Raw genomic sequence first — 72089 nt, 5'->3', positions numbered from 1 at the left:
CAATTTCCAGGAGTTTATATATACACTTACCACACTGATGTACATACTTGTAGGAGCCTAAGATATTTAGAAGGGCACCACTCTTAGAAACGGTAGTAGAGGAGTACCACTCTTAAAAACAGCAATCTTGGGGACAACACACTCAGAAACGGCATTTGGTACAGGAAATTTTACATTATATTACGTAAACATGTATGTAGTCTACCATATTTTATTTTGTGTAGTCCACTGTAAGAGATGACTTTACTAGTATTTATGAAGTTGTTAGCAACCATCCCATGAATCTTTTCTCCTACAAAGGGCTGTCTTGAAGCTTGAAATATGTGTAAATTTTATTTCAGGATGCAAGATGAATTTTAAGTTCAATAGTCTAGCGAGTTGCCACAATTATTTTAAAATGTTGCAAGTGTAACGAAAGGGAAAGGAACAAAAAAAGGAAAGAAAGGAACAAGAATGAGCTAACAAATAAAATAAATAAAATGTATATTTCAATCTGAATGTAATGTAATTCACATGTCAGCACAATGATATTGAATGTAACGTAAAAACTTATTATGTTTTTCATTTAATTCTGTATATGTACTATTTGACAACAATGTAAATATCTCATGTAATGATTAATTGTAAATATTTATGTATGTATTATATCAAGAAATGTGTTTAATGAACTGCAAAGGACTTGTGCATGTAGCACATGACTCATATAAATGGAACTGAAAATGCAAAGAAGTAACCAACGTGATGGAACACTGGTCAATAAATACTTACGTTGTGTCAGTATGCCTTGAAGTATATGGTGTAGTGGAAGCCGGCAGGTCTTTAGGTTGGTGTAAAGGACAAGCTCATCACCTGTCATAGTCAGTGAGGTGTTTTCTGCGCCCTCATTGACCATTTATACCCTGGTGGACGCCACCAAAATTCGACTGCTGGAGATCACAATTTCGTGTTGACACAATGAACAAACTTTGGATTTTCTTCAAGTCACTTGCAAGAGATCCAGGCAGTACACCACTCACTCAGAAGCCGATAATACAGTTAAAGACATTGGAGCAATATAATAGAAACATTTATTTTCGAATTAATTCCAATTTAAACACGAATCATGTAAACCGAATTCAAACCTTCGACCATAAATATACTAGACTGGCCCTGACGTCATTTTCGTGGCTCCAACATCTCTGGACTGAAGTCACGTGAATGTTGGCAAAACATGGTTGTTTCGTTTTGCGCTTATGGCTGTACTCAGCGTTTTGTTGGGGGAAATGGCATTACATTTCACGTGTAAGTGTTTCTATGATAGTGCATATGCGTTTATTGAAATCTGCTGAAGTGACTTTTATATCTTTTTTGCACTTGAAATAGAGTATCACGTAAATTAAAGTGTTAAAAGTGGTGTCTGTAAAGTCAGACTCATATTACATTTTGGAAAGTATCTGTGATAATTCGGTTACAGAAGTAAGTATAACTGTTTCTCGTTCCTGCTCATAGGTTCCCTAAGGATGAAAACCGAAGGCAGCTTTGGATACAGGCTCTGAAGCGGAAAAACTTTAAGCCATCTGCACATACGCGCTTTTGCTCGAAGCACTTCGAGGAGAAATGTTTTGATAGCTTAGTTATTATTTACAATGTATATTTATAATTTGTATTTACAATGTCTGTCATTTTTAAACCTGATGTTTCTATAGGGCTAAGACTGGAGGGAACTGGCCAAGAAGTGATGCTATCCCGACACTTTTCGATTTCCCGGAGCATATGAAATCGAAAAGGCCTAAGCTGCGTAAATCACACACTAGAAGGCGTTCGTTAGATGATGGCTCGTTTTCTGAAACCTGTGCTTCCAATGCCTGTAAGTCTGAATGTTGTTAGAATGTAACAACTGCGAGTTAGTAAAATATTGTATTATAATAGAACTGTAGCACGTTACGTTAAGTGCCATTTCAGACATGCTTCGCCCACAAACTATACCTCAAAACATGCATTTTTGTTTTGTTTAAAGTGACGTTATGCGATATGGAAACGAACACCCAGAAAAACAAAAGTTTCAGGTATATTGGGGACTTTTCGAATAGCGATTTGTGTACTCCTGGCATAGCAGAAAAAGTGATAGATGTGGCAAGTCGGCAGATTATCATCAAAGCCAGAAAGTTAAAGAATTTGCAGCGGTCATCTCGTGGGATGAAGAAGAAAGTCTTGTCTTTGAAATCTTTGATAAATAATCTTGAAAATAATAGTGTTACAAAAGAATCCCTGGCTAATTTACTGAAGGCAAGTATATTTACAATGCCTTGAAACGTCCCCTTTGAAAAATTATAACACGACTGTGCTTAAACTGACACACAATATTTTTAGCGCAACGCAATCTGACTTTCAATAATCCCTACAAAAGAATGGCCCTGACTAACATTAACCTATACCTTTCACAAATCACTTACCTCACAAAAAATCTTCGTTACTCGAACTACTGCAATACAGCGAGCACCACTACTGCCAGCTAAATAAAAGATTCAAACTACGGAAGGCAGTAACTACTGATAGGTATAGTTAGCAAATGAAAGATTTTAATAGAGAACAAACAATGTATTTACCTTTATAGTCATAATATATATATATCAGTTCATGACACCAATTCTTACAAATTTCAAAACTCCGCCATCTCTCTCCCCACGTCCACCACTGCTGGCGGCTCACCTCCAACTGCGCAACGTTACGCGCTGTTAGCATCCAGAGCGCTACATGGCGGCGGCGTTACCAATAAAAAACCTAAACAGCCTACTTACATAGCCCCCATGCTCCCCACAAAAAAAATTACAAATTGTTTTGGGCAGTGGCCAATACAGATTTGAAAAATTTTTTTCATAATAACAATGACAAAGAAATGAAATGCACACACTTGTCGATACAATGTTGGTCAAAAGCTAAAATTTTCTCACAGTCCATTAAGACAGTCCTGATCATTCATCAAAGTAAAATTGCAGTGTTTTTCTCAAAGTCTGAGTAGTAAAAGAAAATGCACACGGAAGTAGTGGATTTCCATGCACTCTTGAAGAAGTAGTGTTGTCCTTCCAACGGAAAGACAGTGCTCACTCTTGACATGCAGACAGGTAATGGGCCACAACAGAGCAAACCCACAGCAGAGTCAGTCGAAGTTTTGAAGAATATTGGTAGGTAGGTCGTCACAGAGTAGACCCCTTGTAGTCCTGGTAGAGATTACGGTATTGGTTGGCCACCAGAGATGTAGACCCACTGTAGACCTTGTAGAAATAATGGTATTGGTGGGTCATCAAAGGTGTAGACCCACTGTAGTCCTTGTAGAGATGGCCAGCAGCAATCTGTTGCGACTGCGCAGGTGCACAATCACCATCGAAGAGTCTTGCAGAGAATACAGCAAGTCCATAAACTACCACTTGTGCACTCACAATTTTTTTATATGTCCTTAGAACCAGCAATGCTTTTATCCAGTCCCTTGCTGAATTATTAACACACGTGGAAACACTATCAGTCCCTACTTCTCATATATTGTCCATATACTATGACCAACAGAAATGTGTGCAGTGAAATGTAATTTACAAGTTACTTAATTTGATGAACTGATGTCAATTACAATTTTATAACATAAGAATACAATAACAAAGGTACAAAATACATATTTAAAGAACATAACAATACAGATAACATTTGCAGTAGTACAGGCTTTTCAAAAGAATCGAAATAGCAAATACATCAGTGTTACAAAAATTATAAGTACATACATAAAAGATCAGAATAACTTTTGAAACATCAACTTCACACATGAGCATTAGAACGAAACAGAATAAATAATGTGTAAACATCTTTACGAAGTAAATAACATGTTATTAATGCAAATTATATTTGAGGATAACAGTATTCCTCATCATAGTGAATGTAGCTTAGTATTAGAAGAGAAAAAATTGTATGAAACAGTACACAGAGACAGGAAGAAAACAAATACACAAGGGTACACAAACATATAGTGGGATACACAAAAGTAAAGGACAGGGTTTGTTTTCAGGGTAACGTTTGGTACTGCAGTTCAACCCAAAACTTCATTCTGTAGACCTTTCGTCGTATCTCAACATATGTTTCCTCTAAAAAAATCCTATCCAAGCATGCTTTCTGTATTCTGATCACATCCTCTTTCAAAAATAGTTTTTCTCCACTGTACACTACTTTTTTGGCCAAACCATTTTCTTATAGCTTCTCAATGCTTTTCTTCCAATTCTTCATAGTTAGTTTCTTATATAGTCTACCTCCTCTTAAGCTAACTTAAACCTACTGAGCTCAGATGCTAAACTAAGGGATGAGGCAAAGCAGCAGCACAAAACAAATTAATACAAACAGCAATGTCCCAAAAAATGGAAATTGGTAAAGCAATTGCAAAATTACAACTAATATAAGGCGCTGCACAGCAAACAAGAAAAACAAATCCCTAGTAAAACTGGCTTAACAGAGTAATACAAAGTCAAATTCAGTAACATTACGCCTGGCACACAGCAGCAGCAAATGCAATAGCTTATAACTAAACATGACAAAGCTCAAGCAGAAAAAATATTACAGTAAAGACAACAATGCAGAAAAGGGAAATGTCTATTCACAAATTAATATCTATATCATTAAAGTGGTGCACCACAAGAAGTTATCCTACCATAAAAATTACCAAGTACTTGAAAAGAAAATTATGTATGCAGTTCCTGTGAAGGGAAGTCTTTTTGTGTTGCTTCGTTTATTTAAGTACATCGTAAAGTTATTATTTACTGCATCTGTAGGCATAAAATAACTATATTAGTACATCTATTAAATTGTATTTTAACCAATGCTGCAGTGCAGATAGAAACTAGATATTAAACAAAATGAGTAAATAAATATATAAAGCAATCCATATGGCATTTCTCTCAACTAGCAAGACAATAGCAGTGTAATGTTTCTTATTTTTTCATTAGGCATTTTAGTAAATATCATAAATTAAGAGCTCGACAGTATAATCATATGTTTTCAAGTTTGAGCGTGTCGTATTTGCGATGCTTTCTACAAAGGAATGAATGTCAATAGCGAGGATAATGACCTCTTTTTTTTTAGCTGTGTCTCTGAAAGGCACACACTAATGGCTTTCTTTTTGTCAGGTGGTTGTCGCGCAGCTGGGTGCCCACGACGCATTATGTGCAGGTGGTCACTTAACTGTCTTATCGAAATATTTACGACACCAGTTTCCGCTACAGTGGCAGTCTCATATAAAAAAAATTCACAGTTCAAGAATTTGCGTTACACATCAGTAGAAACAAAATCCTATTGACATAACAGTGTCCAAAAATTTTCATCGGCATTGTAATACATTCACGCATTTACATACATTTAATAACTCTTAAAGTACGATTCTTGGTTTCCAACAACCTTTTTCACAAACCAGAGTCCCTAACCTCTACTCATTATTTCTTACCTTATTCGTCGACACTTCTTCAATATTCCGTCATAACAGATAAGTAGCATAATCAAATAACTGATATAGCATCAGCTTATTGATCATAAACATACCGCAACAGCGTAATACACATAGTCATCGTAATAATAACATCATAACACCTCAGTCAAATCTCAAAATCGTCGTAGCTTCCTCCAATAATTTCAAAACCTAAAAAAATTATCTGCTCATGTCAAGTGTCATCTGCCTCAAACGTACTTTAAAAATCATGATCTCCTACCAAATATGTCATTCAAAGCTCCTATAGTATCACAATGGTTCTGAAAAAATATGAACAGTTCACAAAGTACAGACAAAATACAATTTCGTAAGTGTGAAGTTATCCAACTGTGTAATTACGTAAACATCTGTCACTGATGTAGTAAAATGAATGTTTGTCTCTCCCAGGTAAATGATCAGATAGCAGTGTAATTAATGTGTTAGAGAAATACGGTACCGATGTGTAAAGTTGTATAAGCAAATACCATATTAGCTAGGGCTCCTTGTGCTTGCCAAACACATGGTACACAAAGTAGGCGTGCACACCCCTGAGGATTAATGTAATTATATCCTCAGGTGTCACAGATTACAGCAATGGAATGAAATTATCACGGAAAACCTTTGTATCATTGTACTTCAAATATCTTTAAAAATAAATGTTTTAAGTACAAAATTAATCACTCAAATACGTGTACTGTAGCGATAAACTGTGCGTCTCTTGTTGTAAGATAATTATGTGGAAGTGTCGTAGTTATCGTCCTCTGTAAGCAAAGTTCTGCTGAAGTCAATGTACTTACCTTGTAATAAACGAAGTAAATTGCTTTGCGTATAAATATCTTTGTTATTACACTTATTGTCGTGATGAAGAAAGTACTGTGCTGTAACTTATTGCTGTGCTATGGAAAAGGCTGTCGAATTGTAGGTTTACCACAAAAGTTACCACTAAAACATGTTTTACTTTCCAGAATAATTCAGAAAAACTGTGCAGATATAAAACAGATACACCGCAAAAGCACAATGTAAATTGTGTCACACATTAGTAGCGTCGTGATATAATCGTGTAGCTATCAAACAAACCAAACGCTCAGTCATCTTTAATCTCACAGAAAGTACTTAAAATAAAGAACGTCCTTTCAACTGAACCAAAATGTTGCATTAAAACCTCATTAACAGTATATGTTCTAAGTATGTAAGCCTTATAGTCGTTACGTAATCGTGCAACTAACAAGCAAGAATGCACAAATAACAACACTGTGTCGTCTGTGCACTATAACAATGCATTCGTAATTTCTGTTTAAAAATGTTCCCTAGGTTCTAGACTGTATAGTTAACTTCAAAACATTGTTGCATGTTAACAGTTTCTCAGTGTGACAAAGCATACTAGAAATGTGAAGTGAAATGTTTTATGGCAAAGACAAAGTTAAAAAGCAGATTATATTTCAATAAACGGTTTTACATTGGAAATGTGGTGTAAACCTTTACTCTTCCTAGTACGCAGAGTTTCAACTTCAACGCAATTATCATGTGGTATACGTAGAATTCTGTAAGGTCCATTGTAAACTAGAAAGAATTTGTGACTCAAGTGTTTCTTCTTATGTGACAATGAATGAGCTTTAATGAGATCTTTCTGACCAATATACACTCCTGGAAATGGAAAAAAGAACACATTGACACCGGTGTGTCAGATCCACCATACTTGCTCAGGACACTGCGAGAGGGCTGTACAAGCAATGATCACACGCACGGCACAGCGGACACACCAGGAACCGCGGTGTTGGCCGTCGAATGGCGCTAGCTGCGCAGCGTTTGTGCACCGCCGCCGTCAGTGTCAGCCAGTTTGCCGTGGCATACGGAGCTCCATCGCAGTCTTTAACACTAGTAGCATGCCGCGACAGCGTGGACGTGAACCGTATGTGCAGTTGACGGACTTTGAGCGAGGGCGTATAGTGGGCATGCGGGAGGCCGGGTGGACGTACCGCCGAATTGCTCAACACGTGGGGCGTGAGGTCTCCACAGTACATCGATGTTGTCGCCAGTGGTCGGCGGAAGGTGCACGTGCCCGTCGACCTGGGACCGGACCGGACCGCAGCGACGCACGGATGCACGCCAAGACCGTAGGATCCTACGCAGTGCCGTAGGGGACCGCACCGCCACTTCCTAGCAAATTAGGGACACTGTTGCTCCTGGGGTATCGGCGAGGACCATTCGCAACCGTCTCCATGAAGCTGGGCTACGGTCCCACACATGGTTAGGCCGTCTTCCGCTCACGCCCCAACATCGTGTAGCCCGCCTCCAGTGGTGTCGCGACAGGCGTGAATGGAGGGACGATTGGAGACGTGTCGTCTTCAGCGATGAGAGTCGCTTCTGCCTTGGTGCCAATGATGGTCGTATGCGTTTTTGGCGCCGTGCAGGTGAGCGCCACAATCAGGACTGCATACGACCGAGGCACACAGGGCCAACACCCGGCATCATGGTGTGGGGAGCGATCTCCTACACTGGCCGTACACCTCTGGTGATCGTTGAGGGGACACTGAATAGTGCACGGTACATCCAAACCGTCATCGAACCCATCGTTCTACCATTCCTAGACCGGCAAGGGGACTTGCTGTTCCAACAGGACAATGCACGTCCGCATGTATCCCGTGCCACCCAACGTGCTCTAGAAGGTGTAAGTCAACTACCCAGGCCAGCAAGATCTCTTGATCTGTCCCCCATTGAGCATGTTTGGGACTGGATGAAGCGTCGTCTCACACAGTGTGCACGTCCAGCACGAACACTGGTCCAACTGAGGCGCCAGGTGTAAATGGCATGGCAAGCCGTTCCACAGGACTACATCCAGCATCTCTACGATCGTCTCCATGGGAGAATAGCAGCCTGCATTGCTGCGAAAGGTGGATATACACTGTACTAGTGCTGACATTGTGCATGCTCTGTTGCCTGTGTCTATGTGCCTGTGGTTCTGTCAGTGTGATCATGTGATGTATCTGACCCCAGGAATGTGTCAATAAAGTTTCCCCTTCCTGGGACAATGATTTCACGGTGTTCTTATTTCAGTTTCCAGGAGTGTATAATTTCTTTGCATTTGCTATACCATGTAATTTTCTCCTTTTGTCTGCAGCAGAATTTATATTTTTAATCGCCAAGTCAATAATGTCTTTGTGTCGAAGTTTACGCGTATTCGGAAAAGGTACAAGCTCTCTGATTCTGTTCGGTGGTTCTTTATTCTTCAGTACAAGAACAGGTGGTAACGCAGTGGAGTCATGAGGCATTTCATTCAGCACGTTTTGAAATAAGTGTAAATATCTGTCCCAATGCTGATGCTTTCTGTGGTAATAAAGTCTGCAAAGCTTATTGATTTCTTTCATAATCCTTTCAGACGGGTTACAATGTGGTGAGTACAATGAAATAAAAACAGATTTGATTTTATGGTTACGAAGCATGCGTGACCAAACAGCAGATCTGAATTGCGGTCCGTTATCTGAAATGACTTTACTAACGTGTCCAACTTCACATAAGAAATTTTTAATAAAGGCGATGGATACAGACCGTCCAGTGGCTTTACGTAACGGAGTGAAAGAAACAAATTTTGAAGTAAGTTCAACAGCGACTAGAATGTACGAAAATCCATTAGATGTTCTAACAAGCGGTCCCAAGAGATCAACAGCAGCAAATTCTTTTAATTTAGTAGGAATGATAGGAAACAATGGAGCACGATGCGAGACAGTAGATGGTTTCGCCTTTTGACAAAGTTTACAAATAGACAAGACTCTTCGAATTCTCTTTTCCATATTGTTAAAATAACAAGTCGTTCGAAGAATATGATAACATTTTCGTGGACCAAAATGTGCATAGCTGAAATGAATGTACCAAATGAGCTTATTAACAAAATCGTCTGGAATGCAAAGTACCCATAGCTTGTCATCAACAGAGCATCGTTTGAACAGTATGTTGTTTCTAACCAGATAATAATGCCGAATCTGTGTGTGTGTCTTTTCATGCCATTTACTTTTGATGTCTTTCCAAATCGGATCTTTATCTTGTTCATGAGCAATGTCCTTTAAAGATGTGGTGATGAAGTTTTCAAAGGCGACTTTCTGAATGTAAAGAATACTGAAATTTTTCTCGAGATTGCTTTCTGTGTTACTTTTGTCAAGCCCAGCCGGTAGGCGTGACAGTGCGTCCGCAACAATGTTCTCCTTGCCGGGAATGTAGACTATTGTGAAGTGGAATTGTTGCAGAAACAATGCCCAACGTTTTAACCTGTCATGATTTAATTTTGAAGACATAAGAAATTGTAATGCACGATGATCACTGTATACTTTTACGTGCTTACCATAAAGAAAGAAACGGAATTGGTTAAATTCCCAAACGATAGCTAAAGCTTCTAATTCAGTAACGGAATAATTTTTTTTTCAGATTTTGTTAGCACTCGGCTAGCAAAAGCAATGGTTTTCTGAACGGTAGTGTCATTTTCTATGGCTTCTTGAAATAAATAGGCACCAAGACCGACTTTAGAAGAATCCGTGCTAAGGCCGAAATCTTGTGACAGATCTGGATGAGCTAGTATTGGCGCATTAAGTAGCGATTCTTTCAAAGAATTGAATTCCAAGTGTGTTTGTTCGTCCCAGTTCCAAATAGTATTTTTTCCAGTGAGAGAACAAAGTTTTGGTGTAACTAGAATTTGCATATTCAGAAAACGACGGTAAAAATTTACGAGACCTAGAAAACTACGGACTTGTTTTTTTGTGGATGGAACTGGAATGGCTCTGATTGCTTCTAACTTTTCAGGATCCGGCTGAATGCCTTCAGAAGAAATAATATGTCCCAAAAACTTCACTTTTGTCCTACTGAATTCAGACTTTTCCAAGTTAACTGTAATTCCAGATTCTGCAAAAATATGTAACACGCTGTTGAGGATGCGATTATGTTGTTCCCATGAGGCTCCTGCTATCAGAATATCTTCCACATATAAGGTGATGTGACGTTTTAAGAGCTCAGGTAATATGGAATTTAGCCTGCGAATGAATATTGCCGAGGAAATGTTCAAACCAAAAGGAAGTTTCCGAAACTGATAACAAACGCCGAAACAAAGGAAAGCTGTGTATTTTCTACATTCTGGATGAAGTTCGATCTGATAAAAGCTGGATCTGAGATCAATGGAAGACAACACTTTTGCACCATTAAAATTTTGAAGAAGTTCTTCCAACGTTTGCAGCCTGTCTGTTTCAGGAATAATGATAGTATTGATTTGTCTCGAATCTAAGACAAGCCTGATCCATCCATTTTTCTTCTCAACAACATGTAACGGATTGTTGTATGAGCTTACTGCAGGCTCAATAATGCTCTCGTCAAGCATAGATTGTATTTCTGTTCTAACACAGACCCTATAAAGTGCTGGAATTACGTATGGTCTAACACAAAATTTAGTATGCTCACGAACACGAAATTGGTATTGAAATCCCTTGATTGTTCCTGTTTTGTGAGTAAAAACTGTGGAATGTGCTTGTAAAATCTCAAAAAGGTCCTGCCTATCAGTGTCATTACAATTCTCAATTGTTTGAATTTTATTCTGAATTAACTCATTAGTTTCAATTGTGCCGTCGATATCATCCCTGTCAGTACTTGCAGAGCGACTGTTAGTGTCTAGTTCTGTAGAAAATTCCGAACTGTTGTCCAACAGAAGGTAAAGCCGATTAATTTCCTCGTCATGGTTTGAGAGCCAATCTTCAAATTTCAACACTATTGACTTACCTTCTTTCTCTAAACTTATTTCAGCATTGTGAAAATTTAAGATTGCTTTGTGTTCATTCAAAAAGTCTACTCCCAGTATAACTTCCGTCGACAATAATGGAACAATAAGAAAGTTCATAGAGAAGCTGTGGCTTTGACAAAAGAATTCTAAGTTGGTTTGTTGGCGTACATCTACACTTTTTCCAATGACTGCACCTTGTAATTTAATCTTGCGTAACGGAAGTGTGGGACAATCGTTCGATTTGTTGCATTTGCTAAAAGCTGTTTCACTAATTACTGAAATGGGACTGCCTGAGTCAAGTACTGCCGTAAATTTTACGTCATTTACAGTAACGTGAATCACAGGATATGCAATGTTGTTATGTTTTACGTCGTGTTCCTGGAGTAATATGTCCCTAATGTCTTCCATTTTAACGTAATTACTAGCTACGGCAGCTGTGTCGTCAGTTTCATAAGTACGTTTTGTGGCTGCAAGCGGTATGAGTCATTGCCTATTGTGTCTTTGTTGGCGCGCGTCGTTATTGGGATTTGGAGACCTAACTTCTACAAATTCATCTTGTCGAGAGGGCCCTGCTCTGTTTGAATCCCGCCAGTTCTGCTGCAATTCAGGTCTGTCGTTACGATCATATCGTCTGTCGTCATGTCGGTAGATTCCATAGTTTCTTTCTTGTCGGTCACGTGGTGGAGAATTTCTCTCTGAATCGTAACTGCGCTAGACCGTTGCGTCTTAAGTTATTCTGTCTCCCTTGATAATAATTATTTTGGATCCCATATTGTCTGTTTCTCTGATTGTCTCTGTGATAGTCACTACTGCGGAGAGGTGATCTTTCCCTGTAATTATTACTACTCTGCCAACGGTTGTCATACGGGTGGTGTCTGTTTTGGTCACGATTTGTGTTGTGAGAATAGCCTTGTCGTGACCAGTTATTATTTCTTTCATCGCGGAATTGCGACGGATGTGACCTGTAATTGTTGTGTTCCTGTTTTCGCGTTCCGCGATTGTCAGTGTCAATTTCTAATTCTTGTAAGAGTCCCTGAAAAGCTTCAATGTCGTCTTTGCAACGGCCTGCCAAAATAATATGCCGTAAATGTTCAGGCAATTTGATTAAGTAAATGCGGTGGAGTTCTGACGGACTGTATGGGTTTGAAAGATACTGATTTTTATGTAACATGTCTTCAAAATATTTCACAAGACTTGAAAATTCAGATTGTTCGAAATTTTTTATCATTATGATGCCATGTTTTACTCGGTCTTGTGTGGCTTGAGACCAATATGCTGAGAGGAAGGCATGGTAAAATTCTCCTTCACCGTGACAATCGTGAATGACCGATCGCATTCTTACAGCTGGTTCATTCTCTAAATAGCCACACTTAAATTCTAATCTGTGCTCTAATGACCAGTTGGGGGGGAAGCAATGAGAGAATTGATGATGCCACGCTTGTGGATGAATGTCGTTGCCAGAATTCTTAAATGTTTTGAATTTACATGTAGTAATGAACAGCTTATAGTCAAAATCATCTTGTCGGCGGATCGCATGTCGGTCATTGTTACGTCGTTTCGGCGGTTCCATCTCAAAATTCGGTGTACTTTGCCAATTTCTTTCATAATCTCCAAAGTGCCCTGTGTTACTGTTTTGTGGCAGTTCCGTATTTTTATGTCCCTCTTCCCGTATTGGTGTGCGAGAGTCCTCTAAAATACGTAATTCTTGTATTACCTGTGTCAGCTAATCTTGTACTTCCCGGATCTCTCTTTGGTGTTGCGTATTAATTTGATTTTGATTTTGTTTGAATTTCCTAATTTGTTCGAACTCTTCTGTGTCATTAAAGACTACCGGTTTTGTGTCATTCAGATTATCATCTACCTTCGTAGATAAATTATTTAGCTGATCCAAAAGTTCAACTACTTTATCTGATAATGAACTAATGTCCTCCATGCGTCTTTCAGAACCAATTTCACAGTATCTACTGTGTCCTTTAAGTTTACTTGAGTTTTTGCAAGTTGCGTAACCGAATCGGTAGATGCAACTGAGTCAATTTTAGCTTGCAAGGTCTCATGATTTTCATGAACAATTGTTTGCAGTTCTTTTATGGCTGCTTCGTGATTTTGTAATGCATTTTCATGCCGCGAAAAAATAGGTTGGAAATGCTCACAAATTTGTGTTTTTACGTCATTACAGACTTTTTGACATTTCGATTCGATTTTATGTAATTCAGTAGTTAAATCTTCACGTGTTTGTTCAAGCGTATGTTCCACTGAGTCTAACTTTTGAAGCTTTTGCTGTGTTTGTTTCTGATTTTGTTCCATTGTGTCTAACTTTTGAAGCTTTTGCTGTGTTTGTCTCTGATTTTGTTCCATTGTGTCTAGCTTTTGAAGATTTTGTTCCATTGTGTCTAACTTTTGAAGCTTTTGTCCCATTTGTTTCTGATTTTGTTCCATTTGTTGCATTAATTGCAATAATAATGTATTATTGTCTGGAATCTGTTTTTCTATGCTTTTTGACAGTGCATTTTCACCGGCAACATTTACATTTTGACAGGCAGAAAATGTGTCTTGACTCATTTGAGAAAACGGTGAGGACCCATAACCTAAGTCTACAGTATTTGCAATATTGTGTTCTGTCATTTCGGATTCCTGAGGCGAGCTGTTGCCGACTGATCGATCGATAATTTTTCCCTGTTCACTACTTGTTTCATTGTCTACACCATTATTTGCCGCCCGCTCCATTTCCCTATGCACAATTACCAAATTACTACTTCGAATGTCTGTTAATTCACTACACAGTGGTGCTGACAAGCGACGCTCGTCATCACTATTATTTTTCAGTCTACGTTGGAGCCTAGTGTTACGTTTTTCACACGCCATTATTGTCACAATATTTCACACGATAACACACAAAAGCACAATTTGAAGAGCAAAAATAAGAGAACACATTAACATAGCACTGAAAATAATATCTAGTTAATTGCAAGCGAAGCTGCGAAATACTTGGTGCAAATCTACATGCATGCCACAACTGTTTTACTGTACAACAATGAAAGACTGCAACTACAAAGGAAATTCTCTTTATGATTACGCGCTAGCAATAAACAAAGGCTACACTAACTACACAAACTACAAGAAAAAATCAGAAGATTCCATTGAGGTATCCTTGGCTAAGGGTCGACATATGAAACGACCCCTTTGAATAATTATAACACGACTGTGCTTAAACTGACACACAATATTTTTAGCGCAACGCAATCTGACTTTCAATAATCCCTACAAGAGAATGGCCCTGACTAACATTAACCTATACCTTTCACAAATCACTTACCTCACCAAAAATCTTCGTTACTCGAACTACTGCAATACAGCGAGCACCACTACTGCCAGCTAAATAAAAGATTCAAACTACGGAAGGCAGTAACTACTGATAGGTATAGTTAGCAAATGAAAGATTTTAATAAGGAACAAACAATGTATTTACCTTTATAGTCATAATATATATATATCAGTTCATGACACCAATTCTTACAAATTTCAAAACTCCGCCATCTCTCTCCCCACGTCCACCACTGCTGGCGGCTCACCTCCAACTGCGCAACGCTACTCGCTGTTAGCATCCAGATGCCGCTGCCCAACACTACAATGGCAGACAACAATGCAAACCAGCCACAGACTGCACACGGCACAGCCAGTGATTTTTAAACAGAGCGCTACGTGGCGGCGGCGTTACCAATAAAAAAACCTAAACAGCCTACTTACAGCCTGTCATTTTTAAAATGTATGACTGATTGCAGGTTGGAATACTTATGCTTAAATGATGTGGCTTTTTGCTATCAGATGCTGCCACCTGGTACTTAGGAGTTGCTCTAAAGTGCCAGCAAAAGTAAAGAAGCAAATATGTATTCAGCAGCTCTTCGGACCTTTGCTCTAACACTAAATTTTTACAGTAGCAAGGCATAAGGGAAAATTTTAAAACATCACTGTTACATCCACAAACATTAAGAAAATGGTACAGTGTTGTTGATGGGGATCCTGGTTTCAGTAAAGATGCAGCAATAGCACTTAGAATAAAGTGTCAGGAACTCGTTAGCAAAGGTAAGAAATTGCGTTGTGCCATGTCATTTGATGAGATTGCCATAAGGAAGCATGTTGAATTTTGTGGAAATAAGTTTATTGGTTACATAGATTATGGTACAGATCTTGACAATGACAATCTGCCTGTTGCAAATGAGGCATTAACATTGATGTTGACTGGTGTTAATGGTTCATGGAAAATTCCAATTGGCTACTTTTTAGTCAATGGCCTGGGTGCTGTTGAAAAATCAAACCTACCTAAGGAGGAGTTGAAATTTACATATGATGCTGGAGTAGAAGTAATTTCTGTTACTTTTGATGGTGCTCACATAAACACTGCAATGGTAGACAAGCTAGGGGCCTGTCTTTAAACGTGCAGAATGAAATCTTTTTTTAAACACCCTCTATGTAGGAATGATGTTTTCATATTCCTTGATCCATGTCACATGTTCAAGTTAATACGCAATACATTAGCTGGTAAAGGCGTCATTTTCGATGAAAACAGAAATCCAAAAAATGGGATTATGTATTAAAATTACATGAGCTGCAGAAAGTGGAGAAACTTGTGGCTGCTACAAAAGTAAGAACAAAACACGTTGAGTGGTATCGTCATAAAATGAATGTAAGGATTGCTGTACAAACATTTAGTGTTAGTGTAGCTAATGCTCTAGAATTGCTTGACAAAGATTTGCAGCTAGCTGACTTTAAAGGATGTGAACATACAGTTAAATTTATAAGGACAATGAACAACCTTTTTGATTGTTTCAGTAGTAGGAATCTCCTGTCCAAAGGGTATAAATCACCTCTGTCAATGCAGACAGCTGTCCATATTTTACCATTTCTTGATGAAGTGGAAAAATATATTAAGGATCTGAGACTTGAGGCTAATGGGCCATCTATTTTGTATACTAACAGAAAGACTGGTTTCCTTGGCTTTATTGTATGTATGCAGAGCCTAAGAAAATTATATGTTTCCCTCATAGACAGCTCTCAACCAAAACTAAATTTCTTGCTTACATATAAATTGCTACAGGTCCACATAGAGACATTTTTCAGCTCAATCAGAAGATATGGTGGTGATAACAACAATCCCACAGCAGCTCAATTGAAAGCAGCATACAAACAATTGCTTATCCATCAGCAGGTAAGAGGGTCACAATTTGGATCTACTTTGGATACTGTAGATTGTTCCATTCTCAGTGTATCTTCTGGACTGGATGTGATACAATCTAACCCATTTACATCAGATTTTTTTTGTCGTCAGTCTACTGACTGGTTTGATGCGGCCTGCCACGAATTCCTTTCCTGTGCTAACCTCTTCATCTCACAGTAGCACTTGCAACCTACTTCCTCAATTATTTGCTTGGGTATTCCAATCTCTGTCTTCCTCTACAGTTTTTGCCCTCTACAGCTCCCTCTAGTACCATGGAAGTCATTCCCTCATCTCTTAGCAGATGTCCTATCATCCTGACCCTTCTCCTTATCAGTATTTTCCACATATTCCTTTCCTCTCCGATTCTGCGTAGAACCTCCTTATTCCTTACCTTATCAGTCCACCTAATTTTCAACATTCGTCTATAGCACCACACCTCAAATGCTTCGATTCTCGTCTGTTCCAGTTTTTCCACAGTCCATGTTTCACTACCATACAATGCTGTACTCAAGACGTACATCCTCAGAAATTTCTTCCTCAAATTAAGGCCGGTATTTGATATTAGTAGAATTCTCTTGGCCAGAAATGCCTTTTTTGCCATAGCAAGTCTGCTTTTGATGTCTTCCTTGCTCCGTCCGTCATTGGTTATTTTACTGCCTCGGTAGCAAAATTCCTTAACTTCATTGACTTCGTGACCATCAATCTTGATGTTAAGTTTCTCGCTGTTCTCATTTCTGCTACTTCTCATTACCTTCGTCTTTCTCCGATCTACTCTCAACCCATACTGTGTACTCATTAGACTGTTCATTCCGTTAAGCATATCATTTAATTCTTCTTCACTTTCACTCAGGATAGCAATGTCATCAGTGAATCGTATCATTGATATCCTTTCACCTTGTATTTTAATTCCACTCCTGAACCTTTCTTTTATTTCCATCATTGCTTCCTCGGTGTACAGATTGAAGAGTAGGGGCGAAAGGCTACAGCCTTGTCTTACACACTTCTTAATACGAGAACTTCGTTCTTGATCGTCCACTCTTATTATTCCCTCTTGGTTGTTGTACATAATGTATATGACCCGTCTCTCTCTATAGCTTACCCCCACTTTTTTCAGTATCTCGAACAGCTTGCACCATTTTATATTGTCGAACGCTTTTTCCAGGTTGACAAATCCTATGAACGTATCTTGATTTTTCTTTAGCCTTGCTTCCATTATTAGCCGTAACGTCAGAATTGCCTCTCTCGTGCCTTTACTTTTCCTAAAGCCAAACTGATCGTCACCTAGTGCACTTTCAATTTTCTTTTCCATTCTTCTGTATATTATTCTTGTAAGCAGCTTCGATGCATGAGCTGTTAAGCTGACTGTGCGATAATTCTCGCACTTGTCCGCTCTTGCCGTCTTCGGAATTGGGTGGATGATGCTTTTCCGAAAGTCAGATGGTGTGTCGCCCGACTCATATATTCTACACACCAACGTGAATAGTCGTTTTTTGCCACTTGCCCCAATGAGTTTAGAAATTCTGATGGAATGTTATCTATCCCTTCTGCCTTATTTGACCATAAGTCCTCCAAAGCTCTTTTAAATTCTGATTCTAATACTGGATCCCCTATCTCTTCTAAATCGTCTCCTGTTTCTTCTTCTATCACATCAGATAAATCTCCCCCCTCATAGAGGCTTTCAATGTATTCTTTCCACCTATCTGCTCTCTCCTCTGCATTTAATGGTGGAATTCCCGTTGCACTCCTAATGTTACCACCGTTGCTTTTAATGTCACCAAAGGTTGTTTTGACTTTCCTGTATGCTGAGTCTGTCCTTCCGACACTCATATCTTTTCAATGTCTTCACATTTTTCCTGCAGCCATTTCATCTTAGCTTCCCTGCACTTCCTATTTATTTCATTCCTCAGCGACTTGTATTTCTGTATTCCTGATTTTCCCGGAACATGTTTGTACTTCCTCCTTTCATCAATCAACTGAAGTATTTCTTCTGTTACCCATGGTTTCTTCGGAGCTACCTTCTTTGTACCTATGTTTTCCTTCCCAACTTCTGTGATGGCCCTTATTAGAGATGTCCATTCCTCTTCAACTGTGTTGCCTACTGCGCTATTCCTTATTGCTGTATCTATAGCGTTAGAGAACTTCAAACGTATCTCGTCATTCCTTAGAACTTCCGTATCCCACTTCTTAGCGCATTGATTCTTCCTGACTAATGTCTTGAACTTCAACCTACTCTTCATCACTACTATATTGTGATCTGAGTCTATATCTGCTCCTGGGCACACCTTACAATCCAGTATCTGATTTCGGAATCTCTGTTTGACCATGATGTAATCTAATTGAAATCTTCCCGTATCTCCCGGCCTTTTCCAAGTATACCTCCTCCTCTTGTGATTCTTGAACAGTGTATTCGCTATTACTAGCTGAAACTTGTTAAGAACTCAATTAGTCTTTCTCCTCTTTCATTCCTTGTCCCAAGCCCATATTCTCCTGTAACCTTTTCTTCTACTCCTTCCCCTACAACTGCATTCCAGTCGCCCATGACTATTAGATTTTCGTCCCCCTTTACATACTGCATTACCCTTTCAATATCCTCATACACTTTCTCTATCTGTTCATCTTCAGCTTGCGACGTCGGCATGTATACCTGAACTATCATTGTCGGTGTTGGTCTGCTATCGATTCTGATTAGAACAATCCGGTCACTGAACTGTTATCAGTAACACACACTCTGCCCTACCTTCCTATTCATAATGAATCCTACACCTGTTATACCACTTTCTGCTGCTGTTGATATTACCCTATACTTATCTGACCAGAAATCCTTGTCTTCCTTCCACTTCACTTCACTGACCCCTACTATATCTAGATTGAGCCTTTGCATTTCCCTTTTCAGATTTTCTAGTTTCCCTACCACGTTCAAACTTCTGACATTCCACGCCCCGACTCGTAGAACGTTATCCTTTCGTTGATTATTCAATCTTTTTCTCTTTTTTTTTTACATCAGATATCAATTGTAATTCAGAGAAGTTAGGCCTAGATGTTGCATCAGTCTCTCATGATCACTCATACAGCATTCCTACTGTCTCATTTGAACAGCTGTCAAATTATGTACGGGATGTTGTTGCATACATAGCAGGATTCATTGTGCGTAAATTGACTAAGTCAGTACATTGTGTAGAATGTGCAAATTCCCTGTGTGGGGCAGTGGACAGTGACATTGCACTAATCAGAAGAAAGAATGTGGGAGGTTTAGTTACGCCTTCTGCTGACGTTATTAAAATTTGCAAAGCAGCAGAGAAAACTTATCGGTTGCAACAGGCGAAGGGGATGTTGCAAAAGAAAAATGTTGTGCGTGTTCTTGTTTCATGTGCTATGGCGGATGTTGAGTGTAGTGTTTTTCAATCCATCAACGAACATATTATGGACTTTGAGCCCACAGAAAATCACAGAAATGCTCTAATTAAATCAATTTTATTTGCGTATTTTAAAATTAAAAATCACCATTTTGGAAAGTCTGTGACAGAAACATTCCAGAAAGGTTGTGGGGGAGTTTATACACAACAAATGTGCTCTTTAAGGGACATTAAATATTCTATGCCTGATCCCTATTATATTAGAGTTAATAATTGCCAAAGTTATGTTGTTTATTATTATTATTATTATGATTATTATTATTAATGTTTGAACCATGTCTACACAAATTAAAGAGGTATCTGGAGTTCTTAGCCTTTCTAAGTGCCTGTACTGCATCCACAAAGCCTTTTTCAATATATGTTTGGACTTTACTTCTGTTTTCAGACCAATTGGATTCATTAGTTTCATGTAAACCTAGATATTCTTTTGCTCTTAACAGAATATATATTTATGTACTGTCTTTTTTATTTTTTGTTCCTTCTAGGTCTGTATGTTGTGCTGTCAATTTGTTTGGGCCCTTATATTTTTACTAGATTTATTCTCTTGTCATGTCTTCTATATCTTTTTATCTGTTAAACATTGTTCTGCCCTCTTAGAACATGGGCTTAAGAAATAAATCTGTTGGAAAATATTGTGTTGTAAGAAAGGAAATGTAGAATGAAATTTTGTAAGAAATAAAATAATGTTGAGAAATAAAGTATTGAGTTAATTTTTTCTGAATATCCGTTTTTTTCCCAAAAGATGTTAGTTTTCTTTGAATACTTGCAGCAACTGAGAAAAAAGTGTAATAAATTTAAAATGAGAAAAGCACTTGAAAGAATCCACATGTATTTCTTTTCATGTTATCTATGGATACTCAAAACCCCAAAAGTTGTTTCAAGTAAAAGTATAAACCATTTTCTTTATTCTTAATCAACTTTAGTTGGTGCAATGAACTGTGTTCATTGCACCAACTACAGTTGTGTCTGCTATAGATATGTAATAGCCACCAGGTAATAAGAATTTGTCAGATGAGATTGTAATACAAAATTCAGTAGGCTCTGAATGAAGCATGTACAGGTACATATATTTCATTCATATGCAACAGCTTTCAAAATTTGCTAAGAAACTTGGTGAAAATGTCAGATTGTGCACGGTGTTGGCAGTGCATGTTTGTAAATATCATTGGAGTGTCAAGCACAAAAGTATTTCTATTACCTCAATTGTTTCTCCAATGGATAGTGTTCACCCCTGGCAATATGCATCCGCTACAGACACCAGGTACTAAGGATATGTCGCATAAGCTTGCAATAAGAAATAAGGAATGCTGTTTGAATGAAGCAAGTACAGGTATATATATTTCATTCATGTACAACAATTTCCAAAATTTGGTACAAATCATCATGAAAATGTGACATTGTGCATGGCATTGGCAATTTATGAACTCTGCAGAAAACAGGCCTCACTTTTCAGTGTAAGAACAACTTTTCCTATCTGTAAAGGTTACTCCTAAGGTAAGATTAAGAAATTTCTGTTAAAAAAGTGAATTTTTAAGCTCTAGGTTCACTAATTGTCTTCTGCTGCATTTGTAGTAAGTTATTCAAATTGTTCACAAACTGCAATGATAATCATTAATATGTAATTAAAGGGAGTTTTATTTGATTTATGCCCACATGATTATTATGCAGAGGCAAGGAAAAATTTCCTCGTGATCCCACACAGTCTCAGAACAATATCAGATCACTGTATAGGCATTATTTTTCAAAAATGAGAGCCCCTATTCTTATTGTACTGAGAGACTACCATATGTTTTTGTTTTGCAAGATGATCTCTAACCTCTTTGTGCCCTGGAAAATGGCTCTTAATCTGGATGAGGGTCAGTACAGTTTTTCAATATTAGGAGTGAAAAGTGTCCCTTAGATAGTTTTCTTAAAAAATTATTTACTGTCACAGTTCATTGTGGGAATTATTTTGCAGTTTGTTTCCTCACAGAATGACTATCTTAAGACAGAAGTTGACAACCAGAATGATTATCTTAAGACAGAAGTTGACAACAGAAATACCTTTTAAAAAATTAAAATAATTGCGTAGTCTCTTGGAACTTTTAATTTATGGCCTGCCCTAGTTAAACTGAGAGCTGTAACAACTGTTTCTGTTGACATTTTATATGTGTTTCTTGAGTCATAATTGACATCTTTTACTATGGTGCACAATATTCACTTTGGTATATGCATTATTCATTTTGAGGCACTTAATAGTCCACAGGTAGCACGGATTTGTATATTCAAGTGAGATTATAATAAGGTAAGAGCACCTATAGTCGACACATTAAGAGAATTTTTTCTACCTTCTAATACTATTAAATAAATGTAGGCTCCAAAATTATTTTCTGAAACTTGAAAGTCTCACCTTTCTTTTAAAATATCATTTTTTTTAAACTGATAGTTTAAACCTTTGTAAAAATATTGGGAAATGAACCTTTGAAGTACACCTAAATTGATACTGAAAATTTTGGCACCTAGAGTTGACTTGATTCCCAAATCCCATTTTCTTTTATAAGTGACTAGAACTCAAAACGCAGCGAATCCAATGTTTAAAGTTTTGACACGAGCTCACTCTTATTGTGTAAAAGAATTTTAACGAAATTTTACTTTAATTGATAGTTTATGGTAATTTCGTCGCGCTGAGCACCAGAGTGGCGTTCGATGTATTTGTTAGATTTTATAAATGGTACTGTGAACAAATCCAGGTCAAATGTAGTGCTGGTATAATTTTTCGCAAATAAAAAGTAATTTTTGTTGGAAGCGTTTGGCAATTAATTGAGAAATGTAGGGAAAATACGATACAAACATAGGATGGCAGAATGCTGATTTGAAATCCCGCCACGTTTTGCCAACAGCCACGTGGTTTATGTTGGAGCCACACCAGCCCTATAGTTTCTGCACAGCAAGGTCAGTCTACTAGTATCTATGGTCGAAGATTCAAACGCTGTGCTAAGCAACTATAATACACCGCAGTTCAAAGACATTAATGTTACGACTCCTAAAGAAGATACACACCAAAAAGACTGTATACAAAAAATGATATGCAAAGAGCATTGTGCTCAGAAATATTTTTTGTAACATGTAAATTTCTTATTTTCTCATATACATATTTATTTATTTAAATTTTCTATACTGCCACGCTCGCTTGCGGAGCGTGTCGGTAGAGGAGGCATTTGAATGGTACTTTGACTACCGCGCCTCCGTCAATATAAAGATATGATTTGAGATCGCACATGGAGAAGAGCGCTGCGCCAGCGACCGATTTTTATAAATAATTTGGATTTTTTTTTTACTTTTGTGTAGGTGTTTGTTCTTACTCTCTCTCTCTCTCTCTCTCTCTCTCTCTCTCTCTCTCTCTCTCTCTTGCCATCATACAAAAGATGTGTATTTTTCAGCGCTGTGTTAAACATGCTTTTAAGTGGAAATTAAAACTATATTACGATACCAAGTTGTTTCAACAGTGATTCGAAATGGTTATCGTCAAATTTATAAATTAATCCTGACAGTGACAACTTAAAGAAATTTTCAACAGACGGAGAACAATGAAAACAGGTCAACCTACAAGAAAATTAAGAAGACAGTCACGAAGACTATATTATAATTAATACTACGTTTCTAACAGACTTACGACGTAAATTTCAACTTATTTCTGATGCTATTTCCTTACAGTCGCTTTTTGTAGTGTTACCAACCCGGTCTGCCATGCACGGTCAAATTACAGCACTATCTCAATCAATAATACGAAGTCTGCCTTATCCGTAACTTATTCCATCAAAATTAAAAACCCAGTCAGATTTTATATTTTATATTTTCACGGCAGAACTCCAAAGAAAGGGAACACTACAGGATATGCAATGGAACTATGACACAGGGTCAGTTTTCGGTAAACCAAACGACAGTTTCGGTTAGTTGGTAGGACTCTTGAATCTGCTATTTATTTACGAAAATAGATTGCCTGCAAAACATTTGTAAAGCCTGTACTTGAGCAATGCTTTGGGGTATGGAACCACAGCATCAGAACATGCTGATCATCGCAAATACAGGGGGTGTGAGTGATCAAAGGTTGTTGTCTGGCAAGAGAATGTCTCAGAAATGTTAAAAAAACTGAACTGCCGAACACTCAAAGAAAGAATATCGCAAATTTTCAGAGTGAAAGGCATGAATGTTTTTCAGCCTCCTGCACATCGATACCACAAACATAGTGAATGCTTATGTCAGGTCAAAAGTCACTCTTCGCACACTCCATTTATGAGTAGAAAGGAACGAAATATGAAATTCTTGTATGGTATAGTGAAATGTATCCTCCACCAAACAAGTTGTAGTGATCTATGGAGTACAGAATAAGTTGGTGATGTATATATAGAGATTACACTGCTTTGAGCAGCCTGGCTTGAGAAGGCAGTAGATTGAGCGACTGGGACGTGAAAAGGCCGTAGTTGACTTTAGAGGTGCCTACCATTGAAGATGTACTCGATAACACAACCAGGAAATGTCAATGTTCACAACATATACTACATGCTTACAGAAAGGGGAAATACATTTCAGTAAATTTGGAAACTTCGAAAGTGTGGGAGTCTCAGTTGTACCTGTCAAACTGCCAGCAATAATATCAGAGAGGCAACTGAAAATCCTGCTTTCATATTTTTATATATATTCTGTTCATAATTGTTAGTTCAAGTGACAGTAATTAGATAAGTGAAAGGCATTTGTTATATCATACACACTGGTGGCTATATTACAATATCTTGTGTCTACAACCATCGTGCACACTGTACCATATAATTACAGGGATCAGTTCGTAGTAATAGATGGTAAGTCATCGAGTAAAACTGAAGTGATATCAGGTGTTCCCCAGGGAAGCGTCCTGGGACTTCTGCTGTTCTTGATCTATATAAATGACCTGGGTGACAATCTGAGCAGTTCTCTTAGGTTGTTTGTAGATGTTGCTGTAATTTACTGTCTAGTAATGTCATCTGAAGACCAGTATCAGTTGCAAAGCGATTTAGAAAAGATTGCTGTATAGTGTGGCAGGTGGCAGTTGACGCTAAATAACGAAAAGTGTGAGGTGATCCACATGAGTTCCAAAAGAAATCCGTTGGAATTTGATTACTCGCTAAATAGTACAATTCTCAAGGCTGTCAATTCAACTAAGTAGCTGGGTGTTAAAATTACGAACAACTTCAGTTGGAAATACCGCACAGATAATGTTGTGGGGAAGGCGAGCCAAAGGTTGCGTTTCATTGGCAGGACACTTAGAAGATTCAAGAAGTCCACTAAAGAGATAGCTTACACTACACTCGTTCGTCCTCTGTTATTATATTGCTGCGCGGTGTGGGATCCTTACCAGGTGGGATCAACAGAGGACATCGAAAGGGTGCAAAAAAAGGGCAGCTTGTTTTGTATTATCACGTAATAGGGGAGAGTGTATGTCAGATATGATACGCGAGTTGGGGTGGAAGTCATTAAAACAAAGACGTTTTTCGTCGCGGTGAGATCTATTTACGAAATTTCAGTCACCAACTTCCTCTTCCGAATGAAAAAATGTATAATGTTGAGCCCAACCTACATAGGTAGGAATGATCATCAAAATAAAATAAGAGAAATCAGAGCTCGAACAGAAAGGTTTAGGTGTTCGTTTTTCCTGCGTGGAATGGTAGAGAGATGGTATGATTGTGGTTCGATGAACCCTCTGCCAAGCACTTAAATGTGAATTGCAGAGTAATCATGTAGATGTAGATGTATACTTAATAATTGTTCAGATATAATAGAAGTCTTTTAGTATAGTCACTGTTTCATTGTCATAGAGAAACCACATGGACCCTAATTAATTCCACTCACTTCAACAATACATTAGATGCTTAGCCACAAAGACCAGTTTCTGTCGTTAAGTTCATATGGAGAAAATACTGGTTACTTCATTAGTTCATAACAGTCTGTTTAAGATTTCTTCCAATACACAAGGTTTTTAAAAAGTTTGCTTATAAGGAAATTAATTTTTGAAGTGCTACAAATAGCTGCTGTACACAAATCAACTCATGGTCTTCAGTTAATAATAACTTGCTATTTTTCACAATAATTTTTTCACAAATACTTTCCATGAATTCTCCACTATATCCACAGTTTGAAATCCTTCTTTCTATTATTTTTAAACTGCTTGAGATGTGGCAGTGGCATGTATTCTCACAGCAAATGCTCATTTCATAATTACCAAGTTTGTGGTTGCAATACTGATTAAGATAAGGAAGCAGATGGAAACCGTTCATGGATGTGAATTTTTATTGAGATGTTAAAGTCTGTATTGTGATCTGAGCTTGGGATCACGATATTTGAATTCTGATTGAGTGTAACAATCAGAACTTACGATAGCTGGCAGTACATCCATGAGAAGACACTGTCATACCGTAGGTGAAGGTAGGCTCAAAAAAAAAAGAGTCTTTATGGTGGGAGTTTCAGCTTGCAGAATTGAGAAGTTTGGAGGACTGGCATATGAATACCAGCAAGGGTAAAAATAAAAATGCAACTCATTTTGTAGGGGCAGAAGTCCCTCAGCTACAACCACATGGAAAAGTCCAAGGCAGTGCAGCATGGAAAGGAAAAACAGTCCATCATAAAATTACATATGGTGAGAACTAAGAGGTAGGGGAAATTATTTCTAATAGCATTCTGAGAGTGACTCCTTTGGAGCAATTGAGTGAGGCCATTATATTATGAGATGGATTAATATTCCTCAACTTGAATGCCTAATGTCACTGCAGCTCAGAAACGTTAGTGGTAGGGGTGACGAGCCACTGTTTGACGAGCCATTGTTCAGAGAGAATGCACCAGGTGCTGAAAGGTGTCGGCCCTGCCTCGAATGACAGCTCCACCTCTACAACATAACAAGTTTCGTTTTTCCTCATGTCAGGTTAACAATGTCTAATCGAGTGCAAAAATGTAGGCAATGATTTTTATTCGTAATGATAATGTACACTCTTCGAAATTGAAATAAGAACGCCGCGAATTCATTGTCCCAGGAAGGGGAAACTTTATTGACACATTCCTGGGGTCAGATACATCACATGATCACACTGACAGAACCACAGGCACATAGACACAGGCAACAGAGCATGCACAATGTCGGCACTAGTCCACCTTTCGCAGCAATACAGGCTGCTATTCTCCCATGGAGACGATCGTAGAGATGCTGGATGTAGTCCTGTGGAACGGCTTGCCATGCCATTTCCACCTGGCGCCTCAGTTGGACCAGCGTTCGTGCTGGACTTGCAGACCGCGTGAGACGACGCTTCATCCAGTCCCAAACATGCTCAATGGGGGACAGATCCGGAGATCTTGCTGGCCAGGGTAGTTGACTTACACCTTCTAGAGCACGTTGGGTGGCACGGGATACATGCGGACGTGCATTGTCCTGTTGGAACAGCAAGTTCCCTTGCCAGTCTAGGAATGGTAGAACGATGGGTTCGATGACGGTTTGTATGTACCGTGCACTATTCAGTGTCCCCTCGACGATCACCAGAGGTGTACGGCCAGTGTAGGAGATCGCTCCCCACACCATGATGCCGGGTGTTGGCCCTGTGTGCCTCGGTCGTATGCAGTCCTGATTGTGGTGCTCACCTGCACGTCGCCAAACACGCATACGACTATCATTGGCACCAAGGCAGAAGCGACTCTCATCGCTGAAGACGACACGTCTCCATTCGTCCCTCCATTCACGCCTGTCGCGACACCACTGGAGGCGGGCTGCACGATGTTGAGACGTGAGCGGAAGACGGCCTAACGGTGTGTGGGACCGTAGGCCAGCTTCATGGAGACGGTTGCGAATGGTCCTCGCCGATACCCCAGGAGCAACAGTGTCCCTTATTTGCTGGGAAGTGGCGGTGCGGTCCCCTACGGCACTGCATAGGATCCTACGGTCTTGGCGTGCATCCGTGCGTCGCTGCGGTCCGGTCCCAGGTCGACGGGCACGTGCACCTTCCGCCGACCACTGGCGACAACATCGATGTACTGTGGAGACCTCTCGCTCCACGTGTTGAGCAATTCGGCGGTACGTCCACCCGGCCTCCCGCATGCCCACTATACGCCCTCGCTCAAAGTCTGTCAACTGCACATACGGTTCATGTCCACGCTGTCGCGGCATGCTACCAGTGTTAAAGACTGCGATGGAGCTCCGTATGCCACGGCAAACTGGCTGACACTGACGGCGGCGGTGCACAAACGCTGCGCAGCTAGCGCCATTCGACGGCCAACACCGCGGTTCCTGGTGTGTCCGCTGTGCCGTGCGTGTGATCATTGCTTGTACAGCCCTCTCGCAGTGTCCTGAGCAAGTATGGTGGGTCTGACACACCGATGTCAATGTGTTCTTTTTTCCATTTCCAGGAGTGTATATTTTGATTATGAGAACTACACAGACCTAGATTATGAACAAAGCCTATGCTGTGCAGTATGCCATCACTCCAACACATGTTGGTAAGAGCAGTCATGTGGACTATCTATTTGCTTATTGCTTCAGTGCTGTGACTATAACGTTGCTGATGAACTTGTTGTAATGGTAAGTTTAGATCATTTTGTGTCTCAGGGATTATTTTGTTACATATTGCCAGCAGACCCAAAATTATCCTGTTGTTGCAGTCTTAAGTTCCACGTTGCACAGAACATAAATCATATGCTTGTTGTGGAAGCTTAAAATGGTAAATTCATATGTAAATAGCAATTTCATTCATAGTGGTAGTGCTGTGTTGATCAGAGGTAGTTACAGTCATGTGAGCTCCATGAATTCTGATAAGCACTCCTGTAACTTTGCATGATCGAGTTACTGAATGTACTCCTACCGAATTGGACAACTCTGGGCCTCAACAATATATTAAGATATTGTTTGCTCATCATTTGACAATGGCCTTGCTGCTGTGGTAACATCAGTTCCCATTAGATCATCGAAATTAAGCAGTCAGCTGGTTGAGGCAGCACTTGGATGGGTGAGTGTCAAGATCTACTTAGCGCTGTTTGTGAGAGGGGGAGCAGTCAGCCCTTGTGAGACTAACTGAGGACTTACCTGACTGAGAATTAGAGGGTCCAGTCAGAAAAACTAACATCAGCCAGGAGAGCAGTGTGCTGAGTACATGGCCCTCCATAACTGCATCCAGTGACATCTATCAGCTGGTGGTCATTCAGATGGAGTTAAGGGTTTTTTTTTTTTTTGCTCTTCCTTTGCTGGTGTTCCAGTCTCACCCAAAATTTTGTTGTGTTAGAGTAATTCATCACCGGAGTTCATATGTTGGAGTGCAGTACATGAACAACAGCACTACAGGTAAGAGCAGGTGAGGTTGACATGTCGATTTCGTTTGGACGGACTTCGAGGCTGCATTACCAACTGGTGGGTCTGGGTTGCAACTCAGTCATACACTCTTGTCATGTTAATGTTTTCTATTGCAGGCAGTTGGTTCCATGGTACATTGCTTGTTAGTGCTTGGAATTTATTTTCTCTCGGTGTATTTTGTCACGAGTAGCATCTAAATTGCCTAAATTCCGTTAATTACCAACGCTAAAGGATTTAACATCTATCAACCTCAATCACATACTTGACCACTCGCCACCCACTGTCTCTCTCTCTCTCTCTCTCTCTCTCTCTCTCTCTCTCTAATGATTCAAAGCGCACACAGTGCACTAGGGAATCCCGACTTTTCCTCCTTTCGCGTCTGCGAAGTTCGTCATGACTGTCTCAATTCAGGATCGTGCTCTGCCTGAAAATCTGTATTACAAGAATCACGGCTGTGCACACATCACTCTGCGGAACTTCCGGATACTGAAGGATTTGAAAAAAAGGTACTGGTCCGATGACTGCCGTGGGTCTGGAGAAAATGATTCGGAAATTCGAAAAGACTGGTTGTTTTGGTATGCAACCTGGTAGAGAGAGGAAACAAACTGATTCGACGTCAGTGGAAGCAGTGGCCAAAGCAATGCAGAAGGAAACTAGTGGTGGTGTGCAAACGAGTAGTGACGAAGAATTGCCCGAAAATTTCACATACCAATGAGCATGGTGCATAAAATACTACAAGTCATGCTTCTTTGCTATCCATTCAAAATTACCCATGTCACGAGTTGCTTCCTGTTGACCTGCCAGCAAGAAAGACCTTTGTTTTAGAATTTCTTGCTTGCGCGGAAGTGGACAATGATTGGCCATGGAAGATTTTGTGGACAGACGAAGACCTCTTCCATCTGACAGGATATGTCAATACACAGATTTGTCGAATACGGGCAATGGAAAATCCACATGCAAATCAACCAGTACCACTTCATCCTGAAAAGGTCACTGTGTGGTGTGGGTTTACAGCATCATTGATCATAGGTCCATATTTCTTCGAAGAGACAGGTGGTTCCGTTCCTGTTATCTGTACACTCACAGGTAAGCACTATGAGTGTCTTTTACGCAATCACATCATCTCATCTCCTCAACAGTGTGGATGTGTAGATGCGACCATTGCAAATACAGTCAAGCAGCTGCTGAAGCGCCATTTCGAAAATGTTAGAACTATCAGCTTCCATTTCCTACAGCCTGGCTGTCCTGATCACCTGATCTTAATCGATGTGACTTCTGGCTGTAGGACTATCTGAAAGATGTTGAGTTCAGTGCTCTGATTGCAAACTTAGCTCCATTGAAGGCGTGCATTGCGCAACACATTCTGAACGTGACCGCAATGCACTTCTATCAGTTGTGGAACATAATGTTTCTCGATTTCAACTTGTTGCAGAAAACGATGGACAGAATACTGAACATATTTTGCCACATGGAAATTAATAATTCGATTTGATTTTGATTGATGCTATTGATTTGGTTTTTGGCCTCAGGACAATTAAAAACCGCTTTTTCCCATAAAATGTTATATGACCTTGCCATGGTGGGTGGGCTTACATAACTAACACTACACCCAAGGACACTGAGTAGTACAGTTTGTATAACATCAAACGTATACCTTAGGCATTGTTGTATGATTCATTTGTAGTCGACCACTAATAAATTATGGTGCCTACAGCGCCATCTATTGTTAAATTTTGTAACTATTTATTTTTCTTCTGCCATACGTTTTCCCTCTTCTCCAAAAATATTCCATTGCAATTTGACACCATTCTGACCAGTGGTGTTATTTCTACAGCAGTTTGAAAGTTTAACTTGAATTATAATCATCCTGCATATCTCTGACTACAGAGCTTCAGTGCGTGTGCAGACTTGTTTCCTGCATCTTCTGTCTTGTTGTCACTGGGCAAAAAGTTTCCAATAGTCTGTACATCAGTAGTGTAAGTATTATTTACATATTTGTAGTTATACACCTTACATCATTGCCTGTAACAGCATCTGAAGATTAGCATAATATTGCAATATTTCATTAGATAATTCTTATATAACCGGAATAACACATTCCTTCATGTATGCTAATGATTTTACTACTTCTCTTAATTTTTCTTCTTTATATGGCAATAAATAGCTGTGATAAATCTTATAAAGTAACAATTGTGAAGGTAAATTTGCTGTGTATATCCTGCAGCACATTGACAATCTTTGGTAACACTGTTCCATAAATCCTTCAACTGTCACATTGTACATGCCTTTCTGTTTTCATAATAGACTAATGTAGTACCCATAATTGCAAGTTATTATCTTTCTACTGCAACTTATGAGATTGCTTTGTGCGAAAACAGAGTGAATGACTATAACACAAATGAAGATAAAACACAATCCATTTTCTAGTCAGTCTATCAAAATTCGAATCTCACTAAATTCTTTAAAGAATTAAGAAGAACTGTCATCGTTTTTTGCACTACTTTTAACAAAGTTCATTTTGTTTCTCTTCAGAAATGTGGAACATTAGTTGTAATAGACTGATGTGAACACAATGCCAGAAAAATATTTGTTTTTGTGTTGTATTATCATAATGGTGGCCACGTTATAGTTAGAGAGGACACGACCATTATCCGCCATGCTTACAGCAACCATAAAATCTGTTGGGAATTAATCATTTTTAAATGATTAAGGTTGGGTAGGACTGGTAGATGCCCGAATGATGACTGTATGAAATACCTGAAGCAGTGAAGTTTTTCATAATTTTTGGGACAGGTGGAAACAATGATGCTGAAAAAGCTGGTTATAAAAACAAAACGAAGCTCTGGGAGTGGAAGTGAGACGAAAATTGGTTAAAGAAAAGTGGTGCTGCTGCTGCTATGTGGAAAGTGGATGCAGCTTCGAAAATAATTCGTCCACTACAGGCTAAAAATTTGATTGTAAGCTCTGTTGCTTACATCTAGAAAGATTATACCAATCTGTTTGGAGAAATCAATCAGAACTGATCAGTAACAAATTCGTCGTGTTGTCTTCTATCACACTTCTGTTGCCATGTTGCCATGCAGGCCAGGGAAAAATTTATGTTCCTAGGTTAAACCCGGTTTCCAAAGGGATGAATTATTTGCATGTGCATCCCACTGCCACTGCCCTTACATCCAGGTTAGCATTCCCATATGCTAAAGTTCGAAACGCTATTTACATGATTTTCAACACGGCGGGGAGTGAAGTCTTTCGCAAGGAGAAGCTAGATTGCCAGTAAGATTTTGATGAAGTATCTTCTCTCTGTACAGGAGTTAGTATAGTTACGCAGCTTTTAGTCCAGGAGCTTATTCTGACGTTGAAGAAGAAAAAATCGACCTACACATGTTGGGTACGGAAATAGTTACTGGTATCTCGTAGAAAGATATCCAACATGCTAATAATGGCGCTCTCTGCCAAGAACGAACATCATTTTCACCATTGCAATGAGTTGCGAAGAGCACTATTTCTGAAATTTTATGTTAAATACTTGAGTACTATCTGCAATACACCATGAAGTAAGGTTTCTGTCTCAGCAATTCTGCTTTGTTTTTATTTCTAGAGTTAGTCAAGATTCTAAAACATTGATCACAGGTGCTGTAAATATGACACTTCCTTTTACTGCTATGAAACTTGACTTTGTAACCAAACTTTGTACTACTGTGCATAACCATAATTACTGAGTGATTGCGTCAGTATATACGCTGCTGTATTTACATGTGATTTTAGTGAGAGTCAAGAGTAATTTTAAATGCCTATAGGCACGAATAAACTTTGCATTTCTACTTCACTGTAATATTGCCACTCAGGTCTGCAGCAAAAAATTATTATCGTTTTATGCTAAGGAAAAATACTTTTACAATATTGACTGATCTGGGTAATATGAACCTCAGTAGGTCCACACTCTGTTACAATATTTTATTGAATCCATACGCCACTTCAAACGATGCTGTGATAATTCATTATTTAATTGAAGACTAAGCCCATTATTTCGTCATGGCAATAACTATTCACGTACATAAACAAGCAATTGAAGACGAATACAGTCCAAAGAATGAGAGCAGATGCACATAGAGGCAATTGCTTAAGGTCGTAGATGGTGATGGGGAAAGTGACATCGTGTAAGAAAGTTAGTTATTAAGTAAGCTTCTAAATTTCGCTTAAGTTGGCATCTGCAAGCTGGTGTGGAGACAATTCGGTTTCATAATGTCAAATGATAATATTCTCGAAAAAATAAGTAGTGAAATCGATACGCAAGTCATCGAAGTGGCATCAAAACTGACGGTTTGTACGAGGCTGGGAGGTACACTATTGTTATCGGTTACAGTTCGTCCCTTTATCACAAACCAACGCAGCGAGAAGATTCAAACCACGCACGTAGTGTAGTGACCTTCACACAGTGCCATACTACACCTGACGACTGTTAAGCGATTTTACGACACCAGCTTTCGTTACGTGGTCGATTCTGTCCGGCATCAGCCGGAAGTCCCCAAGTCTCGCGTCACCCAACGTGTTAAGTCACTTAACAACTCGAAAGGCAAGTGGGTCAGTACTCAGTAGCGTCCAGTGGGCAGCCCCGTAAGTATTTAGAAATGGAGGTTTGCGTAGACAACGTGGAATCGGCAGTGAATGCAGCTAATGGAGGCGCATCACGCCTAGAACTGTGCAGTGCACTAAGTGAAGGAGGGCTGACACCAACAAAAGGCTTATTGACGATCATAAAAAGATTGGTTTCAATTCCAGTGTTTGTTATGCTGAGGCCAAGAAAAGGTTCAGATTTTGTTTTCTCCGCCGACGAACTGGAGGCAATATATACGGATGCATTAGTGTTAAGAGAAGCTGGCGCAGATGGTTTCGTGTTCGGTGCTCTTACCCATGGAGGCGACGTTGATATCGCAGCGTGTAGGCGTGTAATTGAAATTGCGTCTGATAAACCCGTGACCTTCCACAGAGCATTTGATGTAACATGCGAGCCATATGGGGCGCTGGAAACGATCATAGACCTTGGCTTCTCGAGATTGCTAACAAGCGGCCAAGCATCATCAGCAGAAAAAGGATTGGAACTTATTAAGGAACTTATACTAAGAGCAAGAAACAGAATTATTGTCATGCCAGGAGCAGGAATAACAATAAAAAATTTGCCAGTAATACTAAATGAAACCAAAGCGAGAGAATTTCATGGCTCTGCACGCATTCCGAAACAATTAGTTTTGAGAAAAATTAATTGTTCAATGGCGTCTGATGATGATTCTGCGATGCTTGTTACAAGTACTGATGTGGTCAGAGAAATGGTTACCATATACTCATCATATGCATCAACATAAATAACACTTTCCTGCTGTCTGGTAAAATTAAAATCTTATAGCTTACGTTCTTCATCTTCCCTGGTGGTTAGTCTAATGCTTTCGGCAAAAGGAAATAATTTAAAGCACTATTCTCGCAACCTGAAAGGTCAGATGTTATGTCTCTGATAAAAATTTTCTTTGTGCCATAACGAGATTAATTTTAAAAGACATTAAGATCGAAATTATGTAAGAGATCCGACTCACAACTTACCAAATTACACAGTACCTAAGATTTTAAATGAATACTTCCAGTATTTTGTGTATATCAACAGACCAAGCTGTATTTTAGTTCTGTATAGCACAATAGGCATGCCTGACCATGTAAGTCATTACATGAACTGGTTCTCCTGTCAAAAATGTGGGTATATTACCCCTATAAGGTTCGCTTTGGAGTAAAACATGTTTTCAGGCTGATTTACTTTATAATGGAATTACTCTACATTTCTTTTGTGGAGTCTGCAATATGCTGATTATGTCAGACAAGTTAAAAACTGTGTGCTTTAATGAAACTCACAGTCGTGCTACTCGACGACACTGCTTGAAGTGGTTGAGAAGCCTGTGTTATGTAAAGGCTTTGGCCTGGGTGGCATGCTACTTTAGTGCACTGCCTGTGAAAGGCAGATATCTTGTCCTTGTATAACATAGTTCTCTACTTGTCATATACTGTCCATGTTCATTATTCACAACAGTATATCAAAGGTAACTGCACTATTTGCCTGTGCTGTCTCAAAATATCACAGGGTAAAGTTTAATTCTGAATTTTTTTACAAGTAAACTAATTATGTACATGTATATTGTTTTTCTGGTGGTGGGCATGTTTTTAATATTTGTGCCATTATAAAGAAATGTATTTTATTTAAATGTGTGTCATTGTTAGACCATAGATGACAGAATGACAAGATAATTGTTAAACTAGCTTGCAAGAAAAGAACTAATTGCAGTTAAACTAAAATTTTGAATGATAAGCTCTGTGGCTAGGTGATGAATTAATTACCCTTATTTACCACTCTCCCCACTTATTTCAGATTCATTACCAAGTAAAGCTTCCGTAGTCTGAAGTTTATGTTTCACAGTGCTCATTTGTGTCTCTGTGCACAGTCATTTCAACTTACAGTGGATATCATGTTTTTAAATACTCATTTACATATATTATGTTGATCACATGTTGTTTATGGTCACAAATTGATAAAATAGATTGCAAAGTGCAGCACATGTAAAATGTAACAGAGGTTTTTTATTAATAAAATTAGAGTTTCTTAAAATGGAATGTTTGGTTAGTGAAATAATGTTATGTAGCTTCACTGAAACAAGATGACACATGCTTCAAACAAACACCAAAACACACATAATGTTGTTCAATAATGTAACCCCATTGCAGCTTTATATATAGTTACTTCGTCTGAAAAGTTACAGAAGAAAGATGGGGAGTACACGAATGCTCAGTGATTAAGTACAAAAAGGGATCAATGTCACCATGTCAGAAAGCAGACATCAGGCCACTGCAAAAGGGAAATTAAAAATGAAAAGCCAAGTCTCCATTAAAAGATCTGGAAGTAGCACATAGGGCAACCAAAATGTTGGAGGAACACGAAATGAAGATTGGAAACAAAGAAGCAGTGTGTCAGCAGACATGAAGGAAAGAAGCAAGAAATACAAAGAAGAAGAGCCAAAAGTAAGAAAAGTAAAGTCAAATAGCTCAAATCTGTGACACTAAACAAGGAAATATTTTCAAATAACTTATGGGAATGCGTCTGGGTGACAGCTTTGACAACCACAAATATGTTGACAGGTGCACTTCCTGTCATTTTCAAGGCTTGAAATGCAGTGACGGAGCACTGTGCATATGTGCCCTGAAAATGATGGGGTGTGTATCTACATGAATTTCAGTGATTGTTAAAAGCATCATCTGGTTACATTCCCGTAAGTTATTTGAACATTTTATACACTGAGAGGAACTCAAATTTCAGAAGGAAATATTTAATTGTGAAGAAAAGCAACATCCACCACCATAGCTGAGGCCACCAAACGTGCCATGGCACTCAATTCGACAGTAACCAGCTTGAATTCTGGCAGTTAGAGAAATTTTCCCACAAAGAGATTTTGTAGCATTGAGGTTTTGGTCACCTGACTTTGCAGCAGTATTTTGGAATACATTTCAGAGCACTCTGCAGTGTTTCATGGAGTGACACTTAAATGGTGCTCCCTCCAATGGATGGGAATCTGATCTCAATTCCACAGGTTCTAAGCTATGTGCTGGATGCTCTCTCTTCTCTTTCATTTACGTTAACAACAACACTGCACTACACATTCACACTAAAAAATTCTCATTTAAAACACACCATTCACACTCAAATAAAGGAAGTTGCCCAACTGATGCAGATAATGGCAGCCATTCCAATACCCTAGCCCAACAATGTCATTTAACATTAACATTTATGAGGTGAGAACAGGAGATGATGACACGGAATGGAGGTGGTGAAGACAATATAGATTAGGGGATGAATTTGCAAATGAGTCCAGATGAAAGCTGGAACAAGCACATGCTGTAAAACAAATTCTTGATACTATCATAGAAATCTGACCTATAGAAACCAGCAACTTGTATAGGGTGCAAGTGCAGCACACCTGGTACTCCTATTGACACATTACATCTTACCGATGTTAGCCTGGTATACATTGTGATAAGAAGGTGCAAAGAGTAATTTATGCAGTGTGGACAATATGAGAAACATTTGGGAACAAAGAGCTTGAGAAGGAACATTGGAGTTTTCAGGATCTTCAATAATGATTCAGCAAGCATATTCCATAATTCCGTTATGGAGGAGAACCCTCAAGATGTGGAGAGGGTCAATATTATACATTAAGAGATCACTATCTTTTGAGACTAATGCAACCTGTATTATGAGTAAACTATTCTTATATAGGATCCAAATGTAATAATATGAACAGGAATGCCAATATTTTGAGAAAAAAGCATTGCTGTGTCTTGGGTTATGTTAAGTAGCTACTGTGTGCTTAATATTTATACGAGTACACTGATCTTTGTCAAGTGACAGTTGACTAAGAACAACTGCTCATTTCAAATTTGACTTTGATGTGTGTCATGCTGCTTATAGATAATTTGTAGAAGAATAAGCTACATCTTTCATTTAATTTCCAGCGATCCTCAATTCCTTGTGTTGCATGTGCTGGCAGCTTGTTAAAGATAAGTGTCCAACAAAGCAGAACACCCCTCTGCAGAATGAGCATAGATATGAAATATAAATTTTATAATTTTATGATGTTTATCTAGTGCTGTGGTTTTGTAGAAACAGTTCACCTGAAATCCGCTTTTGCTATTAGCAACAAATATTAAGAAGTGAATGTACTGCGAAGTCAGAGTAAAAATTTAAAAATTCTTTATGAGATTTCTGCAAGATGGGCAGTTATCTACTTCATGTTCCTTTTTCGACATAGTTATTATTATTATTATCATGCTCATAATCATCATTATTTCATCTCCTTCAGCTCAGAAGTTAATATATCCTAACCCAGCACATGTAACAATATCACCGCCTGTTAAACGAATAGCAGTTTCGTCACTGTGTGTCACACACATCAGGAAATTACTGTGTTACATGCAGCCTGATATAGCGTATTGCGCTACCACAAAGGACAATATGAAGCTCAAAAACCAAAATGTGACAACAGTTCATGTGACTGTCCTTAAAACAGTGAAAAATATTGATGACACTAAGCTTGTTAGTTATTATGTTGCATGAATCATTTGTGCAATACAGTGTAAAGATGAGGAACAAGTCATTTTACATTCAAATAACAAAATGGACAGGCTAAGAAGGAGAGACTGATTATTTGGGACTGCACCAGACAAGATTTGAAAACCCGAGAGGTTAAAACTGGGAGGTTTGCTAATAAGCAAGAAGAGACTACTGACAAAACACTTTGCAAGAGTTAATGAGAGTAGAAAGCTAAATGCATTATACAAGGTAGAGTTTGTAGGAAGGGGGAGAATGTATGTGGTAGAAGTGGGGGGGGGGGGGGGGATATAAGTGGTAGACTTGGGGGAATAGACAATGTTCATTCTCACCACCCACCTGGTCTTTATTAACATTAATTTGTTAGTCTCAGCATGTTTTTATTTGTAACTATTCCTTTCTTCACTCCCTTTTAGTTTTTTGTACTTTATTTTCTGGCCTGTCTATTGTGTCCCACCTCTAGCACTTATGCACTTCGCTTTCCACTCTTATTAACTTTTGCGTGCTGTTTTGTCAGTTATCTCTGTCTTGCTTACTACCCTATCTTCCACTTAAGCTTTCAGGTTTTCAAATCTCATCCAAAGCAGTTCCGAACCATGTCTTTCCTTCTCATGGTATCCAATAAGTCTCCCTTGGTCAGGGATTCTGGCCGAATTTTCCTTAACTCTCCCCATTTCCTAAACCTTGCCAGCCTTTTACCTTCATCTCTCTTCCTTCTCCTTCAGCCCTTCTGCCTGAAGAAGGAGCCACTGGATCTGAAGGCTCACACACTTCCGTAACCTTCATGTGTGGTTTCGCCTGCGGCTGCTGCTGCTGCTGCTCAGTGTATACATTTTTTATCTATACACTTATATTATGCTTATGTATGTATTATATGGTTATATGTAGAAATATTTCTTGCATTATGTTGATGAGCGAGGCATGTGAGGGAAACTTCAGTAATCATGTCTTCATCTGCTCACCTCATGCCACAACACTAGATTTGTTGTCACATATTCCATAATATCACAGTTGACTTTACCTGTATCATATTGCACCTGTTGTATGTAAGTACATTACATATTCAGAAATTTGACCTCTAGTTTAAAATTATTAGTTTGTGTAATTTATTTTATTTTCATTTTTAAACACAAGGAACTCGAAATGCATAGGTCTGAGACTTAATTATCTTTTTGTAGTGCATGCCTCACACACCATGTTTTGACTCTTTTTGGGTCTCTTCATTAAAGGAATAAAATAAAGAAGCTAGCATGTCTTGCAGCATATATACTGCTCAGCAGAAAGCAGAGTAATTAATGACTTCAGAACAAATGTTTTAAGAATAATTTACAAGAGATCCCTTGGGATAAAATTTATAATGAACCAAATCTGACGTAAAATTGAATCTATTCCATAATTAATTATCATTATTTGAAAACGGCTATCCTCTTGGCCTAACCCAAAAGGACATTAAACAGCCATGTAAAAACCCCTTGGATCCCTAGAAGGGTTGAATTATCACATCAAAGGAAAGGGGAAACATATCTGTTGGCAATACCAAATAAAGATCCTGTAGTAGCTGTAAATTACAAAAAGCTACTCAAAAGTGCTAAGAAGAGGTACACAAAGGAACAAGGAACATGAATACTGTCAGAAATCAGTAATTTCAGTAATCATATATGGACTGTAGCAAAAGAAGACTCCTAGAGCAGGATAAAATTACTACTGAATTCAATGGAAGAGCTATAAATGGTTAGTCTCAGGTAGCAGATGTACGAGGCATGTTTTTTAAGTAAGTACTGTTTTGAAATTAAAAAAAGACGCATTAAGATAGCTCAATAATTTTAATTTTACATGTAAACCTGTACCTTAATCTACTTTTCTACATAATTTCCGTCAATATTGAAGAACTTGTCATAATGTTGTACTTATTTTTGAATACCCTCCTCATAGAAGTCTGCCGCCTGACTTGTTAACCACTCCATCACCACTGTTTTGACTTTGTCATCGTCTTGAAAACACTGACTGCTCAGGTGTTTTTTCAAGTGCAGGAACAGATGGTAGTCACTGGGCACAAGATCGGGTTGTGGTACTGCTCAAGGGAAGTCAATGCACTGTCTGAACATTTGGTTTTGTGCACATCCATCAAAATTTTTTGTACCCAATGTGCGCACAATTTTCGGTAATTCAAGTGCTCGGTCACAATGCCATACAAAACACTACGAGAAACATAAGGAAAGTCATCCCACAAGGAGGAAATTGTAAAGCATCTGTTTTCTCTCACCTTATTGTCCACTTCCTGCACCAAACTTTCATTAACGACCACGGGACACACACTCCATTGTTCATCATGCACATTTGTGTGGCCATCTTTAAATGCTCTCACCCACTTTCTTACCATTCCATCATTCGTAATGTTTTCTCCATAAACTGCACAGATCACACAATGAATATCAATCGCTTTTAGGCCTTTAGCACTAAGAAATCTTATAACAGCCCGTACTTTACAGTCGACGGGACTCAATTATCGGAGGCATCGTAAACACTCAGTACACAACCAAAAATCAAACTGTAATGGCTTCAGTGCGTAGGCAACAGATATAGGTACCCAGTATGCATGTGCAGAACACCGACCGCAGTGCTGCGGCCGCAGTGTGGCAATATGGTACTTACTTAAAAAAATACGCCTCGTATGTTTAATAATCATTTCCTAAATGTAGTAGAAAACATATGGACAAAGAAATCACAAGAAAAATCGCAGCAGTATGTTGAAAAAAGCAACTCTCAAAAAATTCAACCATATGAATTTACCAGAAATTTCTCCTCCAGAAATTGAGAGAATTATATATTCTCTCAAAAATAAAAGGACACCTGAATTTGATGGTGCTTACAACGGAGTGTAAAGATTTGTTTCCACAAAATAAGCACTGTATTATCTGAAATATGTATCACTAACACAAAGCATTTTTCTAGGCAGATTGAAATATGCCATTATTGACAATTAATATCATCAGTAAATCATAGACTGGGTTTCAAAACAGTTGCTCAAATGAGAACACCATTTACATGTTCACTCATGAAATTTTAGAAGCATAAATAATGAAATGGCAAGTGCCTTTGACTCTGTGAATCACAATATTCTTCTAGAGAAATTGAGGTTTTGTGAAACTCATGGTATAGCTAACCTACAGATAACGTCATACACAACCAAAAGAATGCAGAAAGCTGTGCTTAGTAATTCAACCAATGTAAAAGAGGGAGATTCTCCTGACAGAAGTAAATCACATGATTCCCCCAAGACTTATTTTTAGGTCCATGGTGGTTTCTCATACATATAAACTGCAACAAGCAGAATTAGTTCATTTTGCAGATGACACTAATAATGTAATAGTCCAAGCATACATTTAACAATAGAAGAAATGGTGGACAATTTTCTTGGAAGTATCATACTGGTTATCTGCAACTGGCCTGGTTGTCAATTTCAAACAGACCCAACATGTTTAGTTCTGTGCATCAAGGGGTACTACCCCAATGGTAAGTGTAACTAACACATGGTGAGTAAATAATAAATAGGTTGGGAACTTCAAAAATTTTAGGTGTCCATATGGATAAGAATTTAAAATGGAAGCAGCACATTTTGGAACTCATAAAACAACTTAGTTTGACAACATTTGCACTTAGAATTACTGCAAATCGTGGGGAGGTGTAATGCATCTTTAAAAAAAGTATTCACTGCTCAAAAAATTGCTATAACAATATATGTGGTTCCCACACATGATCATCGTGTAGATATGTTTAAAGAGTCAGATATTTTGAGCACTGCCTCACAGTGTATTCATCCCCACCTTAAGTTTGTTGTACGTCTCCCCTAACCTGGTGTCCTGGCTGACTTTTTCATAACTTTCCCCACTGGTTATTTTTGTTAATACATAAGCATAACATTTCAGTTTAGACTGCGACCACAGGCATTTTTCCTATTTTAATTTACAATGCTCAAGTTTTGTTTTAGCTGAAGTTAGCCAATATTATCTAAATGTTGCAAGATGTTCTGTTTCCACTACAAAAAGCATTTTGGGGCAAGTAATTTTTAGAGCTATTTTATTTATTTATTTTTTAAACTCTGTACCCTCAAACAATTTATTATACAGCTTCCCTTTTATGGACGGAGTTTGCGTATAAATCCTGCTTTCGTCTTATAAATGGTGTTGCTAATAAATAATATTTTGAAAATACACAAATAAGGCAATGGAATGTTTTCTACACAGATGTTTGAAAGGAGTTTTGGATGTTGCAGTTTTTACTCTTTTGGAGTACAAAATAGTTTGTGACAGATGAATATCCCGAGAAGATAACACAGAACTGCACACACAACTCACATGGGTGAAGTGCATTTTAACCAGCATTTTTGATTTGCATATGGAAAAAATTGTGTTGCAATATCAAGTAAAGCAAATATCAACTTACATGTTGTGCATGCTAGGTATTTCCTTGTCAATATTCCAAGAAATTTTGTAACATTAACATTTTAATGGTTTTCTTGAATAGCACTCAAGCTGCTATTAATGGCTGACAGTTCTGTATTGCATTCAGGAGTAGTAGTGGGCCTATTTTTATATTAAAAATGATCTTGCAGTTATGTTTGGATGTCTTTGGCTGACCTTCATGGATCAGTGCTTTCATGATGCGTAAATTTAGCATACTTGTTACAGGAGTTGGCTGGTTCTGAATCATTTATAGAAAGGGAAAACTATATGGGTCTTAAAATAGCCTTGTTATACAGCACATATTAAATATTGTTGTCAAAACATAGGTGCTGATACTACACTCTGGTTAAAACTACTTGATGTGACATTTGTCACATGGCAGTAAAGCAGAGCCACATTGACAGCAGCACCTTTTAAGACAGACAATGAGGGAGTTAGCTGCCTGCTGCAAATAGTGAAAGATGGGCTGTTGGCAGAGTCCAGCAAGGGATTATAAGTACACACTTTACTACTCAAATGCTGCAAGTGAACTGATGTATCTTGGCAATGCCACATGTGCTGAGGTGAGACCTCCAATTGGAGGAATTGTGTTGGGGCATAAAATACCAATTAACTAATAATTTTAATCAGTCTAGAGTCTCAAATATATATATTGTCCGGTTCACTAAATGATTTTTGTCCCTGTAACCAAAAGACTTGCATGTCAGAAAATACTGTAGATATTTACCGTTCCATCTCGTGATTGATCTTTATGTCAGAAAGCAAAACAGACCATTTCAGTGGATATGCTTTTACAGAACCTTAGTGACTGCTTAATATATATATATATATATATATATATATATATATATATATATATATATATATATTCTGTGTAATACACACTTATTTTGTAAGATTTAAAAAAAAAAGCAGTCTGTAGTTTGGTATGGGTGTTCCAGTTCATCTTTCGATACATCAACTGAGCTGTTTTGAATTTTTCTAATGAGATATCATCTGCCAATAAGCCATTTCACATGCCCAGAAGGAGTCAAAAATTAAGGATGAACATTTTTAAGAAAAATCCAGAAGGTTGTCAAGACTAAAGGAAAATTTTGGTTTAAATTCCCCAGTTTTATTCAAATTTTCTCTTTGTACAGAAAGACTTATTTGAGCTACAAAGCAGTTTGTTTGTAAAAAATAGTGCATGAATCTTGTTTTCTTGGGTTTCCAGCCACCAGTACAAAGTAGGAATTTAGCCTGGTTACCATTTTCTTCACAGTTAGACGTTATACCTATGCTCTCCAGTACCTTAATATTCCAATCTTTTGGCTCCCTTACAACACTTCACATATCTTTCATGTTATCTGGAACTTTTCAAGTGTTATCATTGGACATCCTTTATGTTCCTGTTACAAATGTTTCAAATTTTGTTATAACCTTATAGAAAGTAACCTATTCTTTCTAGATGTTCTGAGAAGTACTATCTAATATTTATATCCTTGTGGTTTAAATTTTCATTTTTACATTTCCTTTAAGTTTGTGCCAAGTTGCTGGGTTAAAAGCTGACAAGATGTTCAACAACATATTGTAGCCTAGAATTGGTTACAAAATAAATTCTGATAACACATGTTGCCTCCCTGCATTAATTTGCCAAGTGTTGAGTCCCTATTTTTCAAAGAAAAATGTTTATACATACTAAGTGCTGCTTTTATTCTCTTTAATTCTCTTCCAACTGATTTAGATTTTTCTTCCAGACTATTTCTTCTGGTGAGTGAACGCACTCAAAACTTTCATTAATACAGCTACAGTCATGTACACTACCTGATAAGAAGTAATCCGGACACCTATTAGTGGTCATTAATATGGGATGTATACACCTGTTGCCTTTGTGTCAGTTTGAACTTAGCTGGGGACACTTTCAGTGAGGTGTCCAAAAGTCTGGAGAAATAACAGTTCACTCTCCCTCAAGAGCCAGAATTAGAGAAGATAGTTATATCTGATGCTTGGGTTTGGAGTGAAGTTGACATTCTGACTCATCCTGAATGTGTTACATTGGGTTCAGGTCGGGACTGTGGGCAGGCTAGTCCATTTCATGAATGTTATTGTCCACAGACATTGCCTCAAAGATGCTTATGACATGATACAATGTCATGCAAATACAGACAAGTAATGGAAACTCCAGGTAGGATTATCAACAATGTAAGAAAAGACGGATTCCTCTTACTGTAAAGCAGACACATCTAGTTGCAGACAGGCACAGTTGAAAGACCCTTACATAAAGCTTTCAGCCACAACCTTCATCAGGAGACACACACACACACACACACACACACACACACACACACACACAGGACAATCAACTCCAGCATCTCGGGCCAGAAGGCAGCTATCATTTGGTACACAAGCAGCAATTTGGAGGAGGGGGGGGGGGGGGGGTGCAGGGAAGGGAAAGGGATAGTTGTGTACGGGCGAGGGGAGAGGCGAATGCTGCCTGGTGGAATGCACAGGCAATAGACTGCCAACAAGTGCAGCATCAGAAGGTTGTGGGACAGGGAGGTGGGGAAAAAGGATAGGAGCAGGGGAAGATCGGTGGATCCATTGGCAGAGGCCTGCAAATATAACAGGGTGGGAGGTGAGAATGGAGAGGAGATGATAGGACAGACGGGGTAGAATCTGTTGGGTGGAGGATGTGGGAACTGTATGTTTCTGTAGGTTTGGCCAGGGTAATTACAGGAGCGGTGAATGTGTTTTAAGGATAACTCCCACCTGCACAGTTCAGAAAAGCTGGTGGTGGAGGGGAGTATCCATATGGTCCACCAGGATGAATGGCCACTGCCAAGCTGCGGCCAAGAGCAAACTGGACACCCTGTGACACAACATGCAGCTGAACATATCTACTTGAGTTCAGTGGCTCCTTCGCTACTCAAGCCATCTGGCTCCTTCCCTCCACCACCAGCTTTTCTGAACTGAGTTGATGGAAGTTATCCTTACAACACATTCTCTGTTTCCGTAAGTATCCCACTCTCTCAACATACGGTAACATACTGTCTCCATATCTTTCACCCACCAGTTACAACCCCCCCGTCCAATCATCTCACATTCTGCCAACACATCTGCCTACCTTTTCTCGTTCCTCTCCTTTTCCCCCACCCCACCTCCATGCCCCACATCATCCTGACACTACACCTGTTTGATTTCTAGTCCCTGCACACTCCAGACAGTGTTCGTCTCTCTCCCCACCTGTATACTACTATCCCTCCCCCACCCCCTGCAGATTGCTGCTTGCTTGCCACGTGATAGTTGCATTCTGGCCCAAGATGATGGAGTTGGCAGTTGTGTGGTGTGCTTCTCTCTTACTGATGACGGCTGTGGCCGAAAGCTTCATTTAGGGGGCCTTAAATGTGCCTCTGTAACTTACGCCTTCTTTATGATAAGTAGCAATCTATCTCTTCTTACATTGTTGATATTCCTACTCTTGAGTTCCCATTGTGATTAAACATATAAGTGAAATCTTTTGGATCATGCATTGTTGGTTAATTTCATTGGTGTGTAGTTTATACTATTTTGATGCATGTGAGGAATGATTGTCACTAATAATAATGTTTTCCTTCATGGTCTTTTTGTAGTCAAAATTGTCATGTTCCTTTGTGTGGTGAACAAAATATACTGATTGTGACATTCTCCTATATTGCTGTTCACTGAAAACCACATAAAAAATTAGCTTCAATTTTACTGTGATATAAGAATTAATTTTGGCTTCATTAACATTTTTTCTCATGGTTACTTATGTGCTTAATCACAAGAGCATGACACAGAATACTTACCATACCTGTAAGAAATAAACTATATAAGCAGTAAATCTATAACAAACCTATCTTGTCAGGGAATTTTGTACCGAGTTACTTAAATTTCCAATAATTTTTTGTCTATCAGAAATGATCATCATTCACTGTCACACAGTTTTTAATACTTCATAACTTCAATATAACTTCTACCTGGTGTAGATAATCCGAAATGTACAGTCCTTTTCTGTGTTTTTTTCTGGTACTATAATTCATCCACAGACAACCACAAAAGACAAAATGTGTGTGTGTGTGTGTGTGTGTGTGTGTGTGTGTGTGTGTGTGTGTGTGTGTGTGTGTGTGTGTGTGGTAACAGCTTATAAACTTGTGTATGAAAAAGAACATTTTCTGAACAATAAAATCTTCAAGGCAAAGGAAATCAAGGTACATGAATAATTTTTGTTGAAATGAGAAATTTCATTTCCTAAATAGATGATCATTTATTATTTTTGTGTATATGACAAGGTGTATGTTGTGTTTTTACTTTCATGTGGTGAGAACATACATACCAACACGAGTCTATGTACTTATCAGCACAATATCTGGAGCAGCCTTTGATGTTTTGAAGTAGATGTGAAAATATTTTACATGTAGTTTGTGTATTTCCCTATTTCTTTTTACATCTGTTCTTTTGATCAGCACTGACAGATAACAACATTTTTATTTAGTCCTTGTGTTTCTTTTAAATTTTCAAATAGAGTTAATTCTTGTCAGTCTACTTCATCCATCGTGTGCCAATAGTAATTCATTTGTTTGTGGTAAAACTCTAAACAGGGTTCGCCAATTGTACCTTGCTAGTTTTGCATTTGTACTTTGTTTCTTGAAGCACATTGTTTCTAACAAACCACACATCTACACATTAGTATAGTTTGGGTGCTCACTTGTTATTAAATTTAGGCAATGGGTCCCCCTGGACCACAGATCATGTGTCTTCTTCCTTTTATCACTTTACTGTGTTCCATATTGATCCAACAGAGATCCAGAGCTGTGAAGCCCAGATAACAAGTATACACTTGAATACCATCTAGAACAAAAATATTATTTCTGTATTCTAAGTAGAGCTTCATAAGTATTGCTACAGTCCAGAATGAAATTTTCACTCTGCAACGGAGTGTGCGCTGATATGAATCTTCCTGGCAGATTAAAACTGTGTGCCGGACCGAGCCTAGAATTCGGGACCTTTGCCTTTCGCGGGCAAGTGCTCTACTAAAGTTTGGAAAGGAGACGAGATACTGGCAGAAGTAAAGCTGTGAGGATGGGGTGCGAGTCGTGCTTGGGTAGCTCAGTATTGCTACAGTATCATCAGTTTTTCTCGAATTGTGGAACCCAGTTCCCATTGTCTCCGTACAAACTATCAAACCTAAAGCATAGACAGCCTCACAATTTCACAACACAAATGTTTTTACACCAAACCTACTTCATTACAACGGAACGGTAAGCCTAATAGTTTGCACATAGCGAGTATGAGAACATGAAAATTTCTCAGGTGGTTTTTGAAGGTCAGATGTAACATTTTGGGTCGCATAAAATGACGTTGGTAGAGACAGTTTAATTACTGTGTATACTTTAAGTGCTGTGGTGGGTCTTAGCTTTTTTTCTCTTTTTTATGATAATGAGTTCAGTATGCTGTTTGTACCAGGTCATTTTCTGAAATTTCATTTGAGCTCTCAATAACACGCAAGTGCTTTGTACAGGAAGTGATTACAGAAATAAACAATTATATGATGATCAATGTGCTCCAGCCTTTACTTCATTACACAATTACTTATGTAGAACTGCATTTTTTATTCACATAGCAATAAAAATTTTAATGTAATTCTAGTGTTGTTCTTGAACATGGTATGTAGTAGTTGATGAAAAATAAGTGCAAGGAAAAGCCACTATGTGAATATACAGAAAATCATGTCTTTCATTGTGCTGATTTGAGACCCGCATGGAAGCTAGAATGACTAGAAATGAAGTAATTAATATTGTACGGTTTTATTTCAGACAGCATAAGCACAGTAACAAAGGTCTTTGATGTACTGTAAATTCGATTTAAAATCAACAAGGCCAATTTAACAGGCACAATGATGATGTGGGAAACTTTTGACATTCTAAAATGTATCTGGGAGTATACAAAAACAGAAGAAATATCTACCATTATTTATAGTCCAGTTGAAAAAATAGGTTTTTATTGTACAATTCCCAACACAAAATTGTGGCAATATATATCTCAAGAGGTAAACACTTACATACTATGCAACATCTAGATTAGTTTTGCCCTTTACCAGAGCAAAATCATTTGCGTAAAATATCACAGTTACATTTTTTTTACTTTTTTGGAAGCTCAATACATTACACACTGCCCTGTATTTTCTGTGTGTTTGTGTGTGTGTGTGTGTGTGTGTGTCTCCTTTTCAGCAACAATTAATGCATTTTTGCATGACTAGAAGGCAACTTTAAGTGAAGATCTAATTTTCATTTTTTAGTGATGATAAAATTTCTATTGAAAGCTATTGATTTTCATATACAAATCCCATTATCAAGGTTATAACTTTCGGTAATAGTTTCACTTTGCCATTCTAACAATGTTAAACCAACAATGCTTATCAAAAAGCCACAGCGTAAATGTGTGTGTGGTGTTCCATAAGCCAAACCCTTTGCTTTGTTCAGTAGTTCTGAATACCAGACCTTGGTAACCAGCATTTGCATCTTTGTTGACAAATTACAACAGTAGACTACCACAAAATTTACTTTACCAGATCAACATCTACTTTCACCTCTTTTTCTGCATACTTCTTTGAAAGATCTGCTTCCAATTGCTTTAGGGCATCCCAAAAAACAAAGCATAATACTGTGTGAGGGCCAAGACGAGCATAACTGGGTACAAAGCCTTTGTAAAACCCATATATCCCTTCAGTCTTCCAAATCTTGATGAAACAGTCTGGAACTGAATTATATAGTAGACCTTTTCCTTCAGCATTAACACCTGAAAAACAATTTGGGACATTTGGAATATTTGTATTTAATGTATATTTCCACGAACTTTTTATTTTGCATCTCATCCGTACTTAATACTGTGAATCTGTTGTTACTCTAAAAAATGAAAGAAAATTGTTGTTCACTTACCTTGATTATATAATCTTGTCATAACAACATCAAATGGTGTCATGCAGACTGCCACAACAATGCCACCAATGAGACTAGATGCAAATGTGTTAAAAAGGGGCTTTTTATTAAATACCTGGTAAAAAATGGGGAAATTTGAAAAATATTGTCTTAGTATGTACGTCAAAAATTACGCCTTTAAGCTGGCAGGTAAAATAATACGCTTAATATATATTTAATGCTATACTTAAATTAGAAACATCTGAAGATTATCTCTTTGAAGCCTTAACAATCACAAGCTACCTCCTTCCAGACATGACACTGGTGCATAAATCCTGAAAGTCATGTCTTCTATTCTACCTAGAATTGTATGCATTTCTGCCTCTTATTGTCTGCCACTCCTATTTTTGATACAGTTTTGCTTCATGCGGTTTCTGGACAAGTGCCCATCCCTCACAACAATCTTTTCATTGTGCACAAATTGGAAATTTTATGATGGCAACAAATACAAATGAGAAAAGGCAACATCATCTGTAGCTGATTTGTGTGTCATGCAGAGATGAATACAACAGAACAGATTGAAATATCTGTCAAGCTACACACACACACACACACACACACACACACACACACACACACACACACCATGTGTAGGTGCAATGGCAGTGTGAATCAGATACAGGAGAGTGATCGTGTTTCCCATTTGGTATTTATGTTTCTTTACCAGTATTACACAATGCAGCCTGGTTACAAATTAGTTGCACTGTTTTAATTTCATAGCCAGTATCTGAAACTTATGGTGTTGCTTTGGTGTAACATCACTTTCTCCTCCTTTGTTAAGCTGATTTGGTCTTCCTTCCAAAAAAGTTCACCAATACACAGCAGCAACTTCATTTTGAATGTTACAGATTCACTTATATAGAAACTTTCTGATCTGGCCAGCTTACTACAGGCTCTTTCACAGAGTCACTGACCATAATAATGCATCACATGAACTTCCAAGAAGTACTACTTTTCGAACAGAAATGTTTACAGATTAGACTAAAACCACTGGTCACCAGAAACTATTTCTACCAGGTGACATGTATGGCTTGTGACTGGTTTGTATTATGGGCACCATTTGAAAAATGAGATTGTGTTTCTCATATTAAAATGATATATTTACACAGCCAAGATGGACTTAACAACTGTAATGCCATCTAAATTGTAAGTTTTAAAACTTACAGAATGACTGCAATGCAATTCAGTCCACAGCTGGGAGAAAGTACAAAAATTCCCTCTGCAGTTAGCCAGAATAAATTGCAATTAGAAATGCTCATAATGAGAAAATGTGATTACCTGTACAGTACAATGCAGCAGTTAATGAAACTACATTTGAAAGTTTAATTCTGCAGGTATTTTCTCGAAAGTTTTGCTTGTCCTGAAATCACAGCATCCAGGACGCCAAAGAATCAAGAATTCAGAGCTAGAATAGGTATATCCAATCACATTCCAGTAATCTGGCTTCATAAATCAAGTGACTTGAAGAACCACAACTTCCTGTGGTGCATGTGATCTTCATTCCATTATCAACTGGTAATGTTGAAGATTCAGTATCTGTTAAAATACGAAGGGTGGAGGAAAGGAATGTGTTTTATTCCACCGTAACTATGACCGAAATATTGGTTTCTCCATTATAGTTTTTTGCACTATGGCAATAGGATACTCAGAAAACATTGCACCATCTGACTGACCATGAAAGCCTAAAAATTATATAGAGTGTAAGGGCCTACGGGTTTGCACGTAACTGTACACTGCGTTAACACTCTCTCGCCAACCGACTTATCTTGGAATGCTGACAATTTGCTTGGTGAGTAGACGTATGTCTGGCCGCAGTGCGCCACAGAGGAGTAAGCCACTGGCCGCCGTCTGCAGCGCGCCATATAACTAGCTGGTCTTGCATGCAAGTATGCCTCTTTTTCTTAACTCATCATGGAACCCTTCAATACGACCGTAGTTAGCCACTGTTAGGATGTCAGACACAGTGATGATGTGTGCGCGTAGCTGCGCGTTTCATAATCAGCCTTTTGTTAATAAACTGTTTAAACTTACTTCTCGGTGTTCTTGTACCACTGCTTACAAATCCTGACAAATATTTCGTGTTATTATCATCCAGGGGCAACAACACAAACGACCTTATATGAGCAATGTATTGCAACACATACACAAAATGACATCATCACTCACAAAGCTGGTCTTTTGCAACCGTGAGTAGTTCCTATTTTTATTGAGGAGTTCCTTCTAAGTGGGTGGTTGATTTAGTTTTTAGTAAATAGGTCCATGATTTTACTCCATATTTTCAGCGCACAGATTCATGCTTATTCTTGGTTATTTTAGTGCATACAAATCTGCTTACTACTTACAAGGGAACCTCCCCATCGCACCTCCCTCAGATTTAGTTATAAGTTGGCACAGTGGATAGGCCCTGAAAAACTGAACACAGACGAATCGAGAAAACAGGAAGAAGTTGTGTGGAACTATGAAAAAAAAAAAAAAAAAAATAAGCAAAATATACAAACTGAGTAGTCCATGCGCAAGATAGGCAACATCAAGGATAGTGTGAGCACAGGAGTGCCATGGTCCCATAGTCAGTGTGAGCAGCTGTGGAACAAGAGGTCCTTGGTTCAAGTCTTCCCTCGAGTGAAAAGTTTACTTTCTTTATTTTCACAAAGTTATGATCTGTCCATTCGTTCATTGACATTGTGATAAGTTTAGTGTCTGTGTTTTGTGATCGCACCGCAAAACCGTGCGATTAGTAGACGAAAGGACATGCCTCTCCAATGGGAACCGAATACATTTGATCGCAAGGTCATAGGTCAACAGATTCCTCCACAGGAAAACACGTCTGATATATTCTATACGATACTGGTGATGGCATGTGCATCACATGACAGGAAATTATACACAACATGGACATCTGTCAGCAACACAGATTTTCATTAACAAGACAATTAATACGTTAGAGGTGAATACTTCAAATTCTCAAATCAGCAACATATTTCAAATTACATTTTCAATGAATGTTAAATTCACCACAAAACAATCGTATGTAATTCATATATCACTTACTTTATCCCTGTTCTGGGCATTTTACAACTGCAAACTGCCATTACATACTTACTGGATGCTAATCTAATCACCACAGTAGTCAAATTGCTAAACAATATCACCAAACTGACCAAACAAAACTCCAAAGCACAAATTCTGGTACTGCAGAAAGCTTACTAGTATCCCCCCCCCCCCCCCCCCCCAATCTCCCAGGTCCAAGGTTAAGACTCTCACAAATGTCTACCAGTTAGCTGCAATCGGCGCTGACTTCGGTCGCGCAGCTTGAGGCTGTTGCCAATGGGCACCACTGTGGGGAGCCGGACTCGGGTATCACGGGGATGTCAACCTCGTCCCGTCTGTCCCCAGATCGGTCTGCCGCTGTGGTTGCCCCGGTTGCTGCCCGCAGTGGGGCTGAGCCCTCGCCTGTGGTTGATTGGGAGGTCGTTCCAAGGCGTGGCAGGCAGCGAAAGGCGTCCCCGGAGGCTGATCAGAAAGCCTCCCCGGTGCGTCTGACAAACCGGTTTCAGGCACTGTCTCTGGCTGAGCCAGATGCAGCTGCCTGCCCTGTTTCAGAGGATCATTCTCAGCCTTCAAGGTCCGGGCAATCGCAGAGGGTGGGCTTACTGGTAGTTGGGAGCTCCATTGTTAGGCGCGTAATGGGGCCCCTTAGGGATACGGCGGCTAAGGAGGGGAAGAAATCCAGTGTGCACTCTGTGTGCATTCCGGGAGGAGTCATTTCTGATGTGGAAAGGGTCCTTCCGGATGCCATGAAGAGCACAGGGTGCAGCCAGCTGCAGGTGGTGGCACATGTTGGCACTAATGACGTGTGTCGCTTTGGATCTGAGGAAATTCTCTCTGGATTCCAGCGGCTATCTGATTTGGTGAAGGCTGCCGGTCTTGCTTACGAGATGAAGGCAGAGCTCACCATCTGCAGCATCGTTGACAGAACCGACTGCGGACCTTTGGTGCAGAGCCGGGTGGAGGGTCTGAATCACAGGCTCAGACGGTTTTGCGACCGTATTGGCTGCAGATTCCTTGACTTGCGCCATAGGGTGGTGGGGTTTCGGGTTCCGCTGAATAGGTCAGTCAGGAGTTCATTACACTCAGCTGGCGGCTACACGGGTAGCAGAGCCTGTGTGGCGTGGACTGGGCGGTTTTTTAGGTTAGAAGGCCTCGGGAAAGTGCGGGATGGGCTGAAATGTCAAAGGGTGCTTGACAATTACAGGACGTGCTTGGATCAAGGAACAGTCGGAATTATAGTTGTAAATTGTTGTAGTTGCGCTGGAAAAGTCCCTGAGCTTCAAGCGCTAATAGAAAGCACAGAAGCTGATATCGTTATATGTACAGAAAGCTGGCTAAAGCCTGAAATAAGTTCTGCAGAAATTTTTACGAAGTCTCAGACGGTGTTCAGGAAAGATAGATTAGGCAGAATTGGTGGTGGAGTGTTTGTGTCTGTCAGTAGTGGTTTATCTTGTAGTGAAGTCGAAGTAGATACTCCGTGCGAATTGGTGTGGGTGGAGGTTATACTTAACAGCCGAATTAAGTTAATAATTGGCTCCTTCTACCGACCCCCAGACTCCGATGATACAGTTGTGGAACAGTTAAGAGAAAATTTGAGTCTCGTAACAAATAAATATCCCACTCATACGGTTATAGTTGGTGGGGACTTCAACCTACCCTCGGTATGTTGGCAAAAATACTTGTTCAAAACCTGTGGTAGGCACAAAACGTCTTCCGAGATTGTCCTAAATGCTTTCTCCGAAAATTATTTCGAGCAGTTAGTCCACGAACCCACGCGAATTGTAAATGGTTGCGAAAACACACTTGACCTCTTAGCCACAAACAATCCAGAGCTGATAGAGAGCATCATGACTGATACAGGGATTAGTGATCACACGGTCATTGTAGCTAGGCTCAATACCATTTCTTCCAAATCCATTAGAAACATACGCAAAATAATTTTATTTAAAAAAGCGAATAAAGTGCCACTAGAAGCCTTCCTAAAAGACAATTTCCATTCCTTCCGAACTGACTATGCGAATGTAGACGAGATGTGGCTCAAATTCAAAGATATAGTAGCAACAGCAATTGAGATATTCATACCTCATAAATTGGTAAGAGATGGAACGGATCCCCCGTGGTACACAAAAAATGTCTGAACGCTGTTGCAGAGGCAATGGAAAAAGCATGCGAAGTACAGAAGAATGCGAAATCCCGAAGATGGGGTAAAATTTACAGACGCGCGAAATTTGGCACGTACTTCGATGCGAGATGCCTTTAATAGGTTCCACAACGAAACATTGCCTCGAAATTTGGTAGAAAATCCGAAGAAATTCTGGTCGTATGTAAAGTACACAAGCGGCAAGACTCAGTCAATACCTTCGCTGCGCAGTGCCGATGGTACTGTTATCGACGACTGTGCCACTAAAGCGGAGTTATTGAACGCAGTTTTCCGAAATTCCTTCACCAGGGAAGACGAATGGAATATTCCAGAATTTGAAACACGAACATCTGCTAGCATGAGTTTCTTAGAAGTAGATACCTTAGGGGTTGCGAAGCAACTCAAATCGCTTGATACGGGCAAGTCTTCAGGTCCAGATTGTATACCGATTAGGTTCCTTTCAGATTACGCTGATACTATAGCTCTCTACTTAGCACTCATATACAACCGCTCGCTCACCGATAGATCTGTACCTACAGATTGGAAAACTGCGCAGGTCGCACCAGTGTTCAAGAAGGGTAGTAGGAGTAATCCATTTAACTACAGACCTATATCATTGACGTCGGTTTTGCAGTAGGGTTTTGGAGCATATACTGTATTCAAACATTATGAATCACCTCGAAGGGAACGATCTATTGACACGTAATCAGCATGGCTTCAGAAAACATCGCTCTTGTGCAACGCAGCTAGCTCTTTATTCGCACGAAGTAATGGCCGCTATCGACAGGGGATCTCAAGTTGATTCCGTATTTCTAGATTTCCGGAAAGCTTTTGACACCGTTCCTCATAAGCGACTTCTAATCAAGCTGCGGAGCTATGGGGTATCGTCTCAGTTGTGCGACTGGATTCGTGATTTCCTGTCAGGAAGGTCGCAGTTCGTAGTAATAGACGGCAAATCATCGAGTAAAACTGAAGTGATATCACGTGTTCCCCAGGGAAGCGTCCTGGGACCTCTACTGTTCCTGATCTATATAAATGACCTGGGTGACAATCTGAGCAGTTCTCTTAGACTGTTCGCAGATGATGCCGTAATTTACCGTCTAGTAAGGTCATCCGAAGACCAGTATCAGTTGCAAAGCGATTTAGAAAAGATTGCTGTATGGTGTGTCAGGTGGCAGTTGACGCTAAATAACGAGAAGTGTGAGATGATCCAAATGAGTTCCAAAAGAAATCCGTTGGAATTCGATTACTCGATAAATAGTACAATTCTCAAGACTGTGAATTCAACTAAGTACCTGGGTGTTAAAATTACGAACAACTTCAGTTGGAAGGACCGCATAGATAATATTGTCGGGAAGGCGAGCCAAAAGTAGCGTTTCATTGGCAGGACACTTGGAAGATGCAACAAGTCCACTAAAGAGACAGCTTACACTACACTCGTTCGTCCTCTGTTAGAATATTGCTGCGCGGTGTGGGATCCTTACCAGGTGGGATTGACGGAGGACATCGAGAGGGTGCAAAGAAGGGCAGCTCGTTTTGTATTATCGCGTTATAGAGGAGAGAGTGTGGCAGATATGATACACGAGTTGGGATGGAAGTCATTACAGCATAGACGTTTTTCGTCGCAGCGAGACCTTTTTACGAAATTTCAGTCACCAACTTTCTCTTCCGAATGTGAAAATATTTTGTTGAGCCCAACCTACATAGGAAGGAATGATCATCAAAATAAAATAAGAGAAATCAGAGCTCGAACAGAAAGGTTTAGGTGTTCGTTTTTCCCGCTCGCTGTTCGGGAGTGGAATAGTAGAGAGATAGTATGATTGTGGTTCGATGAACCCTCTGCCAAGCACTTAAATGTGAATTGCAGAGTAGTCATGTAGATGTAGTCACATACATCAATAGATTACTGAAAGTATTCTACAATACCTGTAACCATGTACAGTCCTCTAAAGGTAGAAAGCTAATGTTGTAGGCCCACTCAGTGCTGTACTGAACATACACACAATCTCACATAAGAATTGGATAACTTGTGTAAATCCATGGTCACATAAATACACAGCTGTCCAATTTCTTTTTGTAAATTAATCAGCGACATACCTGATACTGCGAAAGATACTCCTTTGCCAAATTGAATGAAACTAACTGGGTGGCAGAACCAATCGCAGCCCTGGGCATTGCCCCCATGCTGCCACGCCACAATCCCTTAATGCCATGTTCTTTATATATGTTGCTTAACCCATTTATCATTCCTCTGTGATGGTGCTGATGGCCAACAGCAACACTTGCAGATGCTTGTGACTGGAGATGCGTTTTTACCTGCAAGCCCAGTGTACATCATGAGCAGCAATTATGACATCCCACTTTAAATTTTTCAGAATGTCTTGTATATACACTGACAGACTGGAACACAATTAACACAAAGCACAATAATAGCACTGATAACAACAAAATTTACTCAATCATTAATTGATTATTTACTAATGTATATCTCAAAAAAATTTTGAACCTGCACTAAGCACAGGACATTTCACTTCAGAAGCAGCAATAGCAAAAGTCACTTTGTGCTTTGATACTATGTTGAATAAACAACTTTACATTTAAATCTGACTATTGAAGAAATTTATGTTGAGAATAATTTTTCATGACAATATTATGGAAAGGATAGATTGCTGCTCACTGTATGGCAGAGATGTTGAGTTGCAGATAACCACAAGAAAAAGATTGTCAAATAAGTAAGCTTTCAACGAAAAAAGGTCCAATGCAACTTGCATACAATGATGGCGTCATGTGTGAGAGTTGCATTTTTGTTTGCGCACACGTGTGCGAGTGTCTGTTTTGTCTAATTTGAAAGAAGACCTGTTTGCCTGAAAGCTTAATAATTTGACAGTATTTTTTTGCACCAACTTGCAACTCATCATCTCCCATTTATGGTGAGTAGCAATCTATCCTTTTCAAAATACTGTCATTATTCCAACTAGGTTTTTCCATTGATTAATATCTCATGGACAAGAGATAATTAATTGTTTGAACGGTACTAGAGTGTCCAGCCAGATACGATTGCCAAATGCCCATGATATGTTAGCAAATAACCGTTCCACCATCATCAGGTGGTGCTGATCCAATGGTCTGTCTGCTCTCTGCCATTAGTATTTACCTCTCATGGGTCCAGGTGCAATTCCATGCACAGATGGCACACAGCGGGTTCAGTGGTGAGGGATGTGGCTGTGGTAGGTGGGCACAGTATCTCTTGGCAGCCGTGGTGGAATTATCTTGTGTCTGCTTGCACCACTGCTCCTTGATAGAGCTTAGTATTGGTTCCCAGGCCTTACGGAGCTGGTAACAAATGTCCCTGTTTATGAAGTAGTTGTTATGTGGGTTTCTATTACCACTTTGAAGATGCAGTCCCAGTATTTATTTGTGAAGGCCAGTACTTTTGTCTCATCATAATTCACTGTGTGTCCAGTGTCTATGCAATGATCTGCTAGGACAGATTGGCTTGGTTGGCCTAGCAGGTGTAGCGTTAGTTTCTTTTACATCGATCTTCCACCATATGAACTGTTTGGTCAATATATGACTTGCCACAGTCACACGGTGTTTGGTCAATATATGACTTGCCACAGTCACACGGAATATTGTGTACGCTTTCTTGGGGCTAACATCGTCTTTCACCATTCCTAATAAGGCGTGCATCTTAGCCAGTGGCTGGAAGACTGAATTAATCTTGTACTGCCTCAGTAGTCTCATTATATTGGACAATATGTTGCCTACAGACGGTAGAAATGCCAGGCCTTATTGCTCTTCTTTCCTCATCTTGGTCCCTAATGCACTTCTGTTTGGAATACCCTTTCATCCATTCTTCCCTAACACAGTCTCCAGGTGTTTGAGTCCCGTTGATAGGTTTTCCTCGTCTGATATCATACGTGCTCCTTGTACCGAAGTCCGTTTAGCTGAGCCAGATGGAGGCAGCTGGAAGCACTTAGGTACAGTTTAGCATGTGTGGTCTTGCGGTACACACTGTGACCTAGTGAGCCATCTGACCTGCGCAGCATCTGGACATCAAGGAAGGGTAGTTGTCTTAACTTTCTCTATTTCCATAGTGAACCATATGTTGTTATGGACTGAATTTAGGTGTTGTAGAAATATTTGTAGTCTGTCCTTTCCATGTGGCGGTTTCCAGGCATACTTCCTTGAATCTCGAATGGGTGATGGTGATCCAGATGTTGCTCGACTGCCCTCCCTTCGGCTCTTCCACTCTCCTTGTCGCAGATGTTACCGGACGACTCTCCCAGGGTTACAGTCATCCTCAATTTTCTTCATGGAAGTAATTTGTCCTCCGAGCTTTTAAGTACTTGAATTTCCTTCTGGAATAGGAGACCCTTGGTTAGCGTTGGTTTGGGAGGCCATTGGCCTTGCATCCACACTGGCCAGATTTGCCCTTCCCTTTTTCCCCCTGTGTTTTGTATGGTCTATTGAGCTGTTTTGTTCCCCTTTTCTTTTGTCTTGTGTGTACTTCCTCTGTTGTCATCCCCGTTGTTGTTTCATAGTACAGTGTGGGGAGCTGGATGGGTCGAGAGGTGTGCCATTGCCCCATTGTACATAGTGCCTCTGGGATGCCCCTTTCTGTCACTTTAATAGCCCCCCTCCCCAAAGCTACCCCCCATCATGTTCTTTACTCTTCTTGGCACGACAAAGTTCCTTCTGCCTCTTTGTTTGCCCCTTTACCTTGTTCAATTGGTCAGACTGCAATAGTTGTTGTTCATCCCTTAGTTTCTGCCACCTGAGATTGTGAGACTGATGACTTCACCCTTTGGACCCCACCCCTCTCTCCCTCAAAATCAACCAACTAAATTGTGAGGACTTTTTAAAGCAAATTAATTATATCTTCCATGATCTGAGGCCTCCCCATGTATCTGCTGTTCGAAGGGTTCTCGGGTGTTCCACTGGATAGGATCGTTTAATGCCCTTGACAGTTCAGTGAATAACTGTCCCACCATCATCAGGTGGTGCTAATGCAATGGTCTGCCCATTCTCTGCCACTATTATTTATCTATTTTGAGTCCAGATGCGATTTTGTTCACCGACAGTGTGCGGTGTGTTCGGTGGTGGGGGCAAGCAGAGGTTGCAATAGGTGGGGGGTGGGGGAGCAGTAGCTGTTCTGTGGCTGTGATGAAATTATCTCCTAACTGCTTACACTGTTGCTTCTTGGTAGAGCTTAGTATTGGTTCCCAGGCCTTACTGAGTTGGTAACCATTACCCCTGTTGATGAAGTTGTCTGTTACGCAAATTTATATGGCCTGTTTGAAGATGCAGTCCCAGTAGTTACTTGTGGAGGCCAGTACTTCTGTCTCATCATAATTCACTGTGTGTCCAATCTTCTGCTAGGGCAGATTCACTTGGTTGGCCTAGGCAGGTATAGTGTCAGTGATCTTTGCATCGATCTTCCATCACACAAACGGTTTGGCCAATATTGGATTTGTCACAGAGACAAGGAATTTTGTATAAGCCCACTTTCTTGAGGCCAACATTGTCTTTCATCAGTCCTAGTAAAGTGCATGACTTAGCCAGTGGTTGGAAGATTGTTGATCTTCTGTTGTCTCAGTAGTCTACCTCTTTTGGATGACATATTGCCCGCAAAGGCTGGAAACGCCAGGCCTTTTTTCCTCTTCATCCATTTGTTCTTCATCTTGGTCTCTACCGCACTTCTGTCATTGGAAGACCCTTTCTGTTTGGCGATTGCCTTATCCATTCTTGCAGAACACAGTCTCCAGGTGTCGGAGTTCTGTTGATAAGATTTACTTCATCGGATAACATATGTGCTCTGTGTACCAAGGTGTTAAGCACTCCGTTTATCTGAGCTGCATGGTGGCAGCAGGAAGTATGCAATTAAAGGTCAGTGTGTGTGGCCTTGCAGTGACATTGTGATCTAGCATGCAATCTGACCTGTGCTGCACTAGGACATCAAGAAAGGGTAGCTTTCCATTCTTCTTGATTTCCACAGTGAACAATATGTTGTTATGGATTGAATTTAGATGTTTTACAAATATTTGTAGTTGGTCCTTCCCATGTGGTCAGACTACAAATGTGTCATCCATATATCTGAAGAAACATTCAGATTTCAGTTCGGTGGCTCCAAAGTCTACTGCTTTGGAACTTTCCATGAATCAATTGGCTCCACCGGAGAGAGGGGGCTCCCTTTGGCCACTATCAGTCTGCTTGTAGTATTGGTCATTTGCAACAAAGTAGGTCAATGTTAACAGATGCCTGGAAAGTTGTCAGTCCTGCCCCCAATTTCTCACCGATTAAGCTTATAGAATTTTCCAGGGGCCTTATGTAAATGGTGACAAGACATCATAACTGACCATGATGTCTGATTCTTGTGAAGTTAGCTCCTTTAGGCAGCCAATGAAGTCCGTTTAATTCCGGATGTGGTGTGCACATTTGCCCACAAAGGGTCGTAGCAGGCCCGCCAGATGCTGTACCAGAGGATACATAGGTGCCCTCTTGTTGCTAACTATTAGTTGCATCCTGTCCATATATCCTCGATGATATGGCCACGCATTGACAAAGTGCGCCATTTTTTCAGCACGTTGGGGGTGCTTTGTTGTATCTGTTTACTCGTGTCTGTTTTAACCCCCAAGTGGGCGTGCTATTTTTCATAACACGAGAGCGCACGGTGCACTCTGTACACATGTATAGAATAACTATCTCTATGGTACAAAGCTAAACATATAGGATGAAAATCACAGTTTAATCTTAGTTTATTTAAACAATGAGAATATAAACTTACATAATATGAACTTAAACACTGTTATATAAAACATAATGAAATAAATTTTCACTCTAACACTCCGTTGTCGAGAACAGGTGTTACAGAGACAACAATGACCCACTCTAAGCATTAAGCAGAGCAGTTGCCTCAGATCCTAGCCAGTTGCTAGTTCGTTATCAGGGTCATTTTTTGCACAGATCGAAAATTTTCTCTCCCCTAACTCACTTTGTATTTATATTACTGCTGCTCACTTGGACGTGTGACAACACAATTGCTGTTCCACCTGGATAGTTCATAGTCACATCTTTCAAGAATGACAACAGTGTTGCCCTTGTCAGTGGGGAGAACTCTCTCTACATTTTCTCTACGGTTGAGCAGTGCTGTCTTTTCTGCTCCAGAGATGTTGCTTCTGGATGGTGTTGCTCTTGAAAGAATTCGATATGTTTCCCCCCTTAGTTCTTCAGCCTTGTCTTCCGGTAGCCCTCAGACTGTCTGTTCTACTAAATATCATATTTTAGTGAATGGGAGAGTTGCAGGCACTGGCACAAAGTTGAGCCCATTTTCAAGTACGGCTATAGTTTGGGTGTTGGGAGGGGGGGGGGGGGGGGAGGGAAGGGTTGGTACATTAATGGGTCTCCCTAGTACGAGCAATATGAAGGCAACAGAGGATGGTAGATTCCTTCCAGGAGCAGCAGAAGGAAGAATGATACGTGGTATGGCAGGAGTCTCCTTAATTGCACGAAGCCCACAAGTTGGCTCAAGACAGAGTGAAAACGAATTTGATGTGAACTTGCAAATCCGTCCCTGGAGGGGGTCACAGAGAACAGGAGGGTGGGGGTGGGGTGGTGATAGGTGGCTACACACACACACACACACACACACACACACACACACACACACAATGCACCCAGGATACCCATGTGGCCAGGAACCCAAAGGAAATCAATATAACAAGTTGCACGGTCAGGACTGGTGTGAAGGTTGTGGATGGCAGGGACCACGCGGTGGTGTGAAAAACACCAGGAGACTGCCTAAAACCACTCATCAAGCCATACATAACAAAACTCAGGTCAGGCAGGACCATTTGTAAACACCCCACATGTGGGAAGTACACTTTAAATTTGCCACATAAATTTGGCCTTTACATAATCAAACTCATACTATTGCACAGATTTCTCTAACCTTTGAGATGGTTTCTGCTACATGCTTTTGTTTTGCAATGTATGGAGTTTAGCAGACTTTTTAGATGGTTTTGGATTTAGATGAAATTGCTGCTCTATCTTTACATTTCTCTTTTTGTATTCTACCTTTGCTCCTCATAGATAGTCTCCCTATGCCAATGTAACTCCTTAACTTCACCTGTTGCACTAAACTATTAATGCCTCTCTCACTGACAGTAAGGTACTTCTATTTACTTTCCTCTCCATTTCTTTTAAATATCATGATTCAGAAAGATGTTAATTCTACTTAGTGATACTGGTATGATCACAGTAACTACTGCCTTTTTTGTAAGCAAGTGCATTTTTAATCATACTCATTTAAGAAGATTCAAAAGTTAATTTTGGCAACCCAATCTCACCCTTGTGTTCTTGTTCCTCAGCCTTTTTCTGAAAATCTTGCTACCTTTCACCACAATAAACCCTCACTCTCCTTTTAATTTAGCACACCACAGCATCCAAAGTGTGTTTATGTTTAATCTACCTGGTATGGAAAGTAGGAAGAGTCTGAAAGCCATTAAGGACTCATCATTAAACTCTGCGAATGTATCCACCGTGTGGTACATCTTAAACAAGAGTGACGGTATGTCATAGTCTCATCAAAGTCTACTTTGATGCTGCTATCACACTAGTTTCTGCACTTTTGAGTAACTATTCTAACCTACATCCAGTTTAACTTCCTTACTGGAGTCGAGCCTTGATTTCTCTCCACATTTATAATCGCCTTCATTTCCACCAGTTACCAAATTAGCTTTGTCTCGATGCCTCAGGATATGTCCTGTCAACTAATCGCTTCTTTTAGTCCAGTTGTACCATAAATTTCTTTCTTCCCTGTAATTCAATTCAGTACATCCTCATTAGTTATTTGATGTACTCATACAATGTTCAGTGTTGCTCTGTAGCATCACATTTCAATCACTTCTGTTTTATTCTTGTTGACATTGATGGTCTATGGTGTTAATACTGAAAGGCAGAGCTGCAGCTTTTGTAGTCCTCTTAAGATTAAATGACTACCATCATGGAATACTGTAAGGAATAGCTTTTTAACAGATGAGTCCAAGGCTGAAGGTCGGATTACACAGGATTACTGCATTCTTTACAATGCAAGAGATGAAAGGCTTAAGAGGCCTGAGTAATATTTAGCTTAAAGGCCAATAAACTGCAGCTTCAGATCTGCTGTAGATTAACCCAACAACTGAATGCGTATGAAGCAATTTTTCCTTGGTACTCTTCAGCCTTGTGTTATACAATCAAGAGTTTAAAATTGTCTGCAGCATGCTAAGTGCTCTTTTATCTACCGGCAGTAGGAGATAAAAAGATCTCACAGTTGATATCACTGAGCCAAGGACAAGAAATCTGTGTAGAAATTTAAACTGAACTCTGATAAAGAATCATGAAATAAACCTAATTAAAAGTAGGTCCATTAACATGTTATGGCATGAACTACACAGAGTACTATTTTTTATCTTTTTATTAAGAAGGTATATATAACTCATATGCATTATAATACAACAGTACTTTTAGGCTTACGAGTAAGGTGAAGAAGAAAATCAGTGAAGGCGACTTTCTTTCATTCCTGATTAATAAGAAAACATATGTGATTCTTTTAGTTGGGGGCTGCAGACTTAACATCCAATTACCTCACACTAATACGTAACTATCGACAATTACAGAACCACCTTAGCAAATTTATTGTTTTCCACAAAGACATTCCATCCAAAACAAGAGTAACAACAAAAGGCCTTTAAATTTGAGTATGCTGCATAGCACACATTTGCTTCATGTTATCAGATGATCAAAGTTAAGAATAACCAACTCCCCTGCAGTAAATGTTTTGTTTAATTGTCTTACCCAACAATTGTGCCCTATCCACTCCTCCCCCCCTGACCTTTTTATTGCTTGTTCAGGAACGTGTGATAGTAACTATGACTATTCTGGCATGTTACAGAGTTACTGGACCCAATTTCAAAATATTTAATATGGTAGAACACTGTTTTATGAACCAAAATTCATTTCGCCACTCACACAAAACACTACTAATAGCATCAAATAAGTACAATATGATCCAGTGCCAAAATATCACAAAATAAACAGCACACCAAGATTGGAGTACGATTTATATCAACTACTAATATCTTGAATTCAGGTATCCTATGACATCCATAACAATTTCATGTGAATGTTGGGATAATTCCTTCAACAGTTATGCCCAACTGCCCCTCAGCTTCATCTAAGCTATGCTTCCCCTCTTGTTAAGGCTATTTCAGTTATCACCAAGGTTTAACTTTTATTCTGTCAACTACTTGCAACATAAGAAGTAACTACTAACAACACATAACTCTTGAGAAACTGGGCTACCCTTACTCATCTTACCATCTTTTTCTCTCAGTTTTTCTTAGTTGGCTCAGAATCATACTGGTTTTGGCAGTCTGCACAGCACTGTCACTCATGTTCCTGCTGGCACGGTCATTTCAACTTCTGGTCTGTAGTATGGGCCACTAAAATTTACAATTAATTTCATATCACCCATTCTTCTTTTATCTTACAGCAAAAATTAATGTCACAGTGCAAACAAAAAATTTTACTTTTCTCATTAAATATAAATAGCGAGTAGTTTAGCACATACACAACTGTCTAAAAGCTTCCATAAGTATAGTCCGGAAAACTGACAAATAATTTAGTATTCACTATAGATGACAGATATCCCCACAAACTAGAACCCTAGGTTAATAGCACCTTCTGATTGCAGCAGAATATGATTCAAGTTAGTAAAGAAAACTAGATCCAAAGATCTCTGTTGCATTTCCTTTTCTGTAGCAAGGAGACTAGTTGCTTGCTGAAATGACCACAAAATGCTGTATTGATCTTGTTGTACAGAATAACACACACTGACCCTTGACACCAGCCACAGACAGTTAAATTATTTGCCAATGGTTCTGTCAAAAAGAAAACATTACTTGTAAACCAATACAAATCAAATACACTGAACAACTCTGAGAAACCCCAGTTTATAGATGCTTCAATAAGTGCATGTTCCCAATGAATTGCAGATCAGAAGCTCCAAAGATTTACTATATGCTAGCTGTCTGGTCGTATGTATATGTCCAGCTTACAGCAACATAATGATGAGCCTGTTTATGGTGAATCAGCAACAGAGATTTCACCATGAATGGATAGATGAATGTGCTCTTCACAGATGGACAATGCTTCAGTTTACAATATGACTAATCATATATATTCATCTCAATGGGGAAATAGTATCCATGCATTCACACTAACATTCCAAGATGATGATTAGGGGTGGTGGAGACCTGATGCGGAAAGGCACCATCTTCAAAGGTCATACTGAAGTGTCATGCCCACTATGAGGTACTACAATCACCCATTGGTGCAGTCTTGTCCTCCACGGGCTACAATGCGCATTCTTACCAAGATGCTCTCGTAAATGAAAATCTGTCTCATGGTAAAGAAATATTTCAACAACATAGGCTAGCCAGCAACTCTTAATCTGTCTGGGGTGTATTGGAGTGAGAAGCAAGTCAACTGCGTACATAGACTCAAATTTCACAGGTGTTGAAACTGATTGCAAATAGAACTCGTTAACCACCAAGCAAAGGTCATGCCACATAACTGCTAAGCAAGTATAACAACTGGGAGTGACAGAACCATAAATTACATTTTTCGCTGTTCCTGAAGATTTTTTTTATGTGGTTAATCAAGCAGTTTCAGATTTAATTAGTTAATCTTTTATGCATTGTTATAGACCGAATTATGCAATGCCCCTTGTTTCTTAACCTCTCCTGCAATCTGTGCAGGAAAGCTGCTCACATTATTTTATTATTCTTAACATTTCAATGCTACCATACTTACGTTAACGCAAACATGCATGTTTTAATAGCCTAGTTATTATATATGAAATATAACTGAGTTCAGAACAAACACACTGATAAAACATATAAACAGTTAGCACGCACGCATGCGCACACACACAGTATAGTATGCATTTGACATAGTGAAATATGACACATGGAAAATGCAAGAGCACATCAACAGCAATTTCCAACACCATTTAGCAGACTCAACCAAATTATCCTTTCCAGCTAACTCATATTTTGCACAACACTACAGATAAGCCTGCCATACAATGTACATTCCAAAAAATAAAATAAATGTACAAAAATATGTTCCCTCACTGTTGCATAAGTTTAACTGATTCATTTGTTTAGGCACTGATTACTCGACAAAATAGTATAGGGTATGATGAAAATATTAGACTACAGAAGTAATACTAGGTTGGTGCAAAGGTCTGTAGCATTTTTCTGTAAGATTAATAAACACAACAGGTACACATAACAGAGACTTCAGTCAACAACAACATATTCTCCTGCACTATTTATAACAGTCAGAATGATGGAATAATTTTTCAATTCTGCTACTGCAGAAATCACATGATTCTGAAGTGAACAACTCGTCAACCAATGTTTTGGAGTACATTTTCACCCAGAAAGAAAGTTAGTTGAAGGTCAGTCGACAGAGAGATGGAAATCTTGGGGTGCCTGATCAGATGAATAAAATGGGCGTGGAATGATTTCCCAACCCAACTTCTGTATAGTGTTTTTTTGTCCCTCTAGCGGAATGCTGACACACGTTACCATGGAACAGCTTCAATTCAGTCTTCCTGATCTCTTTTCTTGAACTGCATCTGCAAGACATTTCAGTTGTCAACAATAAATGTCACCAGTGATGGTTACACCTTGGGGAAGCAATTCTTTGTACACCACACTGTCACTGTTCCACCATATGCATAACATTACTTTTGCGGATGTGTGTAGGTCTTTGCGCGGGGAGTTGCTTCTTTGTTTAAACTCAACCATACCTTTCTTTTTCTTAGGTTAGCATGAAGACATCATTCTTCGTAACCAGTAACTATAGAGGATAGGAATGGCCAGTGTCATCCATGTGCCAATCTATGAGCAAGCAGACACGCACATATGGCCAATGCTGATTTTTGTGATTTTGGCTTAGAACATGCAGTACGCATACACCCAATTTTTGAACTTCCCCCACTGCAAGCAAATGTCACACAATGGTACTATGATCACAGTTCATCACATTTGCCAGTTCTCGAGTACAATGAAGTGAATCAATGTGTTTAAACGATCATCATACCTCGAAGATCTTCCTATATGGAGAGTCATTAATATCAAAATAACCCTCCTTAAAACGAGAAAATCATTTTCTTGCCATGCTGTGTCCAATAGAATTATCCCCATACATAGCACTAATATTTGTGGCTGCCTCCACAGCTGTCACACTTCCTCCACTGAACTCAAACAGAAGAATACATCCAACACGTTCCAGTGCCACATGGCACTTGATTTTATAGCATCCACAGCTCCACTCGCTATCTCCAAATGACAATGACAATATGTGAACTCAAATAGCAACAGTGAACTACAAACAAAAAACTGACAGTTGATAAATATACCCATGGTAACCAGAAAACAACTATGCACAAAAACCCATGCTATGAACTTACACACGAACCTAATGTATAAGCATAAACTAAGGAGGACAGGATTCAGTGAGGGTAGGGCAAGACGTTAGCCATGGTGTTATCAAAGGAACTGTCGCAGCTTTCACCGTAGCAACTTGGGAAAACCGAAATTAAGATGACTGGACAGGGTATGAACCATGTTCCTCCCAGATGCAAGCTCAGTGCATTGACACTTCTTAGTCATCTTGCTAGAAATACAATTTGGAAAGAAAACCATGTATATCAGGTCCACAAAAAGCTTACATCATGTACAAGTAGTGAAATCAAGTATATAACTCGAATATGGAACTTTGTTATAGTCTTCAGAGAAATGTACCACATTATTATGTCATACTTCTAAAAAACAGAAAAACATGGACACCTGACAACACTATGTCCATCACAACTTTTCTTGCAACCGTTTCTGTAACCTGATGCCACATGCTGCACAATTACATCACAGGATTAAGACGAAATCCAGTACCCAGAAGTCAACTTGACCTGTCATAAAATTCTCACATAAGCATGGATAAAACACAGGAAGTGAAAGCTTGTCCACAGCTTGTACAGAAACCAGACTGTAGTTACTTGAACCAAAGGACAGGACATGGAAGCAGTAGTTGAGATGGCTGTGAGCCAGGTTTGTAACCTATTCCTGATGTTATTCAATATGAACTATGAGCAAGCAGTAAAGGATATTAATTAGAACTCTGGAAAGAAATTACTGGGAGAAGAAATAAAAACTCTGAGGCTTCCCGAGGGCACTGTCATACTGTTCGAGACAGGGAATGAGTTGGAGGAGGAGTAGAACAGAATCAGGGTGACCCAATAAAAAGTAGTTTAACTAGAATTTTTAAACATCGATATTTTGTATGGAATAATATCCACATAATTAAATAACTTTGAAATATTTTGTATTTTAAAATATGTAATTCATGAAAATTGAATAAAATTAAATGTCAATGCTTCATTAAAAACACGGAATTCCCTGAGATTTTATGAAATTTCGTGAGGTTTCTTCGATTTTTCCAAGTAAAATGTAATTCTCCGAGAATCACAGGTTTTCTAGAAGAATCACCACCTTGCACAATGGATGGTTTAACATAAATAAATAACGACAAAACTGAAACATAGCTAATTGAAAGTACCCATAACTACTGAAGTTCAAAGTAGATAGAATTTAAAAGGTAGGCAATAGCTAGAAAAGTGTTCCTGAGAAAAAGTTATTTATGAATACTGAATATAGAATTAAGTGTTTGGTCTTGTGCTAAGATAGGACCTGGGGAGTCAAAAATTGATGAGGTAGAACACGCCTTTAGCATAGAAAACTGGCTCTGAAGAATATATGGTGAATTATCTATGCAAAGATGAAGAGGCTTACACAGGATAGGCTAGTGTGGAGACTGCCATCAAACCAGACTGAAGACCAAAAAGTGAAGCAGTACTGACAAGTTAACATCTAGATGGCTGCAAACCGCACAATTGCCAGTAATGTTTTACTATTTACTGTGTATTGATTACTATCAGTGAGTGATGTTATCGCCTAGATCTAATTAGTTGTGGCAAAAATGGAAACTATATGACAGGGACTTAGAGGTTGTGAAACAAGTTTACATGGAACTAATTATGTAGAAACTTTTTGGCAACACTTTACTTGAAAGCCTACCCCTATGAACAGTGCAGCTATGGTACTAAACAACGACAGTTTAGTTCACTATCCCCAACAAACAACAAAAACGTAAAACGAAACTGCTATTTTATTTTGGCGATGTTCAGTCTTAACATTGTCTGGACCGCCCACCAAACTTTCACCTAAACAGTCATGTGGAAAAAGATACCTGAAGTTCCGAAAAATCGTGTGGTTAGTGATTACGTTAAAGGATGGCCTGTGTAAATTTTAAATACATTAATTCTGATTACAATTTTATACAATGAATATACATTTAAATTAATACAAAGACAATTTTTTGTACCCTAAGTTTGATGTCGATTATTACTAAGTTCCTTACCAAGTAAAAGGGGCTTCCGCTAAATGCACCCATACATCCAGCAAAAGCTCCAACAACAACACACTTTGCTGCAGATACCTCCGAACGTCCGGATACCAGAGTCCACCCGCGTTCTTCTGCAAACTGATATGTTCCTAACCGAACTCCGTTGAGGAACAACTGATACCACAAAGCAGGAACTAAACCTTTTTGGAGCGCCAGGATGCCGTCAGACTTCGCTACCGCGTAAAAAGCGTGGAAGAAATTTCTATAATGTACTGCATACAGTCCACGAGCTTTTAATTCTCCCTGAAGTTGAAGACGTGTCTTTACGACTTCTAAAGGATTCGTAAAGAAACCTGCTCCGATCGCTGCTGTTCCTCCTATAACGAATTCCATCTCAACTACACACAAACTGGAAAACAGCGCGACTATATTACGCAGAAAGAAGTCAGCTTATAACTGACCTAAACGTAAAGCCAAAAATCATACATGACATATCTCGCATCAAAGCACACACGCAAATTCTGCTCCGCGTTAACTTCCGACGATCCATACTGCACTACAACGACCTTCTTGTTACTGTTAGGTGACTTCTGTCAACACAACCTGGGATTTACTCGAGGTTATGGCGCAATGCGTTGTTGCCAAACTGCACAGAGAAGTTACCAAGCTTGACGCAAGGGTATAGATCTACAACTGAATTTTTAGGGTAAGTTTTTACCCATTGTATTTCCTTAACATTAAAGAAAGTTGGGGAAATATCATCAGACACAACAAACAGATAATCCTTTAGCTGCAAGAAGTCTACGTTTTTTTTTATTATAGGTTCATTTGGTATTTTCCTGCTACTCTAAATGCATACTAAACATTAATACTGGGTGGTATGAGTAGTTGACAAATAAAAATAATTACTTATACTTCATTTAACTAGAAACATACATGAATACAAATTAATGTATTCACAGATCCAGTCTCTATCTGTTGATGTAATTTGCAGGTGTATTGTGTATCCACAGGATCAACACACAGTATGTTCCTTTTTCTTTCTTTTATTGATCATTTCATTCACCAATTATGGGTACTGATTGTCAGCAGTCATTACAGCGCGTTTCAACCTGAACGAATTTTTATAGGAAGTTAAGACAGAAATTTAAACTACATAAGATCTGTTGATGGATTTGGTAATGCTCACGATACGATGGTTGGACACTGCTGGTGACCGAATACCCGCTCCTAGTAAGTGTGAATGGGTGTTTGACAGGGCATGTCGGAAGTGAAGTAATACTGTTAGAGGGCTCTTGACGTAGGTTTCATGGGAGGCTTGGAAAGAAAATTGGATTAGGGTTTTAGACGTAAAGTGCGAGTTTGTTATGTGTTTAAAGCATGGTTGACACTTATAACAAAAGTGTTGCCAAAGCTAGCGACATACTGCTTATGTGAACTCCCTGTTGTCAGTGGTGAAATGTAACAGATGCAACTTTTCTCAAGCCACAAAAAGTTGAACTTGGTTGTAATTTGTTACACCAGTTTACTTCCACCAGTGCTTTCAGGTGTCTGCATTTCGAGACAAGAGCATTCTGTTGTTGTTATCGCCGAGTAACTGCTGCTGAAGGTGTTTTCATTTTATTACT

At 39.2% G+C, this 72089-nt stretch overlaps 2 protein-coding genes across 2 annotated transcripts; one reads left to right on the top strand and one right to left on the bottom strand.

The window, feature by feature from the left end:
• The first annotated feature begins 33486 nt into the window (after positions 1-33486).
• Positions 33487-36216, top strand: LOC126356213 (copper homeostasis protein cutC homolog). The gene has a single exon (XM_050007024.1). The coding sequence runs from the start codon at positions 33813-33815 to the stop codon at positions 34542-34544; it is 732 nt and encodes a 243-aa protein (XP_049862981.1). The 5' UTR covers positions 33487-33812; the 3' UTR covers positions 34545-36216.
• Positions 36217-48759: 12543 nt separating this feature from the next.
• LOC126356212 (solute carrier family 25 member 35-like) lies at positions 48760-71111 on the bottom strand. The gene is made up of 4 exons (XM_050007023.1): positions 70477-71111; positions 57043-57261; positions 49719-49833; positions 48760-49578 (listed from the first exon to the last, which is right to left on the bottom strand). Exons 1-4 carry the CDS (start codon positions 70852-70854, stop codon positions 49340-49342), a joined length of 951 nt encoding a protein of 316 aa, XP_049862980.1. The 5' UTR covers positions 70855-71111; the 3' UTR covers positions 48760-49339.
• Between the last annotated feature and the right edge of the window lie 978 nt (positions 71112-72089).

The sequence above is a fragment of the Schistocerca gregaria genome, chromosome 3 (genome assembly GCF_023897955.1).
Source record: "Schistocerca gregaria isolate iqSchGreg1 chromosome 3, iqSchGreg1.2, whole genome shotgun sequence".
Classification (NCBI taxonomy): domain Eukaryota; kingdom Metazoa; phylum Arthropoda; class Insecta; order Orthoptera; family Acrididae; genus Schistocerca; species Schistocerca gregaria.
This window is presented reverse-complemented; position numbering and strand designations above follow the sequence as displayed.

Excerpts from the sequence above, each read along its gene's own strand:
- LOC126356213 (XM_050007024.1), top strand. The coding sequence starts at position 33,813 with ATGGAGGTTTGCGTAGACAACGTGGAATCGGCAGTGAATGCAGCTAAT.
- LOC126356212 (XM_050007023.1), bottom strand. The coding sequence starts at position 70,854 with ATGGAATTCGTTATAGGAGGAACAGCAGCGATCGGAGCAGGTTTCTTT. Across the intron at positions 57,262-70,476 it reads GCGGAAGCCCCTTTTACTTG|GTAAAAACGCATCTCCAGTC; the intron begins GTAAGGAACTTA and ends CTGGGCTTGCAG. Across the intron at positions 49,834-57,042 it reads AGTATCTTTCGCAGTATCAG|GTATTTAATAAAAAGCCCCT; the intron begins GTATGTCGCTGA and ends ATTTTTTACCAG.